This window comes from Rana temporaria, chromosome 10 (genome assembly GCF_905171775.1).
Source record: "Rana temporaria chromosome 10, aRanTem1.1, whole genome shotgun sequence".
NCBI lineage: Eukaryota > Metazoa > Chordata > Amphibia > Anura > Ranidae > Rana > Rana temporaria.
The window spans coordinates 98,372,079-98,444,167 of record NC_053498.1 but is presented as its reverse complement, the minus strand read 5'-3'; the positions used below and the strand labels follow the sequence as shown (position 1 = coordinate 98,444,167).

Sequence of the window (72,089 nt, the reverse complement as noted above, 5' to 3'; positions counted from 1 at the left end):
CGACGAGGGGCATCCAAACTGTAAGTATTTTATTTTTTCAGGAATTTTCCTTCAAGTTCGGGGGTGCGCGCTATACGCCGCGTTATAGCAAGATAAATACGGTATTTTGTCCTCAAGTGGCCGGTTGTATCCGTATAAAATAAATGGATCTACTTTTTATCATATTAATTGATTCTGCATTTGATTATTACGGGTTTTAATAATAACTTAAAGCTATAAGCTGTGAATGGCAGGTGCAGACGGGCACAGAACTTACTCCCACTCCTGTAGCAGATAATGCAAGTCTGAAAATTCTATGAAGAGAGGGAGAGACCCCATGAAGACGCACAACTACGGTGTCCTACAGAGATAAATTTAGTGGCAACTTCAGCCTGGACTCCGACCAGGCTGAGGTTGCCACTCTATTCATCTCTGTGGGGCACCATAGATGTGCGACTTCCAGGGGTCTCTCCCATTCTTCCTTGAACTTTTGCAGGAGCCAGGACGGGCTCCATCCCCTGTCATCACTCTAGCATACCTACATACCCCCTCCTTATCGAGCCTGAGCGGCACACATTCACTTTCCAGGTCTGAAAATGTTATGCCAGTTGAAAAGGAGGGGTCGAACACGCTGTTATCATCCACAAGAAACTTTATTGGCAACTGCTTAGACAACATGGTTCTGCCACGGTGTTCTGTCTGAGCAGTTTCTAATAAAGCTTCTTCTGGATGCCACCCTCCTTTTCAACTGGCTTAGAATTGTATTATTCCCATAATAATTATAAGCAGCATGTCCACAGAACCTCATCCCCCTACATCAGATATCAATATCCCCCCACCCACCCACCATCCGAAGTCAAGAGTCCCCCCACCCTTCCTTACATCACAAGGCACACCCCTTGTGCTGCAGCTGAGAATAAGCTGGGGCAGAAAGTGCAGAGTCTGGAGGAGGGCCAGGGAAAGGCTGGAGTCTGTTGAATGCTGAGACCAGGGGAGGCGGAAATGAGGGGGTGGTGAGGCTGCACAGAGAGGCACAGGATCTTTAGGAGTTCTTTCATCCTCTCTGCTGCCAACTACTGAGATAGAGAGGGCAGAGGAGATCCATCCTCCTCTCTGCTGCCAACTACTGAGATGGAGGGGGCAGCGACGAGAAGGGTGCAAAGGCCACATGAAATGGCCTGAGGGGTCGGATTCGGCCCCCAGTCCTTGTGTTTGACAAATGTGCTGTATAATGAAGTCAATAATATATTCTGGCAGGTTTGTAAAATATTCAAAAGGCCACTTATAACTTACATTTAAAGCCAACAAATAACATGCATAAAGACAAAAGGAAAGCAAATCTTTCCTATGGGCCATGCAGACAAGGAAGTCATTTGGGAAAACCCATTAGGGGGATACGTAATGTAGTATTTCCCAAAATGTACAGAAACAGATTTGTATTGTATCACGTGCTGCTTTAGTAATGCCGCTGACACACCATTTACAAGAAATACAAATCTTGTAATACACTTAGTCCAGTCCAACTTTGTGTTTCTACAGTGGGCTTCAATTTATAAAAGAGATATTTTACAGGCCACTATTTACTGGTGAGACCTAAAGTGCCTGATTTACTAGAGTGTGGTTTCCTTCTCGCATCCAGCCACATAAGGGGGAAGCTCTTTTTTTTTCCCTGGGACAAATAGACTGCATAACACAGGTTCACTTCTCCTTTCCATTAATGTTTCTCATAAATAAGTTGTATTGCTTTGAAGAGTTGGCCTGGAAAACTAGGGCAATTTATGATTATAAAAAAAAAAACCCTGTAAACATGACATGACATTTTTTGGTCCAGTTGATGGACAATTCAGTGGAGTGGCACACAACAGCAGCAAATGCTCAAACTGATGGATGAGATGACAAACCGATACCTGATTGCTATGGTTTTTAGCAACGTAAGTGGAGTCTCTTTCAGCTCCCATATCTAGTCCAACGCTAGACACAAGAAAAAAACACTCTTCTCAACCGACTGTCTACGGGTAGAGGAATAAGGTGTTCTGACAGGTTCCTGCCATTTGTTCTACTGGTCCGCCCGCCTCCTCTTTAAGGTGCTCCCAGCCATGGTTGCATGCTTACCTCCTCACGTGCAGAGAAGTATGATAAATATGGTAACTAATGCAGCCTCTTCCTCTACCTTAAAGCGGAGGTTCACCCAAAAAACAAGTATATAACATTACATTCAGTATACCTCAAAAATGTACAGTATGCCGTTTTTTTTTGGGGGGGTGTACATACGGTATTATCGGTATTTTCCTCCTGGCTTCCGGGTACTCGCTCCCGCGGGAGTGGGCGTTCCTGTGCAGTGCCGCAATGTCATCTGGGACTTCCCCCATATGATTAACGTGCCTGAGAAAAACTCCCCCCGGCGGATAAGGCGTGTCACGACTTTCTGAAAGTAGCCGAACCGCAAATCGGCTCTATACGGCGCCTGCGCACCGACTAGGAGCCGTGTAGAGCTGACTGTGCAGGCACCATATAGCCGTACATATACTGTGGTAGGGCGGCCGTCCTGCGCCGGATCACGTACCTAGTATGTGATCCGACACTTCCAGGTCTGGAGCGTGCATGGGCAGCACCGGTGACCCGTCTAATCACAGCGGGAGCTGATATGCGGATACCACGGCTTGATGTCTGCCGCACCCACGATCATTAGGCAAAGAGCCAGAACGGTGATCTGACTATGTAAACAAGGCAGTTTGATGTTCTGTCAGTAGGGAAGGCATTGATCTATGTTCCTGCAAAGCAGGAACATGGATCAATGCCTTTCCCTAGTATAAGCACCCACACAGCGAGGAAACACCAGCTAGGTACACAGTTAACCATTTGATCGCTCCTAATGTTTAACCCCTTCCCAGGATCATTAGTACAGTGACAGTGGATATTTTTTATCACTGTATTAGTGTCACTGGTCCCCAGAAAGTGTCAGTTGGTGTTCCAACTGTCTGCCGCAGTATCGCAGTCCCACTATAAGTCACTGATTTCCACCATTACTAGTACAAAAAAAATAAAAAATATCCCATAGTTTGTAGACGCAATAACTTTTGCACAAACCATTCAATATACACTCATTGGGATTTTATTTACCAAAAATATGTAACAGAATACATATTGGCCAAAATAAATCGATTTTTTTTATAGGATATGTTTCATAGCAGAAAGTAAAAAATATTGTTTGTTTTTTTCCAAAATTGTCGGTCTTTTTTGTTTATAGCGCAAAAAATAAAAACCGCAGAGGTGATCAGATACCACCAAAAGAAAGCTCTATTTGTGGGGGGAAAAAAGTGCATACATTTTGTTTGGGTACAGCGTTGCACGACAATTGTCAGTTATAGTAAGGCAATGCCGTATCACAAAAAATGGCCTGGTCATGAAGGGTAAATTTGCCAGAGGGCAAGTAGTTAATGAGCATTTTTCCCTTGCACTTTGGAGGACCCCGAGTGTTTTTTTTTTATCCCAGAATTGGGCCTTTTCACATAGGCAGCCAAGGGAGGCTGTTCACATGCTACGGCTTGTTAGTTTGGCTGCCTGGTGTTTTTACTTTGAAATCAAACCACAGATAAATCCCTGACATTTAATTGGTTGCTGTGGTTAGCACCACTTAATTTTTTATATCGTATATAAAAGGTAAAGATTCAGCAGATGATTGCATTGCCAGACTGTGAAGTAAATACAGACACCATCAAACCCACATCAATGTTTTGGGGGCTTTTTATTTAAAATTCAAGTCTCATTTCCTCTGCTGGAACGCTCAGAGAAGGCACGCCACAGAGGTTCATTAACTCAAGCCTCGTACACACGCTCGCTTTACTCGGCAAGAACCAGCAAGAAAACTGCTGGCAGAGCTTTCTTGCCGAGTAAACCGTGCGTGTGTACGAGGCTTTCATTTTTCTCGTCAAGAAAACCTGCTCTCTTATTTTCTCGTTGTGATTTTTGTCAGTGTTTTCCTGCCGAGAAACCCGAGAGTGTGTATACTTACCTGTCGCCGTGGAAACCCGCGCATGCTCGAAATGACTTTGACGCATGTGGAGTAGCTTCCTAGGCATAGGTAGGGTGCAGCAAGATGTCGGCAACGGCATCAAATGTGACGAGCGCATGCTCATTGTAGTCGATGACGTCACCGCGTTTTTGCCATTCAAAAGAACCGCGGTTCATTTGAATGGAGTGCCTGTACACTCGGGCGGCAAGAGATTCTTGCCAAGAATCTCGTCAGGAAAAACAACGTTTTTTTCCTGACGAGATTCTGGCCCGTGTGTACAGGGCTTCAGAGTTGTTTTCTACGTCATTCACCATGTCTACATGTGTACACTGTTATACTGACTGAACCTACAATAAGACACAAAGGGGCCGGAGGACCTTGGTTATGAGGAACATATACAACAAGGAGTCGCCCATGGGACTTTAAATGAGGTGGTCACAGTTTGCCACTGAGTAACAAAAGTAATTGCAGTAGAAATGTTTATTGAAAATCAATGTACATACACGGATAATGTAGCATATTCGCTTAGCCAATGAATGGCACATGATAAAAAGAATAAATAAAGTTGATACAAAACATCATGACATGGAGTATATACATATACAAGCATCGAAGAAACCGGACGCGCGCTTCGCAAGATCATAGCTCGCTCATCAGGGGTGGATGCAGATGAGATGAATCTAAATAGACAAAAAGATGTGTCACAGTGGTAAATGTGGGAACAAAAACAAAAAAAAGGGCCAGAAAAAAAATGGTTATGGGGAACAGTTAAAAAGATTAGACGTATTCATCCTGGAGAAGAGGCGCTTAAGAAGCGATATGATCACAATTTACAAAACTTTAAATGGTGACTGCATCATTGGGAGAAAACTAATTTTACCTGAGGTCTCTAAAGAAGACACGCGGCCATAAATTGCATAAGAGGTTCTTTACAGTTAGAGCATTAAGGATGTGGAACTCCCTTCCACAGTTATTGGTATTAGCGGAGGGTGTAAATAAATTAAAAAAAATGTATAGTTTGAACTGGATGGACCCATGTATTTATTGGACCAACTATTGTATGTGATTATGTAACACACATTTTTTTTTGTGTTCAATCTAAAGCCTTGTACACACGATCCAATTGTTGGCCAACTGATCGTAATATTATTGTCTTCAGGGCGTGTGCCTGGATCAAGTCTTGCACACTAACGGTACACAATTTTCGTCCAACAAACACAAACGTAGTGACGTACTATGAGGAATTTCAGCTCTTGAATTCCCCACCTTTGGGCCCCTTCTTAATTTGGATTTTGTGAGCATTGATTCTGAGCATGCGTGTTTGTACTTTCAACTTTTGTTTGATGGACTTATGTACTGACCATCATAAAATCTGACAACCATCCGTTGTCCGCTGAAAATTCACTAGCATGTCATTCAACATTTGTTGGCCGAAAGTTGGACAACAATTGTCAAAATGAGCGTACTAACGGTCAGATTTTAGGACAGTCTGTCAACAGACAATCCCCTGCCAACAATTGGATCGTGTGTACGAGGATTACGTTTTTTTACAAAATGTATATACATAGACTTGTAAAGCAGAAGTTATATACACATATACAGTGTCTCACAAAAGTGAGTATACCCCTCACATTTTTGTAAATACTTTATTATACCTTTTGTTGTGGCAACACTGAAGAAATGACACTTTGCTACAATGTAAAGTAGTAAGTGTATAACTTGTATAACAGTGTCAATTTGCTGTTCCCTCAAAATAACTCAACACACAGCCATTAATGTCTAAACCACTGGCAACAAAAGTGAAAACTTCCAAATTTGGCATAAAGTGTCAATATTTTGTGTGGCCACCATTATTTTCCAGCACTGCCTTAATCCTCTTGGGATGGAGTTATCCAGAGCTTCACAGGTTGCCACTGGAGTTCTCTTCCACTCCTTCATGATGACATCACAGGACTGGTAGATGTTAGGCCTCGTACACACGACCGAACATGTCTGCTGAAACTGGTCCGCGGACCAGTTTCCGCGGACATGTTCGGTCGTCTGTACGGCCGACCGGACAATTTTCCGGCGGATCGGACAGGTTTCCAGCGGACAAATGTTTCTTAGCATACTAAGAAACATGTCCGCTGGAAGCCTGTCCGTCGGACATGTTCGGCCGAAAGCCCTCGCATGCGTCGAAGTGATTCGACGCATGCGTGGAAGCATTGACCTTCCAGGGTTGCGCACGTCGCCGCGTCATCGTTGCGGCCACGTCACCGCGTTCGCTGTCCGCAGGAAATTTGGTCTGATGGTGTGTACAGCCATCAGATCAAAATCCGCCAGCGGACATGTCCGATGAAAACGGTCCGCGGACCGTTTTCATCGGACATGTCCCGTCGTGTGTACGAGGCCTTAGAGACTTTGCGCTCCTCCACCTTCTGTTTGAGTAAATAAAAAGAAAATAATAAAAACAAATGTGTAATTTATAAATAACACACTTTTCAGAGAAAGTCACGTTCAGTAATGTCAGGACATTTACAGATCTTATGCAAAATAGCAAATCAGATGGCTCATTGTCAATCTGCCATCAGACCAAGAAAACCTATGAAGCCTTCGTACACACGACCAGTTTTCCCGGCAGGAAAACTGCCAGGAGAGCTTTTGGCCAGGAATCCCGGCCAAAACAGGAAAACTGCCGAAAAAAAATAGAGAACCTGCTCTCTATTTTCCCGTCGGGATTCCCGGCAGAGTGTTTCCTGCCGAGAAAAACGGTCGTCTGTATGCTTACCTGAAGAGGAAACAAACTGCGCATTCTCAGTGACAATTTGACGCATGCGCGGTAGCATAGAGCAGAATTTAGCCGGCTCGTCGTAGTCTTTGACGTCACCACGTTCCTTATATTAAAGGCACAGATCAATCCGCGCTACTCCCAAAAAGTACAATTGAATAGTGTTGAATATAAATAGTGATAAAAAATAAAAAGTGAAGTGCTGCACTCAAAAATATAGGAACCTAATATTGGGCTCCAGAAGACATATAAAAGCAAAAAATACAAGTGCGCTACTATCAAAGCATCAAAGCCATAATTGACCAATGAGCATAGTGAATGGAATGCATCAAAAAAGGATTGGTGAAAATAAATAAAAATATGAATACAAATAAAAAAGTCTCTGTGTGACAGATAACCACAAGTGTTGTAAAAACAGTAGTCCTATCGCAAAGCAGCTGATTTTCAAAAATCTTATACTCTTCATAAACACTTGTTCCTATGGCGATATCAGCAGGCAGGTAATTTAAATCCAAAAAGATATAGGATGGCCGCTTACCAGAACGTTGTACCCTCAAGGGGTTATTGGGCACTCAGAGGGCTGTAATTCTGTGGATCCCAGGAAGTACTCCAATGCTGTGTCTCAGCTCCCTTCTTGGACCTTCAGGATGGGAAGATATGCCGTTCTGTGTGCTCAAACGAATTCTTTATGCTCAAACAATGAGTGGGATTAGAAGGAGAGGATAAAGGACTTCATGGTGCAGTAGGTTTAATAAAGGATTTTATTTTCTTCAGTATGACACTGACAGATGGTAAAACATATTCACCCTGCACACACGGATCCTCATGAATAAAAAGATAGGATGTCAGCGTGTGTAACAGCTGACGGCTGCGATGCAATCCGAACAGCTGATGAGCGTAGTGACGTCAAATGCTAGGCTCCCGACGCGGCGTTTCGTCCAAACGGGCTTCAGCGGGGAAAGGAGGCGTAGTCTCCACGTAGTCACCACGTTCCTGCCATTGAAAAGAACAGCGGGTCATTTGTGTGGCCGTGTGTATACAAGGCTTTTCATGGCAAGCTTGGCAGGAATCCCATCGGGATTTAGTCTTTCTCAGCCCTTGTGCATCAGTTTTCCACTTGTGCAGGTGTCCTTGCAGCAACTGACACCCTTTAGCACAGCAAATATCATTAGATAGCAACACTTTAACAATTTTTATAGCGTAAGGCCATAAAAGACAAATCCATGAAAAGTGAAGTAAAAGTTCTCCTTTTCTGCAGAATAATTACTTCCGCTGTCAACCGCGTAATTAATCTCTTATCACTGTGATATCTGCCATTGTATACAGATTTCTATTGCATAACAACTGATATGCTTACACCATGAGGAAGTAGAAAGCGGAAATGTATTACTTCTCAATACATATAAAGTATAGGTACAAGGTGTGTCTGACTAAAAAGTTTGGTGAATGGTCCGATATCCAGGGGCGGACTGACAGCTCATGGGGCCCCCGGGCAAAAGGAGATCATGGGGCCCCCTGTGTCTCTGCCCATGTGTCCCTGCCCACGTTCAAGCTGCATCCACACAAATCCTACCTACATATTGCACTGCCCATATTGCATGCATTCAAAGAATTTCTGGATGCTATGTTCCAAATAAATGTTTATTATAGGAATTAAAGAAAAATAAAATGTACATTAAAGTGCAACAATGGTACATTTTCGAAATTAAGGTTTTCATAAATTAGCACAATATTCCCGCATAGCTTTCCAATCGGCTCTTCATTGGTTAGATTGATAGCAGCGCAGCCATTGGCTCTCACTGCTGTCAATCAAATTAATGTTGTTGCACGCCAGGGGGTGGGGCTGAGTCATACACTTATCGGGTATGGCCGCCAAGTGTATCACACAGGAGTGCGCCTGCAAGGTAACCCACTCGGGAGAGAGCTTCCCAGAGGGGGTTAGCTCTTGCGGGGAGGAACCGTGAGAGCCTTCGTGGGACCCCAGAAGATGACGATCGGGGCCACTTTGTGCAAAACAAACTGCACAGTGGAGGTAAGTATAACATGTTTGTTATTAAAAAAAAACTGAACCCATACAACCTCTTTAACTATGAATTATGGCCCTAGAATTGCTCTCACTCTGATGTTCTGGTGGATACTATACATGTATCCATTATTGTTTACATACATATGCTCATCCTACATAACCCTTTTTATATAGAGTGTGTGAAGGGATTATGGGTGTGTTTTACATTTTTTTTTTAAATAATTGTATTTACTTTAAATCATTTTCACTGACTACCAATGTAAAGAACATTCTTCCCACTGATTACCAATGTAAGGAACATTCTTCCCACTGATCACCAATGTAAGGGACATTCTTCTCACTGATCACCAATGTAAGGAGCATTCTTCCCACTGATCACCAATGTAAGGGACATTCTTCTCACTGATCACCAATGTAAGGAACATTCTTCCCACTGACCACCAATGTATGGAACATTCTTCCCACTGATCACCAATGTAAAGAACATTCTTCCCACTGATCACCAATGTAAGGAACATTCTTCCCACTCATCACCAATGTAAGGAACATTCTTCCCACTGATCACCAATGTATGGAACATTCTTCCCACTGATCACCAATGTAAGGGACATTCTTCTCACCGATCACCAATGTAAGGAACATTCTTCTCACTGATCACCAATGTAAGGGACATTCTTCTCACCGATCACCAATGTAAGGAACATTCTTCTCACTGATCACCAATGTAAGGGACATTCTTCTCACTGATCACCAATGTAAGGGACATTCTTCCCACTGATCACCAATGTAAGGAACATTCTTCTCACTGATCACCAATGTAAGGAACATTCTTCCCACTGATCACCAATGTAAGGAACATTCTTCTCACTGATCACCAATGTAAGGAACATTCTTCTCACTGATCACCAATGTAAGGGACATTCTTCCCACTGATCACCAATGTAAGGAACATTCTTCCCACTCATCACCAATGTAAGGAGCATTCTTCCCACTCATCACCAATGTAAGGGACATTCTTCCCACTGATCACCAATGTAAAGAACATTCTTCCCACTGATCACCAATGTAAGGAACATTCTTCCCACTCATCACCAATGTAAGGGACATTCTTCCCACTGATCACCAATGTAAGGGACATTCTTCTCACTGATCACCAATGTAAGGGACATTCTTCCCACTGACCACCAATGTAAGGGACATTCTTCCCACTCATCACCAATGTAAGGAGCATTCTTCCCACTCATCACCAATGTAAGGGACATTCTTCCCACTGACCACCAATGTATGGAACATTCTTCCCACTCATCACCAATGTAAGGAGCATTCTTCCCACTCATCACCAATGTAAGGGACATTCTTCCCACTGATCACCAATGTAAAGAACATTCTTCCCACTGATCACCAATGTAAGGGACATTCTTCTCACTGATCACCAATGTAAGGAGCATTCTTCCCACTGATCACCAATGTAAGGGACATTCTTCTCACTGATCACCAATGTAAGGAACATTCTTCCCACTGACCACCAATGTATGGAACATTCTTCCCACTGATCACCAATGTAAAGAACATTCTTCCCACTGATCACCAATGTAAGGAACATTCTTCCCACTCATCACCAATGTAAGGAACATTCTTCCCACTGATCACCAATGTAAGGAACATTCTTCCCACTGATCACCAATGTAAGGAACATTCTTCTCACTGATCACCAATGTAAGGAGCATTCTTCTCACTGATCACCAATGTAAGGAACATTCTTCTCACTGATCACCAATGTAAGGAACATTCTTCTCACTGATCACCAATGTAAGGGACATTCTTCCCACTGATCACCAATGTAAGGAACATTCTTCCCACTCATCACCAATGTAAGGAACATTCTTCTCACTGATCACCAATGTAAGGAATATATATAGGGAATAACACTCACTTAGGCTGGATTCACACCTACAGTATGCATTTTTAGTGCTTTTTGCATTTTGCAGATTTGCACTACAGAACGTGTTCCATAGGAAACCATGTTAAATGGACTGTTGTGCAAATCTACAAAATGCAAAAAGCACAAAAAATGCCATAGATGTGAATCAGGCCTTAGTCCAGGTTCACACTGACAGCGGGAATGAAATTGTGTGAGACAGTTCAGCTAAACTCGCACAATTTCATACCCGCATGTCAGTGTGAATTTGGCGGGTGATTTCAGAGACATCTGTGCGGATTCCATACACAGATGTCTATGGAAATTGCACCAAGAAGTCGCCAAAGGTTATACAGAAACTACTTTTGGGAATCGGTGCTGCGCCAGAAATGGGGCATCGCACCGATTCGGGTAGTGCTATTACCATGCGATTTGACATGTCAAATCGCATGGTATATTGCTTCAATGTAAATCAGGTCTAAGTGCTATTCCCTATATATAACACTGATATACACTGAGTGGCATTCAGTGTACCAGATATCAGTGTGCAGGGGCGGACTGACCATTCGGTCAGTTGGGCACTGCCTGAGGGCCCCGTGGTGGGAGGGCCCGGGCCGGCTCAGTCCGAAACCTGGAGGTGCCCGGAGCAGTGGCAGCTTATCATACACAATAAAAAAAAAAAAACGAGTCTGTACCCCCGAGAAAGCAGTGTCTTGAACCATTAAATCCTGCTAGCTAGGATGATGTGGCTGTTGTATGAGAGGCTCGGGAGGGATGAGCTGGCCAGGATGGATGGCTCATCATGTGCACTAGTGAATAGCACCTGACCTGCTACCTGGTAAATAAGCACAGACACAGCACAGGGGAAGAAGGTAAAGTAACAAGAATCAGCATGGCTCTTATAACACAGATGAGACACAGACAGTGCTTTCATTATGACACTGACCTGCTTCTGCACAGGCAGGTCTGTGTGGATGCCATATGCCTGTGCAATTCACTCTGCCTCCGAATCCAGCAGCTCCTTCACAGACAGTCCTCCGCGGCAGTGACTTACGGCCCCGCCCCCTCAGCTGAATTCCACAGGGGGGAGAGGTGGCCGGAGCGCCTGTCACTGTAAATCCCCGCACGGCTCCATCCATCTCCAGCTCACACCTCACAAGCCTCTCATACAACAGCACAGCCACATCAACCTAGCTAGAGGGATCCAAGGCACTGCTTTCTCTGGTTTTTTTTCACTGTGTAGATTCTGACGCTGCTGCAGGCACCTCCATGGGCGGACTGAGCCAGCCCGGGCCCCCCCCACCACGGGCCCTCGGGCAGTGCCCGACGGACCGAATGGTCAGTCCGCCCCTGCCGATATCTCAACGGCAACATGGACCAGGTGCGCACACATGCACATGGCTATCCAGGGATGTTGAGAAGCGCCACCATCATGGCAAACTCCCTGTGGGTAATTGAACATAGTCAGTGTGAGAGATAGGGTCACTAGAGCAATGAGTGAACATCAAGTTCTGCTACAAATTGTGGAAAACTGCTATGGAGACGCATGAAATGTTGGTACAAGTGTACGGGTGGAAACCGCGAGCAGAAAATGTTCAAACACTTTCACAACGGGGAGGAAGCAACGGAGGGTGAGAACCCCAGACATGATCAAGTGAGTGTGACAAATTCCAGCACGAGATTGGCAACTGACTCTACGATTGATGGCGGAGGAATTGGGCATTAGCAAGGACACGGTATGCACCATTGTCTGTGAAGATTTGGGAAAGTAGAAAATCTGTTGCTGATTTGTTCCGCAGAAGCTGACAGGCAAACAGAAAGCAAAATAGATGGAAACCTCTCCAGTCTTCATTACCATGTGTGACCAGGATCCATCGCTTCTGCAAACCGTCACAGGGGATGAGACCTGGTGCTACCAGTTCAATCCAGAATCCAAGTGGCAATCAGGGGCAGGCACTGCCCGAGGGCCCCATTCCACTAGGGGGGCCCCATCAGGGTTGCCAGCCTCAGTAAAACCAGGGACAGTATGTCAAAATCTGTGTTTTTTTGTTTTGTTTTTTTACATCTGTCCCTGAAATGTCCCTACCGACATCCTTTTGGTCTAAAAATCCCAAGATTATAGCTGCCCGGTACATTCTCAGTGTGTGTGTATGTGTGTATGCATACTGTATGTGTGTGTCTGTATACTGTGTGGCCCCATAATCTATTGCCCGGGGGCCCCATAATCTCCTATTGCCCGGGGGCCCCATGAGTTGTCAGTCCGCCCCTGGTGGCAATTGATGGAATGGCGTTCACTGGCATACCTGCGACCCAAAAAAAGTCAATGTCATGAAAGACACATGTTTTACAGACGTGGTGGCAATCCACGAATGTGTGACAGTGATTCTGTGATCGATTCCTAAAGAGGCCTTTGCTGACAGTTTCCAGAAGCTTTATGAACATTGCCAAAAATGTGTTGTGAAGGATGGCAATTATTTTGAAGGCCAATATACAGTATCTCACATTTTTGTACATATTACATTTTTATCTTTTCATGTTACAACACTGAAGAAATGACACTTTGCTACAATGTAAAGTAGTGAGTGTACAGCTTGTATAATGCCGCGTACACACGATCGGACATTCCGACATCAAAACTGTGGATTTTTTTTCCGTCGGATGTTGGCTCAAACTTGTCTTGCATACACACGGTCACACAAATGTTGTCAGAAATTCCAAACGCCAAAAATGAAGTTCAATGATACCGAGCATGCGTTGAATTGATTCCGAGCATGCGTAGAATTTTTGTGCGTTGAATTGTGTACACGCGTTTGGAATTTCCGACAAGAGAAAAAAATTGAGAACCAGCTCTCAAACATTTGTTGTCGGAAATTCCAACAGCAAATGTCCGATGGAGCCTACACACGGTCTGATTTTCTGACAACAAGCTCACATCTAACATTTGTTGTCGGAAATTCCCACCGTGTGTACGCGGCATAACAGTGTAAATTTGCTGTCCCCTCAAGATAACTCAACAAATAGCCCTTAATGTCTAAACTGCTGGCAACAAAAGTGAGTACAAGGGTTTCTCCACCAAGTCATTCTTTGGCTATGGATCAAATACTTATTTTACTCACTGAACTGCAACTAAATTTATAACGCTCGACCAAAGCGCGGTATCGTCCAACAGGTACGACGGCACTATAAAGGGGATGTTCCATTCAAATGGCGCCACCCTTTGGGCTGCTTTTGTTGATCCTCTTGTTAGCAAAAGTTTGGTGAGAGACGATTCGCGCTTTTCAGCCTTGTGCTTTTCAGTCCGTTACAGCGTGACAAATGTGCTATCTCCATTACGAACGCTAGTTTTACCAGAACGAGTGCTCCCGTCTCATACTTGATTCTGAGCATGCACATTTTTTCCCCTCGGAAAAGCATACACACAAGCGGCTTTAATGACGAGAAAAAGACTGACTGGAAACGTGACGGGAAAAAATAGAGCAGGTTCAAATTTTTTCACCGGCAGTTTTTTCGTCGGGAAAACTGCTATGGAGCATACACACAGCATTTTTCCCGGGAAAACCGGTCATGTGTACGAGGCATTACTGCTGCTAAATGTATCACTTCCCGGTGTAGCCGAAGGTTTGGCTTGGTGGATCGACAAACCCCCCATTTAGTTTGCCAATTTCCTGATAGCAGCTCATGCAGGATTAATGCCTTAGTACCAATATGGTCCATTAGGGTAACAATGATCAGTGCAGCTCTCGACTATCATAGTCTAGAGAATGAGCTACACATAAAAAAACAATGGGCTAGATTCACAAAGACTTACGACAGCGTATCAGTAGATACGCCGTCGTAAGTCCGAATGCGGCGCCGTCGTATCTATAAGCGTATTCTCAATCTGAGATACGCTTATCTGTTGCTAAGATACGACCGGCGTAAGTCTCCTACGCCGTCGTATCTTAGCTGCATATTTACGCTGGCCGCTAGGGTTGTGTACATCGATTTACTCCGAGAATATGTAAATGAGCAAGATACGCCTATTCACGAACATACGTACGCCCATCGCAGTAAGCTACGCCGTTTACGTAAGGCATTTTTCAGGCGTAAAGATAAACCACCAAAAAGATGGCGTAGCCAATGTTAAGTATGGACGTCAGGACAGCCGTCCAATTTCACGTCGTTTACGTCGTTTGCGTAAGCCGATTCAGAATGGGGCTGGGCGTAGCCATTCTTAGAAAAAGGTTCTTGTACTACTTTGGGGGCGACTCGGGGCGACCTGCATTGACTTCTATACAGAAGTAATTTTGCAAGTCGCCTTAGATGTCGTCTTCATGTCGCCTGGCCGAGTCGCCCCCGAAGTCGTGCCGCCCCAGTGTGAACCGGCTCTTAATCTTTGTTTACTCCAGATCATTCTGTTTCATTGGTAAGGTATATGGATTGCGCTAAATCCTGAGAATTGTAATAATCTTATACCACTCAAAATGCAAATAAATACAAATATATATAAAATGTGCGCAATACTATATTCCAGTGATTGTACCTCTCCGTGCCAACAGAATATATCAACTTAAGCTTTATATGCAATAAACCATTGTGTAACCAACGCTTGCCAATTTTCAAAGTGCATGTGCAAAAATACATAAGTTAAATGAGTATAATTCAAAGTGCATGTGCAAATGTGCATATTTTTGAAAATAACGCCATCATCTACCATAAATGTAAATATCATTTTGTAAGGACTCAACCTTTAAAATGTTTCTCAAAAAAAAAGCATACACAATTATCTTTTCATTCCACAGGCGCATGGAATCAGAGGTGAGCTCTGATGTCATGGCGTGCGCTACAAATACACCTATGCTGATACCAATCAACCACACACACATCCTTTTCAGTGATATACTACTATACAGCACATATTCATTTCCTGTGCAACTGCTAGCAAGGCAATTTGTAATCGAAGAGGAATTTGACTCATCACAGGAAGCCGAATACAGTACTGATCAGATTGGCATAGTATGTTTTCCATCCATCTTTATAAATTTGCCTGCTGAAAGCTGTTATTAACATTAACAGAATACTCCGGTGTTACCAGAACATCAAGATATCTTTTTAAAGTAAGAAATATAATAAGAAGTTTTTTGGAATTCTCAAAGCCAAAAATTTTTTGGAAGTTACTAATAATGGTAGAGACACATTATATGACCAAAGGTATGTGGGCTCCTCCAAACCTCCAACAACCTCTAAATTACCGAGTTCAGGTGTTTCCAGTGAAAGGTGCTTTTTAAATTGCAGCTTACAAAGACGTTTTATGCCGCGTGCACACGATCGGTCAAACCGATGATAACGGTCTGATGGATCGTTTTCATCGGACCAAACCGATCATGTGTGGGCCCCATCGGTTATTTATCCATAGGTTAAAAAAAAAGCAATCTTGTTTTAAATTTAACCGATGGATACCTAACCGATAGAAAAAAAAACTATCGTTTGTAGGCACGTCCATCGGTTAAAAATCCACGCATGCTCAGAATTAGGTTGACGCATGCTTGGAAGCATTGAACTTCGTTTTTTTCAGCACGTCGTTGTGTTTTACGTCACTGCGTTCTGACACTATCCGGTTTTTGGAATGATGGTGTGTACTCACATCAGGCTATCAGTCTGCTTCAGCGGTGAACCGATGAAAACGGTCCGTCGGACCATTCTCATCGGATGGATCGACCGTGTGTATGCGGCCTTACAGACCACTTGGCCCTACAGGTAAGCCTAGATTAAGGCTTACCTGTGGGTGCAAGAAATATCTCCTTAACCTACATGGTTAAGGAGATATTTGCAGAAAACACTGCACCGATGTCTATGGCGCATGCACACCGTAGACACCGGCACAGGTGCAATGAGCGTGCCGTTAGTAAATGGGATCGAGCCGTCCCTGACGGCTCCCGCACGCATGCATGGGAGTGACGTAATCGCTGCTCTGGCCAGTGTCTCGTGTCCTGATTGGATAAATTGATAGCAGCGCAGCCATTGGCTCCCGCTGCTGTCAATCAAATCCAATGACGCAGACACCAGGGGGCGGGGCCGAGTCCGGCTTTCTGTGTCTATGTACGCAAAAGCTGTACTCGGGAGCGCGCCCGCACGGGTACCCCCAAGGAGAGCGCTTCTCTTGGGTGGTTAGCCGATGTGGGGAGGAGCCAGGAGCGCCGTTGTGGGACCCCAGAAGAGGAGGATCGGGGCCACTCTGTGCAAAACGAACTGCACAGTGGAGGTAGGTATGATATGTTTGTTTTTTTTGTTTTTTAATACATGAGGGTTTAGTAACCCTTTAAACCTGAACTCTGGAAGTCATATGTATTCTTTCTTGAACCTTGGTGTGCTCTGTGTATTTCTTTCAGATCTGTGCAGTAATCGAGTGTGAGACTTTGCCTCTGTTCAGGAGCTTCCTGTATTAAAGACCGCTCACTGTTGCTCTCTCTCCTGGTTCAGGGTGACTGGTCTTGTATCCACCCCCTCCTGTAGCTTTCTGCAGGCACCTGTACTGGATGGAGCCAAGGCTGCTGTTAGAAGCCACCCCAACCTGACATGGGGCCCCATACAACCAATGCTTCAGCTATGAATGAACTCAGTGAGTGATCATTACCAATCAACCATTGTGTTCATTCAGGAAGGAAAGGGCCTGATGAATATGACATATTCACCTAACCCTTCCCCCACTCTCAATCTTAAAGGATTGTGTGCTTGCAGCTTTCAGCGGGAAGAAGAGGAGGGAAGCCAGCGGCGCTGAGACACACAGGGGACCCTGGGCAGCAAAGAGAAATATATGGTGCACAGGGAAGGTGATCGATGTGGCTTGGGGGGGGGGCTTAATTACTGGAACTGACCCTTTGTATGGCTCTCATTTCGGATTGCCACCTCATCCCTTTAAAACCAAACACAAATTCATTACACAGGTTCTGTGGCTGATTGAGGTGGTAATTAAATTCACTTAGTGCCTTACCTGCATTAAATTAGCCCCAGAACATGTGTAATTAATATGTGTTTGGTTTAAAAGGGATGAGGTGGCAACCCTACTTCTCCCTGCAGCAGCTGAAAGCCAATGGGAGGGTGAGAAGAAAAAGCCAGCTTAAGAGAGCCATACAGGGGATTGGTTCCAATAATTGCCCGCTATGCCGCGCCGATCACCTTCCCTGTCCACATCAAATTCACCCTGCTGCTTGGGCCCACCTGCTGGCTTAGGCCCCGTACAAGAGGACTGGTTGTACCCCCTTATCTACGGCCCTGGATAGAGCCCTCTCGTCTAAGGTGACCAGATTTTTTAAATGAAATCCGGGGACATATATTTTATTTACTAGTAATGGCGGCAATCAGCGACTCTCTGCCCATCGACCCCGCCACATCACAGCCTGTCAAGTCTCACTCTCTAGGCCCCGGCTACTACTGGGTGGGGAGCGGAGGAAGATCACTCCGCCAGGGAAGGCAAGGAGATAAGCAGGCTGGCCGGGACTTGAGCCAAGGCAGAAGAACATGTGAACGGAGCTGCACTGACTGTCTTTGAAATTGCCCCAGCCCCTGTTCAAATCAAATCCGGGGACAAAACCGGGGACAGACTTGGTCCGGGGACAGTGTCCTCAATCCGGGGACTGTCCCCTGAAACCGGGGATGTCTAGTCACCCTACTCTAGTCCCGTCCCCCCCACACACACCTCTGTTCTCTGCGTGGACAATGTACAGCACACTGATGATATAACTGCTAGTTTTACAAGGTAATATCTAGGTTTGCAAAGGCATTTGAAGCACAGAAAGTAAATGTAGTTCCTTTCTGGCTGTTGAAGAATAGATTTAAATGAAGGTTTTGTGCCCAAGGGATCAGCTTTGAATTTTTTTTTTTTTTTTATGAATTTTAGCAAAACAAAGTCATCTAGATCTTCAGAAATTAGGTGTTTTTTTTAGTGCTCATACACAAAGTGGCTCCAAACATCTAAGCAGTGCCAATCAACACATGGTGCAATTTCAAACTTTGCTTTGGTTATTATAGTAAATATATATATATATTTTTTTTTTCATTTTTTTTCATTTTTTGTCATTTTTTCCCAGGATTTCCCCGCCCTGTGATGTAATTTACATATTTCCTCCTCTTGTACTTGTAGTGGTATAGAAGAGGAAGCAGGCAGCAGTCAGTCCCCAGCAGTGAACATGAACCGTCTGTGGCTTCCACTTGTAGCATTTCAGTCTCTTGTATTCGCTGTCACTGAAGGATGCCGGGATAACCAATACAAATCCTTTGCCATCGGGGAGGACATTTGCTGTAACTACTGTGGTGCAGGTGAGACACCCATCATTATCTCAGCCTTCTGATTGTCATTTTATCTCCAATTTTCTTATAAGTTAGAGTCCATTCATGCACTGACATGCGTTCATCAATGCATGCCAGCATATATACATTGTAAAAGCAATGTATTTAAATCAAAGCAGTTCACACTGAAAAAAAAAAAGTAAAAATGTATTGTGCCACCGCAACCGCTTAAACGCAAGTTAAATATTTTTGTTTTTTTATGTTTTTTATAACAAAACTTACTGAAATAAAAAAAAAAGTATTGCAGCACAACACACGTTAAAACGCACAGCAAAAAAAAAAGTTTAAAAAAGTATTGTGCCACACAATACATGCAAGTGCACCACAAAGCGCTTAAATGCAAGTTAAATATTTTCGTTTTTTTATGTTTTTTATAACAAAACTTACTGAAATAAAAAAAAAAGTATTGCAGCACAAACGCACAGCAAAAAAAGAAAATAAAAAAAAGTAAAAAGTATTGTGCCATGCAATACATGCAAGTGCACCACAAAGCGCTTAAATGCAAGTTAAATATTTTAGTTTTTTTATGTTTTTTATAACAAAACTTACTAAAATAAAATAAAAAGTATTGCAGCACAAACGCACAGCAAAAAAAGAAAATAAAAAAAAGTAAAAAGTATTGTGCCATGCAATACATGTAAGTGCACCGCAAAGCGCTTAAACGCAAGTTAAAAATTGTCTGTTTTTTTTTTTATTATAACAAAACTTACTGAAATAAAAAAAAAGGATTGTAGCACAACACATGTTAGAATGCACAGCAAAAAAAAAAAAAGTTAAAAAAGTTAAAAAGTATTGTGCCACACAATACGTGTAAGTGCACCGCAAACTGCTTAAATGCAAGTTAAACATTGTCTGTTTTTTTTTTTATAACAAAACTTACTGAAATAAAAAAAAAAGTATTGCAGCACAACACATGTTAAAACGCACAGCAAAAAAAAAGTTAAAAAAGTAACAAGTAAAAAAGTATTGTGCCACACAATGCATGTAAGTGCACCACAAAGCGCTTAAATGCAAGTTAAAAATTGTCTGTTTTTTTTTTATTTTTTAATAACAAAATATACTAAAATAAATAAAAAAAAAGTATTGCAGCACAACACATGTTAAAAGGCACAGCAAAAAAAGTTAAAAAAGTATTGTACCACACAATGCATGTAAGTGCACCTCAAAGCGCTTAAACGCAAGTAAAAAATTGTCTGTTTTTTTTTTTTTATAACAAAATTTACTGAAATAAAAAAAAAAGGATTGCAGCACGACACATGGTAAAATGCACAGCAAAAAAAAGTAAAAAAGTATTGTGCCATACAATACATGTAAGTGCATCACAAAGCGCTTAAACGCAAGTTACATTTTTTTTTTATATATAACAAAACTTACTAAAATAAAAATTGTCTGTTTTTTTTCTTAATAACAAAATTTATTAAAATAAAAAAAAAAGTATTGCACATGGTATATATATATATATACACATGGGAAAACGCACAGCAATACAGCATACCAATGCATGTGCGTTTACGTGTGCTCAGTGCACACATGGCCGTAGGAATGGATCCTGATTCTAAGTTCCTTCATAATATAGAGGCACGTTTCTTAGAGATCACTTTTTTTTTACACTAATAAAAATTAAAGGTCATTTTATACCCCAATCACAAAAATCAGTTATAAAATGTAACATGTTATTATGATGAAGCATTATTGTATAATATGTCATTTCAAAAGTTGTTTTCATATCTTGCTTTCATTCAAATAATCCTTGTTGATCCTGACAATTCAGGCACTTCCTAAACAACTGTCACCCAGGCACATGAGCTCCTGCTGGAGAACACAAGTAGCCTGGCTCACATTGCGCATGCATAATCTACATAACGATGTGCAGCCAATGCATGTAGATGGGAAGTGGCTGAAAGAGGCTGGAGGCGATCAGTAGCACTGAGGTTGTAAATACGTTAAAGTGAGGCTGTTGTAAAAAAAATAAAAAATAGACTGCTTCCATTGTAAAAAAGAGATATTATTACTTTATCTGTCCATGCACCTGCACCGCAATTCTTTGCTCTTTTTAACTGTTATGGTACTGGAGAATCCTTTCCAACCATCACACTTAGGCCCCGTACACACGAGAGGATTTATCCGCGGATACGGCCGGACCGTTTCCGCGGATAAATCCTCTCGAGGATTTGCGAGGATTTTGATCCGATGGAGTGTACTCACCATCGGATCGAAATCCGCGCCGAAATCCCATCGCGATGACGTGTCGCGCCGTCGCCGCGATGATGACGCGGCGACGTGCGCGACGCTGTCATATAAGGAATTCCACGCATGCGTCGAATCATTACGACGCATGCAGGGGATTCATTCGGACGGATTGAACCGGTGAGTCTGTACAGACCAGCGGATCAATCCGTTGGGATGGATTCAAGCGGATAGATTTGAAAGCATGTCTTCAAATTTTTATCCGCTGGAAATCCATCCCAGGGGATAAAAATCCGCGGAAACAGATCCGCTGGATTGTACACACCAAGGGATCTATCCGCTGGAGCCGGTCCGTGGATCAATTCCAGCGGATGGATCCTCTCGTGTGTACGGGGCCTTAGAAAACCAAAGCTAGGGTGGCTGCACTCCTCAGAATCTGTGAATCCATAAAAGCAGTACCATCACAGTGGGGGGGGGGGGGGGTGAGAGACATACTGACGCGTTTCATACTGTATTGGTGCGTATGAGAAAGTACTAAGTGTGAAACGCGTCAACGGTGTCTCTTACCTCCACACTGTGATTGTACTACTTTTCTGAAAGTGAAGATCTCTGCACCACCTTCAATAGATCACAACTCTTTTAACCACTTCCCGACCACCCGCCGCAGTTATACTGCAGGAAGGTAGCTGGATAGAGCAAATCGCTGTATGTGTACGTCGTTCCGTGCATGTGATATAATGGGGGCGCGAGCGCCCTCAGGTCTGACAGATTGATGTCCGCCAGCAATCGCAGTATACAGGGGCAGAACGGGGATATGCCTATGTAAACAAGGCAGATCCCCGTTCTGTCAGGGTACATCTAAGGCCCCGTACACACGGTCGGACAAAACCGATGAGAATGGACCGAAAAATATGTAGAATATTTATTGTGCTAAACTGATGAATAAATATTTTTTTATATATTTTTTGGGATATGTATTATATATATTTTCAAAATTGTTGCTCTTTTTTGGTTTATAGCGCAAAAAATAAAAACCGCAGAGGTGATCAAATGCCACCAAAAGAAAGCTCTATTTGTGGGAAAAAAAGGACCTCAATTTTGTTTTGGTACAGCGTCGCACAACCGCGCAATTGTCAGTTAAATTGACGCAGTGCCGTATCGCAAAAAATGAGTGGGTAAATCCTTCCAGGGCTGAAGTGGTTAAACAACCCCAGAAAATTCTCCCAATTTACTATGTGTCGCTGCAAAGCACTAAAATGTGTTGCCACCTGCAACTTGAAATGAATAATTATAGCGTGCTGCCCTACATTAGGTGATTAATCCCATAATAATAATAAACAAAATTGCATTACATGTAGTGGACATAATAATAATATATTATAATATATATCTAAAAACTATTAATTAAATGTGTATAATATCCAAAATAAGTTATTTAAAATTAAAAAGCCCAATGTGTAGGTGAGAGGGTTCCACCACCACTGTGACACTGCAAATCAAATGCACATTACATAAATTCCAAACCATGGTCTGATAAAGGTCGCACCTTCCTGGTGGCGTGTTGACGTCATTAAGCTCCGCCCTGGTGTGTTTTGTCACTTCCTGTGACTTCTTTCAAAGAACCTGCTTTTACAGATTCACACATTTAATAAAGGTGATTTTCAGGATCTGAGAAGTGCAGCCATCTGGATTTTGGTCTGAGGAATGGTCCTTTGCGCTGTCCCAAAACATTGTTTTTTATGTGATTTTGCAATAAACTTTGCACTAGGAAACAAGCTTGTTGGTGTGTTGTGGACTTATCCTTTTGATGCTATACACCATGACCAGTTGGGAGATGTTACAGCACCCTCTCAACCATATGAGTGATTCCAGTATGGTGAGCAGGAAACAGTAGTGACATGTTGGCCAACAGTAGGAACCACAGTGCCCAGTGGGGGACCAAACTCCAAAGCTCTTCTAAATGTGTGTGTATACAAAGGATTCTCTTTGCACCGTAACTGCTGAAGAGAGCGGAGATCCACATCATGGGCAGTGGCAAAGGTGAAGTATAATATCTTTTTTTTTTTTTTAAATAATCCTTCTTTAAAACTTTTTAATAGAGTCACATGAATTCATTATTTTAGATTAGATTTGACAGGATCTCAGTACACACCAAGGGGCACGTGTCTCATGCCCCGTACACACGATCGGAATTTCCGTCGGGATAAACGTCAACGGATTTTTCGGAATTCCGTTCAAGATGTCTTGCATACACACAGTCACACCAAATTCCGACCGTCCAAAACGCAGTGACGTACAACACTACGACGAGCCAAAGAAAATGAAGTTCAATGCTTCGGAGCATGCGTTGACTTGATTCTCTGAGCATGCGTGTTTTTTTCTCCATCGGAGATCCATACAGACGAACGGAATTTTTTCATCGGAAAAAAAGAGAACATGTAAGTCCGTCGGAATTTCCGATGGGACACACACACGGTTGGAATACCCGATGAAAAAATTCCGTCTGACTTTTTCCATCGGAAATTCCGATCGTGTGTACAAGGCATCACATTTAGGAATGAGAGAAAATAGAGTTTCCAATTCCATGTGGAGAAAAATACATTTGAGTCAATGTGGAAGATGTCGTACGTGTCTCTTTAAGCCCAGCCGTGGGGTCGCGAGCGTGCCACCGGCAGGGCGCTCGAGACCCGGTCCAAAGCTCCATGACCGCACCTGCAGGACCGGCGGACCCGATCGCTGCCGGTGTCCCGTGATTGGTCACCGGAGCTGAAAAACTGGGAGAGGTTTTATTAATAAAAATGCAATAAAACTATCCCCTATTTTGTAAACGCTATAAATTTTGTGCAAACCAACCGATAAACGCCTATTGCGATTTTTTTTTTTATCAAAAATAGGTAGAAGAATACGTATCGGCCTAACTGAGGAGAAAAAAAAACTTTTTTATATATTTTTGGGAATATTTATTATAGCAAAAAGTAAAAAATATTGTTTTTTTTTCAAAATTGACGCTCTATTTTTGTTAATAGCACATTCGGCACTGCATCGCTTTAACTGACAATTGCGCGGTCGTGCAACGTGGCTCCCAAACAAAATTGGTGTCCTTTTTTTCCCACAAATAGAGCTTTCTTTTGGTGGTATTTGATCTACCACCCAAAGAAAGCTCTATTTGTGGAAAAAAAAGGACGCCAATTTTGTTTGGGAGCCACGTCGCACGACCGCGCAATTGTCAGTTAAAGTGACGCAGTACCTAATCGCAAAAAGGGGCAAGGTCCTTAACCTGCATAATGGTCCGGGTCTGAAGTGGTTAAGGTGGCTAGAGGATGGGGAAAGTATCAGAGCTCCCTGCTCTTCCACACTGGCTTTTATTTAGTCTCACATTCCCCACCTGTGTCCTCGGCCGGGTCATCTGGGTCCCTCTCTCCTGCCCCATACAGCGCTGCTCAGTCCAGTGTCCACCCCAGCCAGAGTCCCACCCCCCATCACCTCCATCCATTCCTTTGCAGAGCCCTTCGGTGCACACTTCTCCCAAGCAAACAAACATCCAGCACACAGGTACAGCCCTATGATAGCCGGCTCTAGGAGACAACATAGGCTTGTCTCTGAACCCCCCCTCCTCCCCGTCATGCACAGATCCCCCTCGGATGCTGATCGCCCTGTCTGTGCTGCTGTTGGAGGGAACCCAGGCAATCATGGATGAACATCCTGCAGCTTGGCAATGGTAAGTGAGATAACCACATATCCCCCATGCACCATACCATATCCCACTCAATCTTCCCTGGGGAAAGGGACCCCTTTTCCCCTAGGGCAGGAACCCCTTCTTTCCTGTGGACAGAGCCCCCATCTCCCCTGTGGACAGGCTTCCTATCTCCCCTGGGGAAAGGAACCCCATCTTCCCTATAAACAGGGACCCCATGTCCCTTGAGGATAGGGACCCCATCTCCCCTGGGGACAGGGACTCTTTTTCCCCTAAAGAAAGGGATTTAGGGGTGTACAATGTTCTTCTATTCACCCTGGGTTTCTTATGTCCCCATATATAATCCATCAATTTAGCTTGAAACGTTTTAAGGTCTGTGCCCACATTGATATCGGAAGTGTCCTAAACAAATATAACACCTTTGGTAAAATAGTCATTTTAACCGAATACAGCCTACCGAACCATGACGGGGGGTTGTTTGACCACCGTTGAAGATCGTCTAACAATTTTCGAAACAGTGGGGGGGTAGTTTATTTTATATAGCATGGTAAGGGTTGGAGTTAGAAAGATGCCTAGATAAGGCAAGGCATCCTCCTGCCAGCTAAAGGGGAATGACCTTTGCAGAGCTCGGACTATGTAAGGTTGTAGGGAAATATTGAGAGCCCGAGATTTAGAGTGATTTACGCGTAGCCCAGTAAATGTCGCAAACTGTCCCAACACTACATTTAGATTTGGCAAAGAGGTGACCGGGGAGGAAAGAAGTAATAAAATATCATCTGCGAACATCGCGCATTTATGATCGCGACCTCCACAGCTGACCCCTAGTATGTCTGGGTGTTCTCGAATTTTGATAGCTAGAGGCTCCAAGGCCATGATAAATAACAAGGGAGACAAGGGACAGCCCTGTCGGGTTCCTCTACCTATGTGTATGGTCTGAGACTGATAGCCCTTAACCAACAGGTTTGCAGTAAGGGCACTATAAATCGTTCGGAGTGTCGTCAGGAAGTTTGAACCAAACCCATATTGCTCAAGTATGAAAAAGAGATAATCCCAGGACAGGGACTCGAATGCCTTGTGCAGGTCTAACGATAGCAACAAAGCTCCACGCTTCCCTCCCCCATCCCAGCCCGAATTTAAGGCAGATATGATATCAATAATACGTCTGGTCTGGTCTGAGGCCTGCCGATTAGGTACGAACCCTGCCTGGTCAGGATAAATGTATTTCGATATGAACGAATTCAAGCGAGTAGCCAGTATTTTCGTCAATAATTTTAGGTCAACGTTTATTAAGGATATTGGGCGATAGTTTGCGCAGTCTCCATGATCTTTATTGGGTTTGGGGATAACGTGTATAAAGGTCCTATTCTCATGCGGTGGAAGAGGGGAACCATTCCTCAGTTCGTTATAAAAGGCACAGAGATGTGGAACTAAGACTAAGACATTTGGATGGGTTCAGAGATCTAATAGCCGCCAAAATTTCACCCGTTGTAAACTCTGCCTCCATAAACTCCACATGGTCACTAGACAATGTGGGATGGGGTACATCGTGCAAAAACGCCTCCGTATTGGTCACGTTAAAACCTATTGAGGATTCATACAGTTTAAAAATTTCTGAAGTATCGTCTGGGGGTTTTGGGTGGCGTGGCCATTCTTCAGTCTTAATTTGGGGAGAGTAGGATTAAATGGCCTGGGAGTTAACTTTCTCGCTAACAATTTATTCGGTTTATCTCCCAAGGTATAGTAACGGTGACGGGACCACCTAATAGATTTCTCTGCCTTCGTTGTAAGGCTCAAGTTCAGAGCTGTCCGAGCCTCGTCTATCTGATTTCTAAAGTCTAAGTGAAGGTTGTTCTTTTGTTCATGCATAAGTCGACGCAACTCCTCCTCCTGTCGTCAAATTGTTTGTTCGCGTTCCCGTTTCACCCTGGAGGCTAGCTGTATCAATGTACCCCGGGTAGTGGCCTTATGGGCTGTCCAAATTGTCACCAGAGAGGAGACCGAGGAGGAGTTATCACGGAAATATTGTTGAATAGCCCGCTCAATTTCCTTCTCAAAGATCGGATCATTCAACAAGGTCTCATTCAATCGCCACGACGATGGGCTCGACTTGGACCAAAGGTCCATCAGCACATCTTGAACCGAGGAATGGTCTGACCATGCCATGGGTAATATCTTAGCCGACGTACGTACTAGAGTAAGGGAGAGAGTGTGAACAGGTGGTCTATGCGCGAGGACGGCTTGTGGACATGGGAATAGTACGTAAAGTCTCTAGCAGTAGGATGAGCGTCCCGCCATATGTCAATCAAATCATAGCTATGCAGGAGACGTGCCATTGCGCTACTCTGTCTAGGGGTATGTTTCAAAACTACTCTCCCAGGATCAGACTTATCAAGAATCCGGTCCAGTGAGGTGTTACTATCTCCACCAAAAACCACGTGACCCGCCACATGAGGCATTATTACTTCCAGCATTGCATAAAAGAAGGACCGTTGACCCACATTGGGGGCATAATATGATAGGAAGGTGACCTTACTATCATTAATCTTCCCTACCACCATGACATATCGGTCCTCCTTATCCCTAATTACTGAGGTGGGCGTGAAGGGAACCTTCTTGGCAAAACAAATGGCGACACCCCATTTTTTGTCAGGTCCATTGGACAAATAGAACGTGGTATATCTCGCATGTAAATATTTCTGGGCCGAGGTCTTAGAGAAGTGCGTCTCCTGTAAGAATAAAATATCTGCCCCCATTTTGTGATATTGGAAAGCTTTAGCTCGTTTAGAAGGGGAATTAAGGCCCTGCACATTGTGTGTTAGAATGGTGTAGCTCGCTAAAGGTCTAAAGGCCATGATGGTTCGGTCTGCTGTACTCACAGTTCAGAAACTCCAAAGGTCTAACTCCGGAAGTCCCTAGAAGCTCCGACCATATCCAGTCTCGGTGGAGGAGTGCACCCCAAAAAAGATGAGCTCAAAAAGGAGAAAAAAGAATTACATTAGAGGAAAAGAAATGTAGATAAAACCAAACAATATTCAACATATTGTAAATAAACAACACTAGCAAACATTATCAACAATAAAGAAAAATCGTCACACTATAATGCAGTGTTACCCGACGCAAAGTTGCCTCCACCCACAAAGAAGAGGCAAGTTCACCTCAAGTGGCATGCGTTTCCACCTCGGCCCACCTCATTCGCTGAATAAGAAGGACAGGCGGAGCCAGCCAACCGGACCCCACGGTAATAATAAAAGGGAAACCAAGCCCACATACGGGGTCGAGATCTCTTTCACCATAAACTGGCTTAATGGCCGCAGTAAATTTAAATCTAAGCAGGAACCTTCCCTAAAACTTAACTTCTATCAGTTTTATGTTTATTATAGTGCAACACTTTTTTTCTTATAATGATAAAAATATGTCCGGTGGTTTAGGTCTCCAGCATCAACTGAAAACTGAAATCGTTCTGGGTAGACTGACCCTTTAAATATAAGGTGATGAAAATTTAGATACAAGATAAAGCTTTCCCTCCTATTGAAAGCGAGAAAAAAGTTTTTTTGTTTTAGATACACTTTACAAGCCTGCAACAGAACCTAGAAAATGGTATACTAAGCTCCCCCATCCCCGCTCCGCACACAGTCCCCTGTCTAAAAACAGAGTAGAAAAGTAATACTGCATGATTTCATCAGAATTTTGTGTTTAGTCTGGGTTCTTTAGGAAGTGACCACACAGGAACTTACACAATGATGTTAATTTTAACATCTAAACATGAATAACATTTATATCTTAAAGTAGTTCCTTTTTTTTCGTCTTGGCTTTTAAATATATCTTTTTAATACCATTCTGTCATGAATGAGGCAAGACCAGGTTAAAATTTAGAGTGTGTTTTTATCTATTGAAAGCAGAATTTAAATTTTTAATGTAGACACCCTGAAAATATTATTATCATTATTTTATTATTATACAGGATTTATATAGCGCCAACAGTTTGAAACAAAAGTTAATAACTGTGGGGGATGAAGTGATGGAGAAAATGAAAATGCAGTTGTTAGGTGTAGGTAGGATAGGCTTCTCTGAAGAAGAGAGCTTTCAGAAATCGTCTAAAGGCTAATAGAGTAGGAGATAATTGGACAGGTTTGGGTAAGGTGTTCCATAGGATTGGAGAGGCTCTGGAAAAGTCCTGGTGGTGAGCAAAGGAGGAGATGATGAGGGAGCTAGAGAGCAGGAGGTCTTGAGAGGAATGAAGAGAACGATTAGGTTGGTATTTTGAGACTCAGCTAGTCATGTAGCTGGGGGCTAAATTTTGGATGGATTTGTAAGTTGTTATTTTAAATTTAATTCATTTGGTGAGCGGGAGCCAGTGGAAGGATTGACAGAGAGGGGCAGTAGACACAGAGCGATTGGTAAGGTGGATGAGTCTGGCAGCAGCATTGATGATAGACTGAAGGGGGCATAGCCTATGTAGAGGTAAGCCAACGAGTAGGGAGTTGGAGTAATTGAGGCGAGAGATGACCAGGAAGTGAATTAAGAGCTTTGTTGTGCCATTGGTCAGAAAGGGGCATATTTGGAGATGTTGCAGAGGTTGAGGCTGCAAGATTTGGACAGCGATTGGAGGAAAGTTATGTAACAACAATTAAAACAGACTCCAATTTGTGTTGTGGCTTTTCCAGAATTTTGGAAAGCCAATGTAAAGAAAAAGTAGTGGTGAAAAATGTACTTGTGGGTTCAGCCATACATTTTTGGCATAATAATCCTTCATGTTCCACACAAAGGGGGAGGGGGGGGGGGTGGATTGGGACATGTCCTCTGACTACATACTTTGTTGTAAAGGCAATCCTGCTCTCTCATCTCAGAAAGCTGGTAGGTATGGTTAAAGGTTTTACCCATATCTCCCAACCCCTGCACATCACTGTTGGCTATTTAGGCCCCCTGCCAAAGTACTGGGCCAATATTCAGACAATAAGAAAGAGGGGAAGGTCAAAATTTCAACCTCTTAAACTGGCCATACATTCATTGGAATGTTGGCTGATTCAGAGGAACCAACAAAATGGTAACAGTGGTGGCCCTGCCAACTTCACAAAAGTTGATTGCTCAATTATTTATTTATTTTTTGGACAGAGCCAGGCTGAATTTTGTAGGCCAAACAGTGTCTTCAGCCAATCTGTTGCAGGTACAATTTGGGTATTCTGCAAGCCAGTGATATCATCTGTGGAAATACAATAGCTCAATAACAAAATGTTTGTGAGGTGGTGAACTAAAATCTAACACCTCTCAGGTAAAGATTAGTAGATAAACTTGCTCATTTGACTTCAGCTGCTCAGACACATAAATGTGAAGTATCCCAAAAGGTAGAGGTCACGCAAACAAAGACATGCACAATGCAATAAAAAAAAAAAGGGTGCAAAACAATGATCTCAAAAGTCTATAACCCTTTATTATTAAAAAAGAGCAGTGATAGCCAACTCATTTCAGGGCATGGCCTCCTCCTTCATCAGGGCTTGGGAATAAAAATGCAGTTTCTCAAAATAATTTTTATAGAGTCTCCCAGAGGACAATCTCTCTCTGGCTTGTCATCTAAATCATATTCAATATAGTGTTTTCAGCCGTTTGAGAAACTGTGGGCCAGAGCCACCTACCTCGGCACATCTCTAAGCCCGGCGCAGCGTATCTCAGATACACTACACCGCCGTAACTTACAGTGCATTTTCCGTATCCACAAAGAATTTGCGCCGTAAGTGTAACTGTGTCAGCGTAAGGGCGTGCAATTCAAATGGATAAGATGTGGGCGTGTTTTATGTTAATGCAACTTGACCCCACGTAAATTACGTTTTTTTTAACGGCGTGGGGGTATCCGTGGGGGTATCCCAGTGCGCATGCTCGAAATCACGTCGCAAATAGTCAATGCTTTCGACGTGAATGTAATTTACGCAAAGCCCTATTCGTGAACGTTTTACGCAAACGACGTACACAACGGAAAATTCTACGCTGGCTCGACGTCTATAATTAACATTGCGTACGCCTCATAGAGCAGGGGTAACGTTACGCCGAAAAAAGCCTTACGTAAACGACGTAAACAAATGCGCCGGGCGGACGTACGTTTGTGGATTGGCGTATCTAGCTCATTTGCATACTCGACACCGAAATCAACGGAAGCGCCACCTAGCGGCCAGCGTAAATATGCACCTTAGATCCGACGGCGTACTAAGACGTACGTCAGTCGGATCTAGCCCAGCTTCAGGCGTATCTTGTTTTGTGGATACAAAACAAAGATACGCCGGAGCATCCTAGAAGTTACGTGGCGTATCAATAGATACGCCGACGTAACTGCTTTGTGGATCTGGGCCAGAATTTTTAAGCCCCTTCCCTGATGAAGGGGGAGGCCTTGCTCCCAAAACATGTTGGCTACCACTGTTCATCCTGTTTTTATACCACTAGCAACAATGAGAGACTATGGACTTTTGAGATTATTGCTTGTTGGTCTGTCTTTTGATTCCAAAATACATTATTCTGGCAGGGGGGATTTGTCCATCCACACCATTTATAATTGTGGCGTCACATGCTTTCTTTCAGACCAAAAAAATATATATTTCTAAAAAAAAAAAAAAATCAAATGTTCAAGTGTTCTTTGTCTAAGCAAACGTTGAAACTGATTTCTTTCAGGTTACATTTGAAATGATTTCGTTATTTTTTTTCAGATCAGCAAATGGAAAGAAAAACGTATTAAAGGGGAAAACCCCATAGTACAGAAGAGTGTGGTGTAGTGACATCCTCAGAGATTGTTTTAGGTGACTAAGTATAGAAGAGCAACTAAGGGCTGCTAAAAATAGTTCATTATTAACAAAAGCCGCTGCTTGATGTATTTTTGTTCAATGAGAGACTTACTACTACGCGGAAGGCTTTGTGTATGTGGGAAGTTTCATTGAGCTCTGTGTTGCTGTCATAATGTTTTTTTGAAAACTGATATAGCTGCAGCAGACAGCCTGGTTTGACCCGTGTGATGTCTGGTTTGGACCCAGGTTTAGAAGCTTTGCCCATGCATATCCCTTGAAACGTCCTTGGTTTTCTAAACTGACTGCTTCTACTATAAAATCCTACATCTCTATTGACCCATCACTGTAATTTAGGTGTAAGTAAATAGAATGAGAAATGCCGCGTACACATGATCGGAAATTCTGATGGAAAAAGTCAGACGGAATTTTTTAATCGGATATTCCAACCGTGTGTGTGCCCCATCTGACTTTTTTCCGTCGGAATTTAGAAAGAGAACATTTCTATCGGAAATTCCATCCGTCTGTAGGGAACTCCGACAAAGTAAAAAACACGCATGCTCAGAATGAAGTCAACTCATGCTCGGAAGCATTGAACTTCATTTTTCTCGGCTCGTCGTAGTGTTGTACATCACCACGTTCTTGACCGTCGGAATTTGGTGTGACAGTGTGTATGCAAGACAGTTTGAACGGAATTCCGTCAGAAAAATCAGTCGTAGTTTATCCCGACGGAAAATCCGATCGTGTGTACAAGGCATTAGTGAATAGAATGTAGAAACCTTAGACCTCTATTCGTGTTTTTTTTAGATGTCTGTGTGAAGGGAAGGTTAAGGGAAATCCAACATTTTTGTATTGTTAAATGTTATTAGCCCTTCCTGTTGAATGATCATATATACTGTATGTGGATTGAGGGAAGTGGGTCTTTATCAATGGGGGTGCATATATGTGCCACTATGTTTGTGCTAAGAGTGACTTGCAAAACATGCTCCCACCACAGAGACTGAGCTCTGACCAAGAGCTGTGGGCAGGAGGGACAGCTGCTCTGGGCACTGTGGTATCATGTGAGATGAGGGTCCGCCACAAGGAGTAGGGGAGGGGATTTGCGTTGGGCAGGGGAATTTGGGTGACAGCAGGGGGTAAGAATTGTTCTAGGAGGGGAAATTTGGGGGGTGTAGTAGGAAAGGTGATTTGGGGGATTTGTGTTGGGAGAGGGATGGGGAAGAGTATTTGTGCTAGGAGGGGGGATTTAGGTAAGTTATGCTAGAACAGGTGATATGGTAGAGGGGAGATGGTTTTTCCTAGGAGGGGATTTTTTTAGGGGGGGGGATTTGTACCAGTAGGGATAAGTGGATGGTATTTGTGCTAGGAGAAGAGATTTGGGGGGGGGGGGGGATCTGTGCTAGGAGGAGCAATTTGTGCTGGGAGGGGGGAGTTTGTGGGGGATGGATGTGTACTCAAGGGGGGGAGAATTGAGAAGTAGAGTCTTTGTGCTAGTAGGGAGGTTTTTTTTTGGGGGGGTGCTCTGGGGTGATTTGGGGAGAGAGAGAATTTGAGCTGTGAGGGGGGTGGGGTGTGTGGCAAAGACGTGTGCTGGGAGAGGGGATTTCAACAGGGGGGTGGCTTTGTCATGGGAGGAGGGAGAGTTCATGCTTAGGGGTAAATATGCAGATTGGTGCTTATTTTGTTTTTCTTTGGTAAGGGGGATTTTTGCTAACACACAGTGGCGACCCGTCCATTAAGGGAGCAGGGGCACTGCTCCCCTAATCCATGTGCCCGTTCCCTAATCTACATGCAGGGTACCAGATGCATGGATTCCAATAGGTTCTATGGATTCCATAGATTTGAAGGCTCTAATTTGCTTCAAAAAGTATGGGCTCGGGGCACAGACCTGATGTCTTCCTGTTTCTCCTCCCAGCCAACCAGCGGGTCCTGAGTCTCGATTAACTGGGAGTCCTAAGACCCGATTGGTCCCGAGTCCTAACTTCTGACTGTCTGGGAGAAGAAGCGACAGCTGGGACTCGGTAGGGGACACAGGGGGAGAAGCCGCTACCTGGATGGGGTAAGTGCAGGGGCTGGCGGGCAGTCGACGGGTGATTGATCAAGCAAAAGGGGGGGGAGCAGCGATCGATTGAGCGAAAGCCTGGAGGGTGGGTGGGTTATGTGGCTAGCTGGGGGGGCCATTGTCAGCCCCCCCAAGAAAATTGAGCACCAGCCGCCACTGTTAACACATAATGCTCATACATCTTTCGGAGGGGTGCAGTTTGACATGTTCGTCCTGGGCTCTAAGTGGCCTTGTTCCACCACTGGCTCCAGGTCTCGTAATTACGAATGAGAACTAGGAGGCCCAGTTCTCGATCATCTGATTGATGTTCTGCAACCAATAACAGAAGCTCACATGACAATTGTAAGCAATGGATGGCTTCCTTTCATGCTATCCATTGTGTACAATTGTGTTGCTAGCTGTGATTGGTCGCAGTGATCACATGGTACAGACAGGGCCAATCACACCATTAGTCCAGTCCCCTAAGAGGCCCTAATAGGCTTCGCACTTGTGTGACAACAGCGAATGAATATTCGCTTTAGGCTTCCTCATTTACCTCCTGGCAAACCAGGAAGCCCCTATTGGCCAGGGAGTTTTAGGTGTGTGATTGCCACTGTCAGTCTCTAGAGGGGGGGGGTTGTTTAGGTAAGAGGATTATTTTGCAACCGCAGGGGGGGAAGTGTTAGTTTGTACCGCCCCCCCCCCCCATCAAAAAACATTTTGAGAACCAGCCACCACTGTTAAACACCCCTCACATTTTTGTAAATATTTTATTTTATCTTTTCATGTGACAATACTAAAGAAATTACACTTTGTTACAATGTAAACTATGCCCAAAGGGGCAGATCCACAACGAGCGGGCGCAACGTAACTTTTGTGATTTAAGTTACACCGCTGCAAATTGCCCAAGTTAGTGCCCGATCCACAAAGCACTTACCTGGAAATTTGCAGCGGTGTAACTTAAATCCGTCCGGTGCAAGGCGGGCCAATTGAAATGGGGCAAGTCCCGCGCCGGACGTACTGCGCATGCTCCCGACGCTATTTTCCCGACGTGCTTTGCGTTACGTTACGTTGCGCCAAGTTTTGTGAATCGCGATGGGTAAAAAAGAGATGCAGCGGGAAAAAATTTTTTAAAAATAAATTTGACAGCGACGCGGGAAAGACAGGTATACTTTTACATGGTGTACTAACTTTACACTTTGTAAAAGCAGCCCTATCTTTGCGACGGCAAACTAACACTTACGGAGACTTAACGAAGGGAAAAAGCTTTGTGGATCTCCGTAAGTGCTAATTTGCATACCCGACGCTGGATTTCGACGAGAAATGCCCCCAGCGGCGGCCGCAGTACTGCATCCTAAGATCCGACAGTGTAAGTCCATTACACATGTCGGATCTTAGGGATATCTATGCGTAACTGATTCTTTGAATCAGCCGCATAGATAGAAACAGGGATACGACGGCGTATCAGCAGATACGCCTGCGTATCCCTTTTGTGGATCTGGCCCTGTATGTGTCAATATTTTGTGTGGCCACCATTATTTTCCAGCACTGCCTTAACCCTCTTGGGCATGGAGTTCCCCAGAGCTTCACAGCTTCTCCCCCCCTGGAGTCCTCTTCCACTCCTCCATGAGGACATCACAGAACTGGTGGATGTTAGAGACCTTGCGCTCCTCCACCTTCTGTTTGAGGATGCCCACAGATGCTCAATAGGGTTTAGGTCTGGAGACATGCTTTTTCAGTCCATCACCTTTAACCTCACTTATTTAGCAAGACACTGGTTGTGATGGAGGTGTTTTTGGGGTCGTCATGTTGGAATACTGCCCTGCGGCCCAGTCTCCTAAGGGAGGGGATAATGCTCTGCTTCAGTATGTCACAGTACATGTTGGCATTCATGGCTCCCTCAATGCCTTGTAGCTCCCCAGTGCTGGCAGCACTCATGCAGCCCCAGACCATGACACACACTTGTCTTTGTACTCCTCACCTGGTTGTCACCACACATGCTTGACACCATCTGAACCAAATAAGTTTATCTCGGTTTCATCAGACCACAGCACATGGTTCCAGTAATCCATGTCTTTAGTCTGCTTGTCTTCAGCAAACTGTTTGCAGGAGCTTTCTGTCCATCAACTTTAGAAGAGGCTTCCTTCTGGGATGACCAATTTGATGCAGTGTGCGGCGTATGGTCTGAGCACCGACAGGCTGACCCCCCACCCCTTCAACCTCTGCAGCAATGCTGGCAGCACTCATACATCCATTTCCCAAAGACAACCTCTGGATATGGCGCTGAGCATGCGCACTCAACTTCTTTGGTCGACCATGGCGAGGCATGTTCTGAGTGGAACCGCTGTATGGTCTTGGCCACTGTGCTGCAGCTCAGTTACAGAGTCTTGGCAATCTTCTTATAACCTAGGCCATCTTTATGTAGAGCAACAATTATTTTTTCAGATCCTCAGAGAGTTCTTTGCCATGAGGTGCCATATTGAACTTCCAGTGACCAGTATGAGAGAGTGAGAGCAATAATACTAAATTTAAAGGGGTTGTAAAGGTACAATTTTTTTTCCTAAATAGCTTCCTTTACCTTAGTGCAGTCCTCCTTCACTTACCTCATCCTTCCATTTTTCTTTTAAATGTCCTTATTTCTTCTGAGAAATCCTCACATCCTGTTCTTCTGTCTGTAACTCCACACAGTAATGCAAGGCTTTCTCCCTGGTGTGGAGTGTTTGTGCTCGCTCCCTCCCTTGGACTACAGGAGAGTCAGGACGCCCACTAACACACAGCTCCTTTCTCTATCTGCAACGTAGAGAGAGTCCTGACAATCCGAGACCCAACAGGAAATTACGCCAATTATGGCAGACGCGCAAGCTCAATGCATTTCGCATAATCAGCATCATCAGGAAGCTTCCCTTCACTTGATGTCTCAATGGCAATGATTACCAGGATAAACAGAGGGGTGAATCTCCCCAATGGAGGACACAGACAGTAAACTTGTCTCCACAACATCCAAAAAAAAAAAAAAGCTTTACCTAGAGATACCCTTTCATAATCATAAAACTTTATTGCAAAATACATAACTGACTATATTGTGTTTTTTAATTGATAATATGGCCCGGATTCATGTACAGTGGCGCATAGTTATGCCGGCGTAGCGTATCGAATATACGCTACGCCGACGTAGCGCATAGCGGCGAGCACAGTATTCACAAAGCACTTGCTCCCAACGTTGCGCCGGCGTAACGTAAAGTCGTAGGCGTAAGCCGGCCTAGTTCAAAGTAGGTGGAAGTGGGCGTGATCCATTTAAATGAAGCGTGACCCAATGCAAATAATGGGCTGAACGAACGGCGCATGCACCGTCCCGTGGACGCAGCCCAGTGCGCATGCTCAGAATCACGTCGGAAATACTCCCTAAGATACGTCGAATCACTGCCTATGACTTGAACGTAACCTACGCCCATCCCTATTCACGTAATACTACGTAAACGACGTAAAATACGACGGCTGTTCCCTGGTCCATACCTTTGCATGAGTTGCGCCTCATAGATGGGGAATAACTTTACGTCGGGCGTACGACCTATGTAAACCGCGTATATTAATGCGCCGAGCGCAAGTACGTTTGTGAATCGGCGTATCTCACTCATTTGCATATTTGAATCGTAAATCAATAGGAGCGCCCCCTGCGGCCAGCGTAAATATGCGCCCACGATACGACGGCGTAGGAAACTTACGTCGGTCGTAAGAAGCCTATTTTCAGGCGTATCTAGTTCTGTGGACACAGCGCACAGATACGACGGGGCACATTAACACTTACGCGGCGTATCTCGAGATACGTTGGCGTAAGTGTTACGTGAATCCGGGCCTACATCTCTGCCTTATGAATTAAATAATGATGGACCTTGAAACTGCACAAATAATGCATTCTCTTTCAGTCTCTATTGCAATTTTTGTTCACCTTTATTCCTTTTCTATCACTGCATGAAAACATCCACTTACCTAGTGGGTCTGATGAGTGGGGAAAACCATCAGTCAGGCCTTCTTCAGACCACAAGAGGAAGAGAGGTAACACTATTGCTGGACATGGAAAAGCCCATTTATCCTACTTCCCCCATCAGTGGTGCCCAATGTCTGAGACCTTATCTGCACACGCCGGCCTATTTTGTGAAACGTTCCCTTCAGGGGCCCGAAAGTTCACACTGGAGTCTAAGCAGAGAGCCCTATTATACTCCTCTCTATGAAATGTTCTTATCTTTCACTGGCATTCAGTAAAAAAGAAAGCCATTTTTAATCTGAAATTGCATTTGTTTTATTCATAGAAGACATATTTTTTTCAAAAAGGATATGCAAAAAGATTTCGGGAACTTGTCCAACCAGACTTTCTGTCTACTCAATCATGAACAAAACTTCACCTAACATTTTACACTGATGTCTATAGGGGTTTCCCATAGTAAAAGGAAACTGGAACTATGACTGTGAAGTAACACAAAAGAAACGGGCCATTCCACTTCTGTTTATGGACTGAGCTGAAGCATAATTGATGACAATGGACCATGATGGAAAAGGATCATACTCTGTAGACCCTTTCTAGCTGTCAACTCAAAGCACTACTTTTATTGATAGTATACGATTGTCTGTTGGATTAAACATGTTGGCCCAGATTCTCGTAGAATCGCGCAAAACTGCGGCGGCGTAACGTATGTCATTTACGTTACGCCGCCGCAAGTTTTACAGGCAAGTGCTTTATTCTCAAAGAACTTGCCTGTAAAGTTGTGGCGGCATAGCGTAAATCCCCCGGCGCAAGCCCGCGGAATTCAAATGAGCCGGGTAGGGGGGCGTAGAGCATTTAAATTAGGCGCGTTCCCACGCCAAACTTACTGCGCATGCGCCGTCCCTAAAATTTCCCGACGTGCATTGCGCTAAATGACGTCGCAAGGACGTCATTGGTTTCGACGTGAACGTAAATGGCGTCCAGCCCCATTCACGGACGACTTACGCAAAGACGTAAATTTTTAAATTTCGACGCGGGAACGACGGCCATACTTAACGTTGGTTGCCCCTCATATAGCAGGGGCAACTTTTCGCGTCGCAAATCTAACGTAAACAACGTAACTTCACTGCGTCAAACCGCGCGTACGTTCGGGAATTCGCGTATTTTGATAATTTGCATACACGACAGAGAAAACTACGGAGGCAACACCTAGCGGCGAAAAAAAAAATTGCATTTAAGATCCGACAGCGTAAGAGCCTTACGCCTGTCGGATCTAATGGTTATCTATGCGTAACTGATTCTAAGAATCAGTCGCATAGATACGACGGCCCAGATTAGGACTTACGACAGCGCACATTGCGTTGCGCCGTCGTAAGCCCTTTGAAAATCTGGGCCGTTGCGTCTAAGACCTTCATCATAGTTGTAGCCTCGGCAGTACAAATAGGCGGCTGAGGCATGGTTTTACCATACCTCCCAACTTTTTGAGATGGTAATGAGAAACACCTATTAGCACTAGTATGTAGGCATAGGACACGCCCCCTGCCATGCCTCCTTAAAATTATATATAAAAAATATATTAAACCCACAAGTGCATTTTTACCACTACTATTACTTTATATTGGCTTTTGGAATTTACAAAAGCAGCAATTTAGAAATCAGATGAAAGGTTTAGCACTGGAGAACACTTTTGAAAGATAAAAAGTGCATTTTATATATGTAGCACTACCCCCGTAGGAGCTGCTGGTTTAGATTTGGGTTTTGCACTTTACCTCTAAGTTCGTTGTCCAGGGAAGAAAGTCTGTAGAAATTGCAATGTCCACACAAGATGTAAAACCTTCAAATGTAGGCTTTATTTTCGCAGCATAAAACTTGTGAAGGAAGTAGGGAGTATAGAGAGAAGGGGAAGGTTCAGGTACGCGGTACAGAATGCACAAAGTATTCAAAGTTCCAATCTTCGCCACTCACTCCTGAGTGGGTATTGCTTACCCGGATATACCCCTCTCACATGGCCTAGCCACCTGGAATGATGCATGGACAGTATAGAAACAGTCTCTGCCACAGGCCGTCTGAGAAACACAGAATGGATAGTCAGGAATCCTCTGCCACAGGATTTAAAGTCCCGAACTTCCTGCCTTACAGCCAAAGAGCCTTTAAGCCAATCCGGCGGACTGTAAGACAACTTGCGTAGCAGATGCCTTTTCCTTAATGAGGTTACCAGGCCTATCCCGAGACATCAGCTTGCCTTGCTTGTCTCCTCCAGGGCAGGTCCTCCCCCAGTTCCCTTCGCTAAGAAGCCTCCTCCACTTGAATGGACAGCTTGGGATCCCTTGTAGAACCATAGACCCCAGCCAGCATAGCTGGGCCTACTCAAGAGGAACACAGCCTCAGACCAATGTGGTCCTGAGACTGAAAACACGCACACCCACATCGCGCCAGGAGGGCCACGAGGCGAAGGACCCCGAAAAACAGCGTCTGCCCTTAACCACTTAAGCCCCGGACCAAAATGCTGCCTAAAGACCCAAGGGGTTTTTACAGTTCGGGACTGCGTCGCTTTAACAGACAATTGCGCGGTCGTGCGACGTGGCTCCCAAACAAAATTGGCGTCTTTTTTTCCCCACAAATAGAGCTTTCTTTTGGTGGTATTTGATCACCTCTGCGGGTTTTATTTTTAGCGCTATAAACAAAAATAGAGCGACAATTTTGAAAAAAATGCAATATTTTTTACTTTTTGCTGTAATAAATATCCCCCAAAAACATATATATAAAAAAAAAAATTTTCCTCAGTTTAGGCCGATACGTATTCTTCTACCTATTTTTGGTAAAAAAAATCACAATAAGCGTTTATCGGTTGGTTTGCGCAAAATTTATAGCGTTTACAAAATAGGGGATAGTTTTTTTGCATTTCTATTTATTATTATTTTTTTTACTACTAATGGCGGCGATCAGCGATTTTTTTCGTGACTGCGACATTATGGCGGACACTTCGGACAATTTTGACACATTTTTGGGACAATTGTCATTTTCACAGCAAAAAATGCATTTAAATTGCATTGTTTATTGTGAAAATGACAGTTGCAGTTTGGGAGTTAAACACAGGGGGCGCTGTAGGAGTTAGGGATCACTGTGTATGTGTTTACTAGTGTAGGGGTGTGTGGCTGTAGGAATGACGTCATTGATCGTGTCTCCCCTATAAAGGGGATGACGCGATCGATGCGCCGACACAGTGAAGCACGGGGAAGCCGTGTTTACACACGGCTCTCCCCGTTCTTCAGCTCCGGGGAGCGATCGCGACGGAGCGGCGATAAACAAATAGCCGCGCCGTCGTCCCAGATCGCTCCCCGAGCGGACCCGACCTCCGCATGTACCGGGGGGGGTCCCGATCGGACCCCCCACCCACGTCTAGCAGAGGACGTACAGGTACGTGATTGTGCCTGTCCGTGCCATTCTGCCGACGTAAATGTACATAAGGAGGTCGGGAAGTGGTTAAGTACCCCCTCCCAGCAGGGCTGATCCGCCCTATAGCCTAACTATGCAAGCCGCTTAGGGCCCCGCAAAGCTGCAGAGGGCCCCCCAAATTACTAGAGACCCCGCTTGGTGAGAAGTCACACCCTCACCCCGCTTCTCAACTCGCTGGCTGCATGGAAGAAGAGGTAAGAAGTTCTCACTTTAATGTAAGATGTCATTTCCGACAGCAGAACACCCCCTCCCCTCGCTTCTCAACTTTAATCTTTAACCGCTTCCATACCGGGCACTTACGCACCTTCCTGCCCAAGCCAATTTTCAGCTTTCAGCACTGTCATACTTTGAATGACAATTGCGCGGTCGTGCTACACTGTACCCAAACAATTTTTTTATCATTTTGTTCCCACAAATAGAGCTTTATTTTGGTGGTATTTGATCACCTCTGCGGTTTTTATTTTTTGCGCTATAAACAAAAGAAGAGCGACAATTTAAAAAAAAAACACAATATTTTTTACTTTTTTATTTAATAAATATCACAATTTTTTTTTAAAAAACTTTTTTTTCCCTCAGTTTAGGCCGATACGTATTCTTCTACATATTTTTGGTAAAAAAAAAATCGCAATAATCATATATTGATTGGTTTGCGCAAAAGTTATAGCGTCTACAAAATAGGTGATAGATTTATGGCATTTTTATTTTATTAATTTTTTTACTAGTATTGGCGGCGATTTTTTTTACTGTCACCGTGACATTGCGGCGAACACATCGGACACTTTTGACACGTTTTTGGGACCATTCACATTTATACAGTGATTAATGCTATAAATATGCATTGATTACTGTGTAAATGTGACTGGCAGGGAAGAGGTTAACCACTAGGGGGCGTTGAAGGGGTTAATATGTGTCCCTAAGGTGTGTTATAACTGTAGGGGGGAGGGGACTCTCAAGGGGAGGAGACCGATGTGTGTTCCTCTGTACTGGGAACACACATTGGTCTCCTCACCGCTGACAGGAGAGTGGATCTGTGTGTTTACACACACAGATCCACACTCCTGCCGTGATTACCGACAATCGCGGGCACCCGGCGGCAATCGCGGCCGCCGGGCACCCGCGCCGGGTCACGAGCGTCGCCGCGGGCGCGCGCGCGCCCTAGATCGCCGGGAACGTAGGACGTCATATGACGTCCACCCGGATCGAGGAGGGGTTCCTGCCGCCGTCATTTCACAATGAGGCGGTAAGGAATTGGTTACCCAGGGGGGTCAGGATGGGCACTGCCTCCCAGCATGCACAGCAGGGCACCACACCCACTAGGCTGCTCCTGCCGAGAGGGGTCACCTAACACACTATGGTTTGCCCGAGTTCCAACATGGGCCTGAAGTGGTAATGCCACCCACAGGCAACAAGGGAAAACTTCTACCGAGCACAACCATAGCCAGAACAGAGGCTAATTTAAATAGAATTAACAGAGTCTGAGCCCAACTATTGGCTCAGACACAGCTAAATTTACAATAGCGCCCGACTCGTTGGGAGACCAGCGCTACATATACAACTATATAGATCAGACCAAAATTAGGGACAAATGAGGAATAAAAAAAAAAAAAGAGGGATAGAGGGACTTTGTTCCAAATCAGGGACCAGTCCTTTGCCGGCAAGGAAAAATCATGGGGCACACTACAATTGCCCTGCAGTCATGTGTAATGTGTAGCTGTGATCTTTCAAATGTTAAAACAGCTGGTGAGGAGCCGCCTATCAACGGCATTCCACTGCGGATCGCTTTTCAGGTGGGTGATGACACCAGCGCAGGTGTGTTTTGGACAATTCTTGTAAACTCCTATCCACTGAACAAAAGTCTATTGAAAGTTTAGCTTTTATCAAGCACAATGATGCAGACAGGAAGATCCCTGTCTGAAGATTTTCAGCCAAACAGTGCCTGTATCTAAACTATTTGGGTCCTAGCAGCCCCTGGAGCAGTGGCTACTAAATACAATAGCTGGCTGCTTAGCATGGATGGAAGATCTGATCGATTTCTCTGGTTTACCCGGGGGGGCTGAACAAGAGAAATCTACATGTGTTTAGCCAGCTTTAGGGCTATGCACAGAGCCACCTGTGGCCCAATCATGTACAGTTCACACAGATTTCCCCTTCCGGTGGCCAGAGGTGCTGCATACTGCCAAACCCTCATACATCAATGACTGTATGGGGGTATAATTCTGTACTTCGGTAAATCTGTGCATGTGGAGACATAAAAACCCTGAATGCAGACTCTCTCCCCATAAAACATGGGTAAATGTGAATGTATTGCAGAGATGTACTGCTTTTGTTTTTTGTCTTGACATATACTTTTGGGTTTATGTATTAAGCATTTATTATGCAGGTGTGACAAACATCCACACATTTAGAATGAAAATTGACATTATTTTCATATTTTCTCTAATATATGTAGTTCATATATTGTCTGCGCTACCTAGCGGCCTTCATTTTTTTTGGCAGCTAGGTGGCGCTAGGAACCACATATTTTCAGGAAAACATGACAAATTGTATTCTTATGTGTAAATATGAGTTCTGGCTTCTACTGCACGTCACAAAGAGCTTTTTGCCATTTATTTATTTATTTATTTAATGCAAAAAATTATTATTTATTCTTTTAAATTATATACTGTAAGCTATCTTACAGTATATCATGAATAAAAAAAATCCAAATTCTTTTTTTTTTTTGCATAAAATAATAAAAGCTTCTATATACTTTATATATGAATGTTATATATACTTTAGTATTGGAGTCATCTTTTCTGCACTCTGTAATGTAACATATGATAACATCTGTAGGCCGATCATCTACAGTACTTCCCTTTCTGTTCATTGTAGAGACCGTATGACTTGAACCTCACAGAATGTCGTGAGGTTCATAATTCAGACAGTTTCCTTTTACTGCCATATGTTTCCAACACTTTCAATGTCAGCGTTATTTCCATGCCGTAATGAAACTGCTAGTCAAATTAGCAGGCTTTTAGTGAAAAATCCAAACGAGGCGGTTTTACTTTGCTTTGGCCACGCAAGGTTCATCTTCATAACAGTTTTCCAGATCTCATTTCTATTCTGGGATCTCTTTTCTATTCAATACATTTTTTAATGCAGTTTTTTAAGAAATGCGACCACTTTGTCTGGCCTAATCGCTCTTTTCTACAGTTAAAGCTTTGATGAGAGAAATATATAGGCTGCAGTTGCTGATCTTTCTTTCTGAAAATGCTAGCTGTCATGCAGATCCCCTATATTTAATATGTTAAAGCGGGGGTTCACCCTATCGACGAAAAAAAAATTTTTTTTTTTTCTTTTACCATAAAATCAGGCATTGTAGCGCGAGCTACAGTATGCCTGTCCCAAATTTTTTACCCCCGTACTCACCTTGTACGCGTAGATCGAAGATACCAGGGAATGGGCGTGCCTATGGAGACGGAGGATGATTGACGGCCGGCTCTGGCGCGTCACGCTTCTCCGGAAATAGCCGAAATAGGCTTGGCTCTTCACGACGCGTGCGCATAGCCTGTGCGCAGGCGCCGTGAAGAGCCGAGACCTACTCCGGCTGTCTTCGGGGAGAGTGACGTGCCAGGGCCGGCCGTCAATCATCCTCCCTCTCCATAGGCACGCCCATTCCCCGCGGGAGCCGAAATCTACGATGCCCGATTACAAGGTGAGTCCGGGGTTAAAAAAATCGGGACAGGCATACTGTAGCTCGCGCTACAATGCCTGTCTCGATGGTAAAATCGTGTCGGGGGGGGGGGTGAACTACCGCTTTAAGGTCTATTTATTATGAAAAAAAAAACAAGGGGTAAGATTCAGCATGAATTTACGCCGGCGTATCTATTGATACGCCGCGTAAATTCAAAGCTGCGCTGGCGTATCCTCTTTCTGTATTCAGAAAGCAAGATACGCCGAAATTAGGCTAAGATCCGACTGGCGTAAGTCTCTTACGCTGTCGTATCTTAGTTGCATATTTACGCTGGCGGCTAGGTGGCGCTTCCGTCGATTTCAGCGTAGAATTTGCAAATGAGCTGAATACGCCGATTCAGAAACGTACGTGCGCCCGGCGGAATTTTTTACGTTGTTTGCGTACGGCTTTTTCTGGCGTAACGTTGCTCCTGCTATATGAGGAGCAACCAATGTTAAGTATGGACGTCGGGCCAGCGTCAAATTTTGCGTCGTTTGCGTAAGTCGTTTGCGAATAGGGCTTTGCATAAATTACGTTCATGTCTAAAGCATTGACGATTTGTGGCATAATTTCGAGCATGCGCACTGGCTTTGTTTCACGAACGCCGTTCGTTAGAGACGTCATTTACGTGGGGTCATGTTTTATTTACATAAAACACGCCCACCTCTTCAGAATTTGAATTCGGCGCGCTTACGCCGGCAGATGTACGCTACGCCGCCGTAACTTAAGGCGCAGATTCTTTGCGAATCCAGCCCCAGCCTCACTAAGTTACGGCGGCGTAGCGTATCTCAGATACGCTACACCCGCACAAACTTACGGCGGGCTTTATGAATCTAGCCCAGGGACTTTTAAGGTACCAGACAAATGCAATATACTATATCTTACATATAGGGGTTCTGCGCGAACCAACACAGTGATAAAAAGGTAAATAATCTAGATATATAAATATATAAATATAGTGAATGTGAACAAAGAAAGTGGGATAGTGAGTGCTCACACTTTCCAAAATCAATTATGTGTAAGTGTAACCTCGAAAAGAATAGAATAATGAAATATGTTAATTATATTAATTAAGTGGTTAAAATAATATGAGCAAACAGTCCAAGAAAGTGAGGTGATCAAAAAATATATAAAAATAGAACATATGAAATATGAAAAAATGAGGTGAAAAAAGTGAATAAAGAGTGTCCCAATAATGGTGTGCCAAGCTGTCAAATGGTGGTCGCAATGTAGCTGGATATCCACTAAGCGGGTTGTTGACAGATGTATAGTTCACTCCCTCACCAGGCTCCCAGAACTCTTACCTCAAACCATAAATAAATGTGCATCCAATGGATATTGAATCACCATAGAGATCTTCTCTCTTGTTAGTATCAGCTGGAACGTCTCCTTGGCCACTTCCTAATACAGCTCCAGTACAGGGAAAAGAAAGGAACACAAGGGCTCCAATAGTGTAATATTGTAAGACTCAGGGGGAATTTATTAAGGAAAAAACCTGTGCTTACATCAAAACATAAAAACGAGTGCAGTGAATAAACATACAAGCGGCGTCTTCAGCGCCGGCTTACGTCACTCCAGGTGTACGCTCTGACCAATCCCTACGCGTTACGACACGGGATCACGTGTCTTCATCTGGGGAACCTGATTGGTAGTACGGCTAATGTTTATATGTATCCAAAACCGGAAGTAGCGGAGCGGCCATTTTATTGTAGCCCGCTATATGTTATGGGCCAGGCTAATATTGTAAGCAAAGTGGCGTCAGATGTCATTCCTATTGGCTGCATATCTGCTAATATATCCAAATACAGATGAATAAGAATGCCAGCCAAATGACATTGCTCAACGGAGCAAACTGCTGAATAAAGAACGTTATAATAAAACCATTAGACGATAAGTAACTGACTATAGGATAATATAGGGCATCACCCTAGTATGTAAAGGTAATGGGTAGATCTATTCCAAGCCAGTACTCCTCGCATACATCCAGAATAGTGTATAAAATATATTATGACATATATAAAATGTGTATATACAAATCCATATTACGGTATGTATATAACATATACTATACTATATCTTGCTTTAAAATCCATATCAAATGTATTAGGTACATAAAAAAAATAAAAAATGTTGGACCTAGACACCTGGCATAGAGCCTTCTCAAAGTCCTACAAGGGTATTCTAAATGTCTCACTGATGGAGGCTAATATCAAGGTTATAACCAGGTGGTATTTAACCCCTCTAAACTTGAATCTATATACCCTACAGCTGATCCGACCTGTTTCAGGGGATGCCAACTTTTAGGGTCAATGACCCATATCTGGTGGGAATGTCCTAGAATCCGCCCCTTTTGGGGAAAAATCTTCTCTATGATTTCCAAGGTCACTGGTTGCCAGGTTTCTAGGTCTCTTTCAATAGCTCTGCTAAATGCTCACATACCTCAAATACCAAAAACTACACAAAAACAAATCCATTTTATTCTCACAGTAGCCAAGCATACAATTGCCAAAGCGTGGAAGAAACCTAAACCTTCTTTCTTGGAAGCCCAAAAAAATAATATCTTGGATAATGACTCAAGATAAGCTAGCTAGTATTCTAACTGATACTGTTCCAAAATTTGAAAACCTTTGGGAACCTTGGGCTAGATATGTAGGAATCTCTCTTACCCAGCGTGTTCCCCCGGTTCCTACATAACTAAGTTAGGCGCGCTTCCCCCCTTCCTATCCCTTCTTTTCTTTTTCTCTTATACTTTTCCCCTCTTCTTTTTATTTTTTTCAATCCTATAGGGATTTCTGGTGATGTTCTGAGGGAGACCTATCCCCCCCCCTTTTTTTTTTACTTTCTGATTATACATGTGTAGCGCTACCCCCTCAGGAGCCGCTGGTTGTTTTGGGATCGGCGTATTAAGTTACCTCTTACCGTTGTCTAGGGGTGAAGTTGATGAATAGATTATTGAGCGAATGTCCAGTCAGTAAATAAAGGTTTTCTGAATGCTTTATTCTCGGCCCAACATGACCAACATCAACATGAGGTAGAGAGGAAAGGTTGATGAAGCGGTAGAGAACTTTGCAGCATCAGGCCTGGATATGAAGCGAGCAATCCTGCTCTCAGTAGTAATAAACACAGTTCGTCGCCACTCTAGCCAGAGTGGGTGAAGTGCCCCCAGACAAATTCCTGCCACGAGTCTGGCAGCCAAAGCGCTACTTTAAGGTTGCTGGGAGGAACAGGTCTCTGCCACAGACCTGGCTCTAGGGACCTCTGCCACAGGCCTAGTACTTGGACGAGCTAAATGAATTGAGGGAATCCTCCCAGTAGATTAGATTAGGGTACCTGTCAATGTCCCGGTCACCGGATCCCCGATGGTTCGTTCAAGCCCCTCAGACAACCTGCCTCTGGGTTCTCCTTGAGCCGATCCCCCACCGTTCAGCACACAGCTTGGGATCTCTTCAATAGAGGCGGGGACCCAGCCAGTCACTGGGCCCCCTTTCAGCAACATGGAGCTTCGCGTAGCAAGCGACCCCGGCCTGGTAGGCCATATCGCCGGGGTCTGTTGGATGCGCACACCCTGAAGGTGGGTGCCGCACCTGGAACCCGCGAAGAACCAACAAAAATGGCGTCTGCCACAGATATACCCTCCCCCAGCATGCCCCACAAGGAAAAACTCCTCTAATTGGCTGCTGGGGAAAAGTGGCTCTGCCAGAACCCCTCTAGCACCAACTGTCACATTTTCTAACTAACGTAGAAAATGGTGCATGCAACCACGGGCGTAGGAACCGGGGGGGACGGGGGGGACGCATCCCCCCCAGGAAATAATGCGGGGGGGACATGTATGGTAAAATCCCCCCCAGATGTGACTGCGCTCACTATACTGTGTGCCCGCTGGCGCCGACTCACTGGCTGCCGCGTGCGCTCCTGGCTGGCTCCCTTTCCTCCGGTGCATCTCCTCGCCCCCCCCCCATGGAGGATGATTTGGTTCATTCCATTTCCACCGCCGTGCGCCGCGTGACGTCACGCCGGCGGCCGGAGGTGAGAGAGGGAGGAGGGAGGAGGGAGCGAGAGTGACTGTCGGCGCCAGTCAGAGTACAAGCTGTGACTCACGGTCACGAGGAGCCTGCTGCTGCGCCTGGGCCTGGCCTGCCGTACTAATTCTGATTACAGTAAAAACTGTCTGCAAGAAGACAGAACCTTCATTAAAAGTAAGAAAGTATTGGGGAGGGAGGGAGGGGGGGGGGGGTGTTGGACTGAGCTGAGGACCTCAATGTTTTTTTTTTTTCTTAAGTCAGAGAAGGCAAGCTCAAAATAACAAACATTTTTTTAAACTGCTATATTTAAAAAATTATGGTCACCTTAGCCTGAGGTGACCATAATTTTTTAAATAAAAAATAGCAGTTTAAAAAAATGTTTGTTATTTTGAGCTTGCCTTCTCTGACTAAAGAAAAAAAAAAAACATTAATTGCAGCCTCACTGTGCCACCAAACGCAGTCACTGTGCCATCACATGCAGCCACTGTGCCATCACATGCAGCCACTGTGCCCATCAAACGTAGCCACTGTGCCCATCAATTGTCGCCACTGTGCTCATCACACGCAGCCACTGTGCCATCACACGCAGCCACTGTGCCATCACATGCAGCCACTGTGCCTGTCAATTGTCGCCACTGTGCTCATCACACGCAGCCACTGTGCCATCACATGCAGCCACTGTGCCCATCAAACGTAGCCACTGTGCCCATCAATTGTCGCCACTGTGCTCATCACACGCAGCCACTGTGCCCATCAAACGTAGCCACTGTGCCCATCAAACGTAGCCACTGTGCCCATCACACGCAGCCACTGTGCCATCACATGCAGCCACTGTGCCCATCAAATGTAGCCACTGTGCCCATCAATTGTCGCCACTGTGCTCATCACACGCAGCCACTGTGCCATTACATGCAGCCACTGTGCCCATCAAACGTAGCCACTGTGCCCATCAATTGTCGCCAATGTGCTCATCACACACAGCCACTGTGCCCATCAATTGTCGCCACTGTGCCCATCAATTGTCGCCACTGTGCTCATCACACGCAGCCACTGTGCCCATCAAACGTAGCCACTGTGCCCATCAATTGTCGCCACTGTGCCCATCAATTGTCGCCACTGTGCCCATCAAACGCAGCCACTGTGCCCATCAATTGTCACCACTGTGCTCATCACACGCAGCCACTGTGCCCATCAAATGTAGCCACTGTGCCCATCAATTGTCGCCACTGTGCTCATCACACGCAGCCACTGTGCCATCACATGCAGCCACTGTGCCCATCAAACGTAGCCACTGTGCCCATCAATTGTCGCCACTGTGCCCATCACATGCAGCCACTGTGCCACCATTTTTACTGATGCCATGTGGGTTAATTTTTTAAATAAAAAATAGCAGTTTAAAAAAATGTTTGTTATTTTGAGCTTGCCTTCTCTAAAGAAAAAAAAAACATTAATTGCAGCCTCACTGTGCCACCAAACGCAGTCACTGTGCCATCACATGCAGCCACTGTGCCCATCAAAAGCAGCCACTGTGCCCATCAATTGTCGCCACTGTGCCCAAACGCATCCACTGTGCCAATCACACACAGCCACTGTGCCCATCAAACGCAGCCACTGTGCCCATCAATTGTCGCCACTGTGCCACTGTGCCACCATTTTTACTTATGCCATGTGGGTTGATTTTTAGTAATGCCATGTGGGTTAATTTTTACTGATGCCATGTGGGTTGATTTTTAGTAATGCCACGTGGGTTAATTTTTACTGATGCCATGTGGGTTGATTTTTACTGATGCCATGTGGGTTGGTTTTTACTTATGCCATGTGGGTTGATTTTTAGTAATGCCATGTGGGTTGATTTTTGCTAATGCCATGTGGGTTAATTTTTACTGATGCCATGTGGGTTAATTTTTACTAATGCCATGTGGGTTGATTTTTAGTAATGCCATGTGGGTTAATTTTTACTGATGCCATGTGGGTTGGTTTTTACTGATGCCATGTGGGTTAATTTTTACTGATGCCATGTGGGTTAATTTTTACTGATGCCATGTGGGTTGATTTTTACTGATGCCATGTGGGTTGATTTTTACTAATGCCATGTGGGTTGATTTTTACTAATGCTATACCGGTTGATTTTTACTGATGCCATGTGTTTTACTAATGCTATGATGGTTTATTTTTTTATTGCTGCATATTGCTCTTCGCATTACCCTCTCTGGATTGCTTAAGGGCTCTTTCACGCGTCCATTCCGTTCGTCCGTTTTTTGGACGTCCGTTAACGGACCGCAATGCTTCCCTATGGGCTAGCGTCCGTTAGCGGATGAGCATCCGCTAACGTCCGTTAGCATCCGTCTGCGTTCAGTTCCGTTTTTTTGGACGGAAGAAAACCCTATTTTTCTTCCGTCTAATAAACGGAACGGACGAAAAACGGACGTTAACGGATGATCCGTTTATCATCCGTTCCGCTAACATCCGTTTTTCTATGTAAAAAGCCACAAAAAAAACAAAAAAAAATGGATGGAAAAACTGATGCAAAAACTGATGAAAAACTGACGAAAAACTGATGGAAAAACGGATCAACTGATGAAAAAAAAACTGATCTGAAAAACTGAACAGACGTGTGAGGCTGGGTTCACACTACGGTTTTCCCGTCCGTCAGCCGCATACGATTTATATGAAAAACCGTATGCGGCTGAAACGGACGGGAACGTATGGAACCGCACATATGTACGTTTTCCATTGACATTAATGTTAAAGGAAAACGTATGCGGTTGCCATACTGTTTTAAAAACGACCGCAAAACCGTGGTTGAACACGGTTTTGCGTACGTTTAAAAAACGTTTTGCCAGCAAATCGTACGCACCCGGATGCATCTGAGTGCATACGATTTGCAATGCATTCTCTATCTATACGTTTTCCCGTCCGGGCCCGTACGTTTTCAATACTGAAATCGTATGCGGCTGACGGACGGGAAAACCGTAGTGTGAACCCAGCCTGAAAGAGCCCTTAATAGTTTGATCTATTGGCTTGAGATACGAATATACCTGGCGAGTAAAAATGCTGTCCCCCCCAGATTTGTAAGGGTTCCTACACCCATGCATGCAACCACCTCTTGGCAGCACAGTGTAGGCAAGTCAATTGCAAGGTGCATTGAAGGCCATACAGAATAAACTTGTAAAGGGTCCACTAGTATGAACGGACCCTCACTCATTGATGTTTGTGATACAGTGATAATAAAGAAATATTGTTTATTGAGGTTATCTTGCAGGTTTTCATTGTCTTTTTATTTTTTTGTGTTGATGCAGGTGAAGAAATAACAAAGGTGTGCACAAGGTATAATTCAACATCAACATGTAGCAAATGTCCTAAAGGTCAATTTAACCCCGCAAACTACAGATCCAAATGCATGAGTTGCAAAATCTGTGGCACTGGTAAGCAGTGAAATCAAAGCCAAGTAATATCTTTCTGCCATGTTTTTTATTGTAAAGTAAGGAGTGGTAAGGTGAACTCTTTCTATCTATGGTCAGCTTTACTGTGTTTTTTTGCCTTCTTGTAAACGTCCTCCATGAGCTCCTAAAACTCTCATTTTCACCCCTCACTTCTTTTTGTCTGGAACGAGACGTGCATGCTATCTGCAAACATGTACACTGCGCTTAGGCCCCATACAGACGAGCGGACTGTCTGCTGAAATCGGTCCGCCGGACCGTTTTCAGCGGACATGTACGCCCGGAGATTTCTGTTTGATGGTTGTACACACCATCAGACAGAAATCCGCGCGGACAGACAGCGCGGTGACGTGGCCGCGACGATGACGCGGCGACGTGCGCGACCCTGGAAGGTCAATGCTTCCACGCATGCGTCGAATCACTTCGACGCATGCGAGGGATGGCGGCCGATCGGACATATCCGGTGAGTCTGTACAGATGACCGAACATGTCCAACGGACATGGTTCCAGTGGACATGTTTCTTAGCATGCTAAGAAACATTTGTCCGCTGGAAACCTGTCCGATCCGCCGGACATTTGTCCGGTCGGCCGTACAGACGACCAAACATGTCTGCTGAAACTGGTCAGCGGACCAGTTTCAGCAGACATGTTCGGTCGTGTGTACGAGGCCTTACACACTGCAAATTTCATAGTCCATAGTCCATCTTGGATGTGAGTGAAGCCCCATACACACTATCAGTTTTCCTGATGGTTTTCTCTTCAGGTTTACCAAAACCATCTAATATGAGGTCAAACCTTAAAGCGGGGGTTCACCCTATAAACAATAAAAACTTTTTTTTTTTTTCTTCTAGCATACAATCAGGCATTGTAGCGCGAGCTACAGTATGCCTGTCTCGAATTTTCTATCCCCGTACTCACAGTGTAATCGTACATAGACGATTCCGACTGCCCACGGGGAATGGGCGTTCCAATCCAGACGGAAGGTGATTGACGGCCGGCTCTGGCGCGTCACGCTTCTCCGGAAATAGCCGAAATAGGCTTGGCTCTTCACGGCGCCTGCGCATAGCCTGTGCGCAGGCGCCGTGAAGAGCCGAGACCTACTCCGGCTGTCTTCAGGGAGCGTGACGTGCCAGAGCCGGCCGTCAATCATCCTCCCACTCAATAGGCACGCCCATTCCCCGCGGGAGTTGGAATCTATAATGTACCAGTACACTGTGAGTACGGGGATAAAAAATTCGAGACAGGCATACTGTAGCTCGCGCTACAATGCCTGATTTTATGGTACAATGTTGACACTGAGGGTGAACTACCGCTTTAAGCGTTTCAATTTGAATGCAATCAGGCAGGTCCTTGTACAACATGGTTTTGGTAAACCTGAAGAGAAAACCAGCAGGAAAACTGATAGTGTGTATGGGGCTTAAGAGAGTGTGGCTACATTCCTATATATAGTGGAACCATAGAGAACAAATGTAACCACCATTTAACAGGAAGTCAGATAAAAAAAAGGGAACTTGGAGAATTGGAGAAGGCTGAGAGCAATAGAATGTGCTTATTTGATTTACAGCAGACATTTAGGTATAGATATTTTTACATAGTTAAGTTTGTTCAATTTTGACCAATGTAAGTACATAAGTTCCATACCTGTTCAATGCATTCCAACGCACCTTACTGATGGACATGCAAGTACATAGGTTCCATACTTATTCTGTAGGTTCCATACCTATTCGGTAGGCTCCATGCCTGTTCTGCATGTTCCATACCTGTTCTGTAGTTTCCATACCATAGGTTCCATACCTGTTCTGTAGGTTACATAATATACTGTAGGTTCCAAACCTGTTCCTTAGTTTCTATTATGCCGCGTACACGCGATCGGAATTTCCGACAACAAGCTCCCATCGAACATTTGTTGTCGGAAATTCCGACCGTGTGTAGGCTCCATCGTACATTTGCTGTCGGAATTTCTGACAACAAAAATTTGAGAGCTGGTTCTCAAATTTTCCGACAACAAATTTTGTTGGCGGAAATTCCGATCCTGTGTACACAATTCCGACGCACAAAATTCCACGCATGCTTAGAATCAAGCAGAAGAGCCAAACTTCATTTTTCTCGGCTCGTCGTACGTCTTGTACGTCACTGCATTCTTGACGTTTGGAATTTCCGACAACATTTGTGTGACCGTGTGTATGCAAGACAAGTTTGAGCCAACATCCGTCGGAAAAAAATTCACGGTTTTGTTGTTGGAATGTCCGATCGTCTATACGCGGCATTAGGGGTGCACCAAATGTTTTTTTTTTTGGTGCTGAAACTGATACCGAAAATGAAAAATACACTAGGCCGAAAACCGAAACCGATACCGAAAATAGCAGTTTTAAAAAAAATATATATATTTTTGTATATTTTAAATAAAATGTATACATTTTTATATAACACATTGCTAATAGTATTAGCAGAATTTCCATGCAGTACACCTCTAGCGGATACGATGCAGGAGATGTTCAGACATAAAAAAAAAAGAAGAAAGGAGGACGCACCGACCTAGTGCTTACCACGTTTAGCGCTACCCCCGAAGGAGCCGCTAAATAATTTGGGACCGGCCTACTAAGTTACCCTGGCAGTGTCTAAGGGTGCAATTGTGAGAACAGCAACAGTGAGTGGAGGTCCAGACATCCAATAAAGAGTTTTCTTGTCCAGGCCAAACACGGCCAACATCAACATACATTAGGAAGGTCAAGGTTGATGAAGGAAGAAATAGAACCATGTGGTATCAGGCCTGGATATAGAACTGAGCAATACTCTGCTCGGCATTAAACCGAATGTATACACGTCGCCACTCTGAATAGTACTGGGAGGAACAGGTCTCTCACACAGACCTGTCTCTAGGGCCCCTGCCACAGGCCAATTTCAATAGAGGACTTAAATAAGGACAGAGAATCCTCCCAGTAAACTTCTTTTGCAAATGGTCCCCGGATGACAGCAAGCATACCTGTCAGTGGTCCGGACACCCGATCCCAAACTAGGATCCTTTCAATAGGCCTCGGAACCCAGTGGAGCACTGGGGTCCCTTCTCTCCTCAGGAAGAGGTTCGCTGCAGAGTTCAGCTCTGGCCAGGTGGGCCATGCCGGTGGGGTCCATGGATGCGCGTACCCTGAAGGTGGGTACCGACCTGGAACGGGGACCCCGTGGAAAGTTTTCGACACATGACCTCTCTCACAGATATACCCTCCCCCAGCATGCCTCGCGAGGGAAAACTTCCTGCTGGCTGCTGGGAGAAGATCTGTTCTGCCAGAACCCCTCTAGTGCCAGCTGCCGGCCAGGGTGGCACTGCACTCCCTGACCACAGATCATCAAATTTAGACAAACATTGAATGGGAGCAAGGTAACTCTCCCGTTTTCCCACTAAATTAAAGCGTAGTGCCCATGCTGAAAGCAAGGGGGCGCTACACACATATAAAAGTTTAATTAAAAATAGAATAAAAGCAACGCTCACAAAATGAGCTTAGGTAAACGCTTTTCTGACAATCTAGCTAGATCTCTTGGCACCTGCAAGCAGGACTTGATGACAAGAGGATCGGACGGTACCTCAAACTGCTGAACGACTGACACGTTTCTGGGGCGCACCCCTTTCTTCAGAGTTTAGGACGGACCGCCTATTGGGTTGCCCTCTCGGGCTGGGACACAATGGCTACCACTGTAATTACATTCCTGCAGTAAAGTAAAGAAAAAAAAGTTCTGGCAGAATGAAGGAGCAATGAGGAATGAATGGAATGCTGGCAGGATTCTGAGACTGGAGAGGATCACATCGGCACTGCACAGTGACAGAAGACAGGAGCAGGAATGAGGTCAGAGGTCAGATGTCAGAATCCTCCCACATGCAGGGACTTCTACTACCCGATCGCCACGCACAGTGCTGAGTGATGGGAGGAGGGCAGCAAGCTCCACAGCCTGTGCCTCGGATAAACCTGTACCATGTGTCCCCCGGCAGCACTTACCATACTGTGCAGGAGCAACTCGGAGCTAGATGGCGGGAGGCGGAGCTGGAAGGGAAAGACGCTCTGCACACAGTTTCCTCCACAGTCCACACCCGCAAAGCGCGTCAACGCTCCAGAACGACAGCGCTCGAGAACGACACCCCCGTAATGGGCGGCACCAGTGGCGGGGCCCGCCCCATTTTCAGCTCCATTATCGTTTTGTCTTTCGGCAATATGCCGAAAACGCAATTTTCGGCCAAAATAGTTTTGGCAGCCAAAATTTCGGTGCATCCCTCCTAGTTTCTATACCATAAGTTCCATACCTGTTCTGTAGATTCCATACCCATTCTGTAGGTTTCCTACCTATTCTGTAGGTTCCATACCTGTTTTGTAGATTCCATACCCATTCTGTAGGTTTCCTACCTATTCTGTAGGTTCCATACCTGTTCTGTAGTTTCCATACCATAGGTTCCATACCTGTTCTGTAGTTTCCATACCATAGGTTCCATACCTGTTCTGTAGTTTCCATACCCATTCTGTAGGTTCCATACCTGTTCTGTAGTTTCCATACCATAGGTTCCATACCTGTTCTGTAGTTTCCATACCATAGGTTCCATACCTGTTCTGTAGATTCCATACCCATTCTGTAGGTTTCCTACCTATTCTGTAGGTTCCATACCTGTTTTGTAGATTCCATACCCATTCTGTAGGTTTCCTACCTGTTCTGTAGGTTCCATACCTATTCTGTAGTTTCCATACCATAGATTCCATACCTGTTCTGTAGTTTCCATACTTGTTCAATCCTTGTGGATGCTAGAAATCACTGTAGTAGGCACTGTTACTATAGTAATCTCTAATAGCTTCCAGGTCCCATGCTGAGGATCTTCTCTCCTGTCTTCTGAGCAGAGCAGGTCACTTGGTTGGCACAGGCACCATTCACAGAACGCTTTTCATTTCCTCAATGAATGGGGTTACAGCGTGGTTGGAGTGCAGTCCTATTTACTTGAATAGGTCACAATCAGTGGTGGTACTGCCTGCCAAGTGTGACAGGTTGTATAAACCACAGTGCTATGTACTAACATGACCGTTAGCTCAGCGGTCAGGGGTGATAAAACTGAGGCTCAACCACCTATTTTCACCATACCTAGACCACACTTATGAACGAGACCCAAGTGTGTAAAAGGAAGAATGCTTCTTACTATGGAGAGATTCACGGGATCATGGGGGGGGATGCTGAACATGATGCATGTTACACCCTAAATACGGGTGTAACATGTAAAATGTTTAGAAAGGTGAACTTAGCCTTTAATATTTTCCTTTAGGCTTAATACCTATGTAGCAGCCTGCTACTTTTAGCTGGCGCTGCTTTAAATTTAGAGGCTAGTCTGAGAGTTAGTTGACTCAGACTGTATAATTTTCCACTAAATTTGGACCTCTGTTCCAGCCATGGCTGTACTTTGAGTGACCACTATTTTTGCCTGGGGTGCGGTTACCACCCCAGGCCAAGGGTGGCAGCAGTCAGGTCAAGGTGTTTTGGGTGTTCCCCTCGGCAGCCAATCAGTGGGAGTTGATTGTCCCGCTGTGCATGCTGGGGAGGAGTACTTAAGGGACAGATGCCATTGGTCCGGGGTCGTCGATCCTGGGTCTGTCATCCCACCACCCCCGTGTGTGGCCCTCCTGGCCGGGGGGCGTGTTCAAATGTTCCTGGCTCCGGGACCACGTTAGTACGGAGTTGTGATCTACTAAGTAGGCCGGTAGTCAGACTGGGTCTACGTTTGCAGAATGGTCCTATGCTGTCCGTCCTGAGGGAAGAAGCCATCCGATGAAGAACCTATCTTGGAGAGCACCGAGCACGAGGCTGGTATCTCAGGAGAGGCCTTGAACTTCATCAAAAGACACACCATTACTGAGAGGCTGAATGATGGTCGCCTGTCAGTTCTAAGTTCACAAGAAGTTGATCAGGAGAGATCCGGGTGCTGAATCCTGTGTTGAGAGGATTTTGGACCGAACATATTTCCATTTTGAGAAGGTCTGTGGCAGAGACTTTACCAAAATCTCCATGCGCCATCCTGGCTGCTAGGCTAGTGAAAGAGGCCTATCCGGGTGGGCAATACCCACTCTGGCTAAAATGGCGACAAAAGCTGTGTTACTGGAAGCAGGAGTGTTTCCGACAGAAGTTGTGCACCTGAACCTGTTACCTATTACCCTTCCACCTCTTCAACTACTTATTGTATTCTTTTACCAAGTTCAGCAAATAAATCAAAGAAAAAGAAGTGTAAGTGTGGACATTAAACTTTTTCTTAGCTCTCATCTGATACCCTGGACGGCGAGGAATTAGAGGTAACATGCCGCCCAAAACAAACCAGCAGCTACTGTTGGCGCTGTATAAATCCTGTATAATAATAATATTCAGTTTAATTTTAAATGCAGATTTGAAGCAAGGCAATGTTTATGCCTTCTTAAGACCTGTACACATGATCGGATATTCCGACAACAATTGTCCGATGGACGTGTTCTGTCGGATAATCCGACCGTCTCATTGCTCTATCAGACAATTGTTTTCCGACAACAAATGTTGGATAACCATGCTCTAAAAATGTGTTTAATTGGATTATCCAAACATGTGTACACAAGTCTGTCGGACTAAAGTCCAAAGTACAAACACGCATGCTCAGAACCAATGCTAACCATCAGACAACATTAGCAGAAGTTGCCCAAAGGGTGGCGCTAAAGAGCAGAAAAACAAGGTAGTTTCGTATATGTTGGCTGAAAAAGTTCACGGCCAACGCACTTCGGACAAAAATCCATGGCTTTGTCCGACGGAAATCCTATCGCGTGTACGAGCATTTATTGTACAATTGGAATGGGGAAGATAAAGATAAGTGATGAATACTACCTACTGTTTATTTCATTGTCTTGCCTTACGCTATCACACTTGTAGAGTTCCTTTCTAAATGCGCTTATAAAAATGGAGGTCAGTAAACATCAGTTTTGATGTAAAAGATATAAAATGTATGTTTTTTTCTGATTCTTCGTTGAAGGAAGCATTGAAGAAAAACCATGTACCAAAAGTTCAAATGCCGTCTGTATCTGTCCTGAAGGAAGCTCACCAAACAATGTCAGAAATACAGCCTGTACCTGTGACCGCGGGAAAGAGATAGTAAATAAAAGTGAGTTCTATATTAATATTGGAAAGTCAATGTTATCATTATCTGCTGTGTGTAGTTCCTGGGCCGGATTCAGAAAGGAGATACAATGGCGTATCTCCGGATACGCCGTCGTAACTCTGAGTGTGTGGGGTCGTAACTATGCGACTGATTCATAGAATCAGTTACGCATAGATTTCCCTAAGATCCGACCGGCGTAAGTGTCTTACACCGTCGTAGCTCATGACCTCTGTGGTTAATATGCAGCAGGGTGACTGCCCAGCACAAGTGGTGATCACTGTAGTAGTAGAAACTACCAATTTAGTTAATTAGTTTGAATTAAAAATGCACTTTTGATGGACTTGCTAAAAAATTTAAGCGTATCTAAGCTGAACAACAAAAGTTTGCCAGTAACACACTTGTTGTCCTAGCGTGACAATGCTCACTCACTGTACTGTCTCTATAGAAAAGCAGCAATATTACCCTAGAACAGGACCATGGAACTCCTACCCTTCTTGTATTCTTCATAACATAGGAAGGAGGTGTTCTGTATTGAATTCCATAGAGATAGCTAGGAACAATGCAAACTGATAACAGTGGAGAACATCCAGAGGGCACTGGAAGTTACTAACCACTTGGCGCTCGCGCCATAGCCGAATGACGGCTACAGCGTGGATCCCAAATGCCGGGAGGATGTCAATAGACGTCCCCCCCTTCACGTGCTCCACGCTTGCCCCTGCAGGGCGCGCGCTGTGATCACGGATCCGAGTAAGGGGGCGGTCCCGGCCCCTTATCACTCAATCAGCTGTCAGCCAATGACAGCTGATCACGTGATGTAGACAAAAGCTGGTAATGTTTTTTTTTTCTCCTCACACTGACAGCGTGAGGAGGAAAAAAAGCCGATCACGGCCTATGTGAAAGGGACATCGGTCCAGAAGAGGAAGAAGGCACATCTGACTCGTGTGCCGCCAGTACCCCCTGCAATTGCCTACAGTGCCCACCAGTGCCACCTTACAATGCCCACAAGTGCCACCTATCAATGTTCACCAGTCCCACCTATCAATGCCTCCTCAGTGCCACCTATCAATACCTCCTCAGTGCCACCTAGCAGTGCTGCCTATCATTGCCCATTATTGCCACCTATCAGTGCCCATTACTGCCACCCATCAGTGCCCATCACTGCCACCTATCAATGCCACCTTTTAGTGCCACTTCTCAGTGCCCACCAGTGCCGTCTTATCGGTGCCCATCAGTGCAGCCCATCAGCTTACATCAATGAAGGAGAAAAATTACCCGTCTGCAAAATGTTATAACAAAATATAAAAAAAAACAGTATTTTTTATTTTTTATTTGAGTACAGTGTTGTATGACCGCGCAATTATCATTCAAAGTGTGTCAGCGCTGAAAATTGGTCAGGAGGGGGGTTTAAGTGCCCAGTAAGCAAGTGGTTAATTAGTAGACTGGATTTCTGGCAAGATCACAAGTTATTTTTTTGTGCTTATCATACAGATATAACAAAACACTTTCAATGGTATATTTAATAGACCAAAAAAAGAACAAATAGCAGACTTTCCCTGTCATGTTCAGTTTAACGTGATTGGTTACTTGTGTCAGGCAGCAAGCATTCTGATTACATGCTATAGTAGGGATCTCCAGCAGAGGGCACATTTGGAGAGAAGTTTGGCTGACATGTCATAGTTGCACCTTCTGGTGGCAAAAAGAAAAAAGGTCATTATAATTTCTAGAAAACAGTTTATGTCAGTCCCAAGATGTTAGGAGATTAAATGACCACAGCTGTCTATTTATTGCAGAATGCCAGCCTTGTGCCAATGGACATTTTTCATCTGAAGAAAACAGCAAATGCCGCCCATGGACCAAGTAAGTGAAGGAGTTTTTATTTCGAAAAAAAAATACCCTAATAAATACATAGAAATAGAAAATGGTTTTGAAGCATGTTTTAAAATGCCGCGGAATTCAGTCGCTAGCGGTGCGGTATTAACCCCCGCTAGCGGCCGAAAAAGGGTTAATACCGCCCGCAATGCGCCTCTGCAGAAGCGCATTGCGGGCGGTAGTACCGCGGTTTCCCATTGTTTTAAATGGGAAGGAGCGGTATACACACCGCTCCAAAGATGCTGCTTGCAGGAGATTTTTTTCTCTCCTGCCAGTGCATCCCCTCGGGCTTTCACATTGAGAATGCTGGGCAGTTTTTCAGGCGGTATTTAGGTGCTATTTTTAGCGCTATACTGCCTGAAAAACTCCTCAGTGTGAAAGGGGCCTAAAGGAACCTATTTAGAAACAAAAAAAACCTTCACAACCCCTTTAACCACAGGCATGTTTTGTATGAGGTTTCCTTTTAATGGAGTATGCTTATACACTCCATTTCAAATGCTAAAATGATGTCAACACTGTCTATCCTCAGGCTGTTATGTTAAGTTGTCTCTTTTGTGCCCTTTTTCAGTTGCAGCGCTTTAGGCCTGACAGTGCTTGTGCCAGGATCGGCCACGAACAATGTACAATGTTCCAAGCAGAAGAGCACAACAGTTTGGGTTCTACCTACATCTGTCACCGTAATTCCTCCACATACACAAAGAATGCCTGGGGATGCTGAGACATCTACTGCGGAGAGCTCTATCACTTCCACCAAACACTCCACAATATCCAACACCATGGGGGCCCTGAACTGGGGTAAATATTCATCCTTCATAACCAAATCAATCTGTCTCCCCTTTATTGTTAGTTAACCCTCTTTTTGGTCTGAGGTTTAAACCTCAATTAGCTATTGAGCTGCCGACCACGTAACGCATACAGTATGTGCGTTGGCAAGGAGAATGTAGCAGGGAGAGTGGGCCAAATGCCCGGTTCACACTTGTGTGGGATCCTAACAAATGTGATGCGTCAAAAACACTTTGAATTTGCATGTCATCCCTAAAGTCATTGGGGCAGATCCACAAAAGAATTACGCCGGCGTATCTCTTGATACGCTGCGTAATTTCAAATTTTGCGCGTCGTATCTTTGTTTTGTATCTACAAAACAAGATACGACTGCATCTCGGATCGATCCGACAGGCATACGTCTTAGTACGCCGTCGGATTTTAGGTGAATTTTTTTGGTGGCCGCTAGGTGGCGTTTCCGTTGAATTCCGCGTTGAGTATGCAAATTAGCTTGTTACGGCGATCCATTTTTTTACGTTGTTTGCGTTCGGCTTTTTCCGGCGTATAGTTACCCCTGCTATTATGAGGCGTACTCAATGTTAAGTATGGCCGTCGTTCCCGCGTCGCCTGTTGAATTTTTTACGCCGTTTACGTAAGTCGTTCGCGAATAGGGATTAGCGTAGAATGACGTCGCCGTCGTAAACATTGGCTTGTTCCGGTTTAATTTCGAGCATGCGCACTGGGATACCCCCACGGACGGCGAATTTAAAAAAAAACGTTGTTTACGTCCGGTCACAACGTATTTACATAAAACACGCCCCCATCACATCCATTTGAATTCCGCGCCCTTACGCCGCCAAAGATACACTACGCCGCTGTAACTTACGGCGCAAATTCTTTGAGGATTCGGAAAAAAAATAATAAGTTACGGCGGCGTAGTGTATCTTAGATACGCTGCGCCCGGCGGTGATATGCGCCGAGGTACGTGAATCTGCCCCATTGTTTTCAATGACGGTCGTTCACATACATGCGTTGCGATTCCTCTACGAATGCGATGCGATAAAAAAAAGGGTCTTGTCCGACTTTACTGTGTTGCGTTTGCGAATTTAGTCTCCATAGACATCAGTGTCAGCCCCCGTACACACGGTCGGACCAAACCGATGAGAATGGACCGAGGTTCAGTTTCATCGGTCCAAACCGACCGTGTGTATAGCCCATCGGTCTGTTTTCCTTCGGTCCAAAATTTTAAAACATGCTTCAAAACCAAACCGATGGACCGCTGCCCGATCGGTCCAAACTGATGGTTAGTACAGAAAAGCATCGGTTCAAAACCCGCGCATGCTCAGAATCAAGTCGACGCATGCTTGGAAGCATTGAACTTCGTTTTATTCAGCACGTCGTGTGTTTGACGTCACCGCGTTCTGACCCGATCGGATTTTGGACTGACGGTGTGTACGCATATCAGGCCGTCAGGCCACTTCAGTGGTGAACCGATGAAAACGGTCCGTCGGACCCTTCTCATCGGTTTGGAACGACCGTGTGTACAAGGCCTAAATCGTTCTCGAATCGTAATGATGGTTCAGCTGTCTAGTATATATATCTATCTAGTATCTAGTATATAGGTCCTTGTCTGTAGCTGCATTAGGACCGCGGGAGCCGGAGAAGTGGAAAAGGTGGGTGGAGCCAGGGTAACACTGACACGGCCTTGCTCTGGAAGTCTCTGTGTGTGAGTCATGTGTGGTGTGACATCACTGGTTGTTAGATGCCAAGCGGGGCGGCCCTAGCAACCAGTGATCAGTTAGTGTGGCTGAAACTCTGGTGTGTGTCAGGGAACCGCAGCCCAAATGCAACCTCGCGGGATAACTTAGGATATCTGGTGACCAGACGTCACTCACTTGTTCTGGCACTGGGCTGCGGGAATTTAGCCCTGATCGCGGGACTTACTGCAAATCGCAGGAAATTCCCGCGGAATCCGGGACGGTTGGGAGGTATGCGTTTATTGATAGTTTTTTATGATGTGGGTTTAGTGACAATTTAACAACCATCATTCAAGGAATGCCTTGAATGTAATGTGGGACTTAACCCTCCTACTCTTTACAGTCAAGAAAGCTTCCATCTTAGCCTTTGTAAGATCTGCAGTTGCTATGGTGTTGCACCTGTGATAAGTTATGACCCCACCCTAAAATGTTTGACAGTTCAGTTGAGAGTACAAGCAATTGTGACATCAACCACGGCATGCCTTGAATGTAACTATTTTGGGGAAACAGTTAAATTGATGGTTTTAATTCCATTTTAACAGTTTTATTACCTGCTGATCCTGCCAATAGATCTGTTATTTTTCTATTTCCTTTAACAATCCAAGCTGTCTAGCAAAAGTAGCAGTTACACCTAAAACACACCGGCCTAGAACCCTTTAAATTTTAAATGATACAATGTTCTGTACTTTAATTAACTGTATTCTACAATCTGTAATTTTTCCATCTTAGATACTGTCACTTTAATTCTCATCACTGTTACCCTGCTGATGGCGATGGCTGGAATTCTACTGGCAGTGATAATACAGACAAAAAAGAGGAAAGTAAACAGAGGGTTCATCCGTAAGTATTGTAAAGAGTGAAGTACCACCATGTCCTGTGTTTACCAGATGACAAACACGCTTTGTTACATAGAACATTGAAATCTGTCTCTGTCTATATGAATGTCAATGTGATGTGCTCAAAAGGACATCATCATCAGCCAAACTTTTTTCATTTCATTCTGGATAGAGCAGGGAAGGGTTGGAGGCATTGTTTGATATGTTTTTGCCATCTGTGTACCTGTCAGAGAGATTCCTTCATTTTATGACATGTTGCACCCTAGTGTTCTAGATTAGGTGTACATAGTTAATTAGTTAGTGTAGGAAAATTTGGACTGGGTTAAATCTGGGTCAGGGCTAAGTGACACAGGGAGGCTGGATGACTCAGCAAGCAGCATCTCTGGTGACTCTCCCAGCTTTTTGGAACCTTGGAGACGCTTTCAGAAGTAGAGGGTGGAGTCTAGGAGGGGCTGCTTGCAGTATTGATGAGGGCCCCAGCCAATCCCCAGCAAAATGAGCTGGCAGTGGGCAGGCCGCCTCATAAATACTCATGAGTCATGCCAGCAGGGGAGTTGGATAAAAGATGGAAAAGGAGTGCTGAGGAGGCTGTCGATGGCACTTGAGGGTGCCCCCTAGTCTGGGGGGGTGACCTCGGGTGCTGGAGGGACCCTCTACAAAACATGGAAGAATCCTTCCTGGAGGTACAAGGAGCAAGGAGAGGACAGCGGGACCAGGTCATCATGTCCAGGAGTTCTCCTGAAAAGTCAGCCGGGTGGGCTGATGAGTGAGCAGTCTGGGAGGACTGTGGAGAGAGAGAGTGTGTGTCAGTCTGGGAGGACTGTGGAGAGAGAGAGAGCGTCAGTCTGGGAGGACTGTAGAGAGAGAGAGTGTGTGTCAGTCTGGGAGGACTGTGGAAAGAGAGAGTGTGGGTCAGTCTGGGAGGACTGTGGAGAGAGAGAGTGTGTCAGTCTGGGAGGACTGTGGAGAGAGAGAGTGTGTCAGTCTGGGAGGACTGGGAGGACTGTGGAGAGAGAGAGCGTCAGTCTGGGAGGACTGTGGAGAGAGAGAGCGTCAGTCTGGGAGGACTGTGCAGAGAGAGCGCGTCAGTCTGGGAGGACTGTGGAGAGAGAGTGTGTGTCAGTCTGGGAGGACTGTGGAGAGAGAGAGCGTCAGTCTGGGAGGACTGTGGAGAGAGAGCGTCAGTCTGGGAGGACTGTGGAGAGAGAGAGCGTCAGTCTGGGAGGACTGTAGAGAGAGTGTGTGTCAGTCTGGGAGGACTGTGGAAAGAGAGAGAGAGCGTCAGTCTGGGAGGACTGTGGAGAGAGAGAGAGTGTGTGTCAGTCTGGGAGGACTGTGGAAAGAGAGAGTGTGTGTCAGTCTGGGAGGACTGTGGAGAGAGAGAGTGTGTGTCAGTCTGGGAGGACTGTGGAGAGAGAGAGTGTGTGTCAGTCTGGGAGGACTGTGGAGAGAGAGAGAGAGCGTCAGTCTGGGAGGAATGTGGAGAGAGAGAGCGAGCGTCAGTCTAGGAGGACTGTGGAGAGAGAGAGTGTGTGCGTCAGTCTGGGAGGACTGTGGAAAGAGAGAGCGTCAGTCTGGGAGGACTGTGGAGAGAGAGAGTGTGTGTTAGTCTGGGAGGACTGAGGAGAGAGCGTCAGTCTGGGAGGACTGTGGAGAGAGAGAACGTCAGTCTGGGAGGACTGTGGAGAGAGAGAGAGTGTGTCAGCAGGGCAGCACTTAGGGTGGTGGGGGCCCCTGGGCTTAATAATCGAAGGGGGCCCCTGGAGCAGAGAATCGGGGGGGGGGGGGGTTGTTACTGCGATCGATCAATCGTAGTTTTTGAAGGGGGGTAAGTTGTTGAGCCCACTGACCGCCGATCAAAGTTGTTGAGCAGGGGGGGAAGCCGCTGGATGGACTTCTTACCTCTTCCCAGGGCTGCCTTCAGTAATTTTGGGGCCCCTTACACAGCTGCAGTGAAGGAGCCCCCTGGAGCATCGAAGTTGTTGAGTGGGGGGGGGGCTGGGGGCTGCCGAGAATTACATCCATCCACCGAAGTTGTTGAGAGGGGGGGATTGCCGAAATTGCCACGAAATTGCGGGAGGGAATTGCGACGAACAGGGGATTGCCGCAAAATTGCGGGAGGGAATGTCCACCATTGCCGCAAATTTGCTGGAGGGGATTGCCGCAAAATTGCGGGAGGGGGTTGCCGCGATTGCCACGAACGGTGGGTTGCCGCGATTGAGCCCGGGGGCCCCCTATTGGGTGGGGCCCATGGGCTTGAGCCCAGTCAAGTAAAAAAAAAAGAAAAAAGAATCTGAATATTCGAAGGAGGCTAAGAGCAATAGAATGTCAGACCACAACAGCAGAACAATTATAAATAAAAAAATATGAATGTGAAGAGTCAAAAGAGGCTAAGAGCAAAATAAAGTATTTTTTTAGTTATGAATACATAAATAGAATTTTCTTAACCTCCCTGGCGGTATGATTCTGTCTGGAATTACGTACCGAAAGCGGTACAATTTTTTGCATGGAAATTTGGTGATATGTATTATAGGCCTGCAATTCTTAGTAATTACTTACTTAAACCTGACCAAAACAAGACTCTAGTAGACATTCCAGATGTGATAAATTTGAAACACAAACACATGAATTATAATCTAATAAATAATATAATTTTATTCAATAATGCAATGAAAAATAAAGAAATTAGTCAAACAAAGAAATTCAATACACATCCTGGGTGTGAAACAGTTTGAAACAAGGAACTAGACAAAGTCCGACGTTGCAATCTGGGCAATAGTACCTTTTTTCTTTTCTGACTTTTTTTACATTGCCATCCCTCTTGGAACAGCAAACGACGCACATCCTGGTAGGCGCTAACTTTCGTGCGGTTGGCGGTACAAATTCTACAAAATGACGACCTGTCAGGCGCTCTGGATTGCCAACGTCAACAGAGCGGCGTCCGGGTCTGTTAGCAGACACTGATGGCGTCGGGTGGTTGATAAAAATCTGCTCAGCCACCTTCCATATAAAGTCAGAATGAACAAGAGGTATGTTTGTGTTTGCTTTATAAAGAATATAAGCGTTCCAAAGGCATTGTTCAAGGAGATGCCTGAAAATCTTTTTGTAGTATTTTTTCTGTTGTTTCCGCATCGCCGGGTAAAATGTCATTGCCTGATCGGCTCGGTCGACACCTCCCATCGTGTGATTATAGTCGATCACGATTTGTGGCTTCAGCACATCTTTTCCGTGTTTTGTGTGGACCATGGTAGTGGAGGTGCTGTGCACGGTGCTCATGAGACACAGGTCCTTTTTGTCTCTCCATCTCATTGCCATCATTTTACCCTTTTGAAAGGCAACCATCTCTCCTTTTTTTCGTATTTTCTTGCCAAACGTAGATGGCATGTCACGCCGGTTTGGCCTCACGGTACCATACCCATCCGTTTTGTTGAGGAGCAAAACCTCATAAAGTTCCGGTGACGTATAAAAATTGTCCGTTGTCACGCAATATCCCTGGTTCAGTAATGGGTCCAGCAGTGAAAGGACAGACGATGTGGCCATCCCATAGCAGTTGTACCTGGGATTGAACTTGGTACCTTTCCCGGTGTAAATTACCGCATTCCAGATATATCCGGTGGAAGATTCACATAGCATATAAAATTTTATGCCAAAGCGCGCTCTTTTGGATGCAATAAACTGGATCCAGCTCAGGCCTCCCTTGTAGGCCATCAGACTTTCGTCCACACTGACATCCCTTTCTGGCACGTAGGTCCGCTGGAAGTTGGCGACAATCATCTGGCACACCTCCCAGATTTTCTTTAGCTTGGGCGCAGGATGCGTGGCCTCATCAAAATCTTTGTTGTTGGCAAATTGTAAGTTTTTCATAATGAGTGAAAAACGATATTCAGACATCACAGTGCCAAAAAATGGAGTGGCCAGCATCTTATTGGTGGTCCAGTACCATTTCTGGAGCGGTTTGCCCACCACCCCCTGAAGGATGATATGTCCCAGAAACTTCCAGATGTCCTCTTTAGTGACCGGTTTCCATTTTCTGGATCTGGAAAATCTGGCACGCAGCGTAGCAGATTGCTGATCGTGGTATCGATTGGTCTCTGTCACAATTTTTAAAATTACCTCCTCAGAAAGAAAAAGTTTCAGGTACACCAGAGGGTTGTCACTCTCCACATCAACCTTCATCCCAAGAGATCCAGTGAATCGGAACCTCGGGGGAGCTGCCTGGTCCGCATCGCTGTCTATAGGGCACCAAGTGCGCACATCACTTAGGTCAGGTGCGGGATCACAGGCGTTGTCACTTTCTGGATCAGTGTTGGTGTCGGAGTCAGATGACAAATCTCCCCACGACTCACTGTCGCTCTGTTCTGCGATCAACTTCGTGTCGCTGCCGCTGTCGCTCAGCTGATCCAAAAGCGCATTTGTAGGACAGCGCTTTTTTTATGCCATTTTCAAAGGGTTTTCAAAGGTTTTATTTGTCACAAATGACAATGGCAAGGGGCACTGAAAGGGCACTGTGTCAGATTCCAAGGTGATACAGTGTAATCCTCTCAGATTACATTGTATCACCTCCTTTTTATATGTTTGTGTAACATTTGAACTTCCCTCCCAGTTCCGCTCCCATGCACCATTGCTGCTGCAGGGAACGGAACCAGGAAGTCACATGACCGATGGATGGCGCGGTGGGGATCTCGAAGGCGAACACAGCAATGGTAGATCATCACTGGATCGCCTGGAGAAGGTAAGGAACGCCGCTGCAGGCTCTGCACATCCACCCCGAGCGTGACTCAGGGATACCGATCCCAGCATAAAAAAACACCCTGAGTCACGCTCGGGATTACCGATAAGGGGGTTAACCAGAGTTTGTCATTTTAACCATCATCTGGAATCATCATCAGCATCACGTTACACATGCATTTTTGTTTGTTTGCCATTTCTCACTCTGTAGCTAGGGAATAAGCTATGTAGTTAGTCCCACCCCTTTTCTTCCTAATGGTTTGGTCTCCATTCATCACATATTCTGTATTCTGCTGGAGCTAGCTACACTAATGATGTTGACCTATCTGTTGTTCATCTGTTATGATCTGCACACATTTTTGGATTAAAGCTTTCTATGATCTGCAGGATGTCATTTGGATCAAGTTATTTATAGAGATCAAACTTCCTGTGCTTAGATTTCTGGAGCAGAACAATTGGGTTAATTACCCTTTGAGGTCATTAGATTTCATTAGTCCAGTACATACTTTGTTCAGCAGTACCAAGTCTTAAAGTGGAGGTTCCACCTGAAAAAAAAATTTCCACCAAAAATCTAAAAAAATAAAAAATAAATGAAATTTTTTTTTTACTTACCCTAAATAGCTGTTGCTATGCGGAAGTGCCGAATCTGCCTCTTCATCCTCCGCGGTGGATTCTCTTCCTCCTCCTACACTTGGTGTCTTCTTGTGAATGGGGCGTGCTGCATTCTGGGAACTGTGTGTGTCCCACAAAGCAGCCGGCCCATTCACAAAGCGCCGCACTGCTCGCGCATGCGCAGTAGGAAATGGGCAGTGAAGCTGCACGGCTTCACTGCCTGTTTCCCTTACTGTGGATGGCGGCGCCTGGAGCTGCCAGGATCGAGGATCGCCCTTGGCGGGGGCCGACATCGCTGGTTGCTAGGACAGGTAAGTGTCCTTATTAAAAGTCAGCAGCTACAGTGTTAGTAGCTGCTGACTTTTATTTTATTTTTGGAATGGAACCTCTGCTTTAATGAAGGGGGATCCTTTGAACCCAGAAATGTGTCTGAAGAAAACTGAATCTGCACACCATATGCTCTGCTTTTGGTGCTTTCCTTCTTGAACACCTAGACCAGCCTTTCTCAAACTTTTCAACACCGAGGAACTTTTAAAACAACTTTCCAGTCTCTGGAAACCCCTGCAAAAAAATACTATGTCTACAACTCATTACACATATTAGTCTGATGATCAGTGAGAAGAATACTCTTTACACTTGTGGTCATTGGGAAGTTATACCCACTTACAGATAGCTAAAAAGATCATTGGTGTCGGTGGGAACGTATCTGAGAAGCAGAAATTGCCCATTGCTCAAGGAACCCCTAGCATCCTCTGAAAGGAACCCTAGAATTCCATGGAACCCTGGTTGAGGAACCCTGTCCTAGACCAATAAATGTTTACACTTTATGACAGTTGCGATATTTACTGAATATCATCAGTATCTTAATAATTACTTTTACATATTGCCTAAGGTTTCTCTTTATATAAATACTGATGAGATTTCTAATGTTTTCTACCAGGAAGCAAGAAATGCAAAGTACCAGTACAGGAAGAAAGCACGGATTCTGAATCTAGTCTTACCAAGAACAATCCTGTGTGAGGAACGGTCTGAAACTCCACGCAGCCTTACAAGCTGCTTTTATTCACTGGTATCCATTGACATACATTGACCCAGAGTCCCCCCCGGAGCATGGAGAGAGCTATCCGTGAACCTCCTGCTTATTGAAAGAATATTTTTATTCCCTTACCATTTCATGACAAAACTTTTCCGTTTAATCATCCTGGATGAACAAAAACTGTAATACACGAGTGACAACCTTACAGGTCAATTGTCCTTGCCTTCCAAGTGCAGCTGTTGAGTTTTCAAATGTCCCTGGAAGTAGTCGTACCCATAGATCTACCTGGTTTTCCAACACTCATACTTTACATTAAAATGCCTTTTTTGCTACATAAAATAATGTGAAACGTATATCTAAAACACGGTTTTCCCAGAGCTCAGCCATGTTAGCCAGCAAAAGAAGCCTATTCGAAGCCTGCTTCAAATAGTTCAGTATACATAGCAGTCATGGCTTGTTACATTTACATATTGGTGGAAAAGTCACACCCCCTACATCAAGGTGGCTGCCGTCTGTGTTAACCACAGTCTATTGTTTACCATCAGAACCAGCACCAACGGGAAATGGAGTAGTTAGAGAGTAGCAGTTAGAGATATTCAGTGGCGAAAATAATTATTTGATCCTCTGCAGATTTTGTACGTTTTCCCACTTACAAAGAAATTAAAGCGGAGGTTCACCCTAAAAGAACTATGTACCATCCCATCCAGCATACTTGCGTCAGCTACAGTATGCTTTATTTTATTTTTTTTGCGCTGTATTTACCGTTTAATCGTTCGGTTTCTTTTCAGACTCCCGCGGGAAATAGGCGTTCCTATGAAGAGGGGAACATGATTGACGTGCGGCTATGGGGCGTCACGCGTTCCGAAAATAGCCGAAATAGGACTCGGCTGTATACGGCGCCTGCGCAGTCAGCTCCTAGTCTGTGCGCAGGCGCCGTATAGCTCCGTGAAGAGCCCAGTCCTAGTCCGGCTATTTTCGGAACTCGTGACGTGCCATAGCCGGACGTCAATCATGTTCCCCTCTTTATAGGAACGC

At 44.8% G+C, this 72,089-nt stretch overlaps 1 protein-coding gene across 1 annotated transcript; it reads left to right on the top strand.

Moving 5' to 3' along the window:
* Window positions 1-18,801: 18,801 nt before the first annotated feature.
* LOC120915367 (tumor necrosis factor receptor superfamily member 9-like) lies at window positions 18,802-71,717 on the top strand. Its single transcript, XM_040325797.1, has 7 exons — window positions 18,802-18,997; window positions 52,179-52,304; window positions 59,329-59,457; window positions 61,245-61,311; window positions 61,892-62,118; window positions 64,572-64,682; window positions 70,959-71,717. Exons 1-7 carry the CDS (start codon window positions 18,868-18,870, stop codon window positions 71,036-71,038), a joined length of 870 nt encoding a protein of 289 aa, XP_040181731.1. The 5' UTR covers window positions 18,802-18,867; the 3' UTR covers window positions 71,039-71,717.
* The last annotated feature ends 372 nt before the right edge of the window (window positions 71,718-72,089 follow it).

Coding starts and splice junctions, on each gene's coding strand:
- LOC120915367 (XM_040325797.1), top strand. CDS start 18,868: ATGAACCGTCTGTGGCTTCCACTTGTAGCATTTCAGTCTCTTGTATTC. Junction 59,458..61,244: donor GAAAGAGATAGTAAATAAAA/GTGAGTTCTATA, acceptor TATTTATTGCAG/AATGCCAGCCTTGTGCCAAT. Junction 62,119..64,571: donor CATGGGGGCCCTGAACTGGG/GTAAATATTCAT, acceptor TTTCCATCTTAG/ATACTGTCACTTTAATTCTC.